The sequence below is a fragment of the Strigops habroptila genome, chromosome 2 (assembly GCF_004027225.2).
Source record: "Strigops habroptila isolate Jane chromosome 2, bStrHab1.2.pri, whole genome shotgun sequence".
In the NCBI taxonomy this organism is placed as follows: Eukaryota; Metazoa; Chordata; class Aves; order Psittaciformes; family Psittacidae; genus Strigops; species Strigops habroptila.
The window spans coordinates 7,510,067-7,581,742 of NC_044278.2; the positions used below are offsets into that span (position 1 = coordinate 7,510,067).

Below are 71,676 nucleotides of genomic sequence, written 5' to 3' on the forward strand. Positions count from 1 at the left end.
ATGTAAAGAGCAAAGGCCTTAATAATAACCTATGACATTTAATTTTGCTCTTTGGAGGGCAGGTTTACATTAAAAATGTATTAGAAGTAACTCCATGGTGTGGCAGAGAAGTCGGTGTAGTGACATTAGTGCTAAAAAAGAGAACAGCATCTGACTGTGCCTCCCAGACACAGTGAATAAAATAAGCTACATTTGAATTCTGGTATATTAAATCCTCAAAATCCAGCAGTCTCTTTATATTTTTAACATGCTCAACATTGTCATACTTTGGTTTAACTCTTGTCTTGGAATATTTCCTCACAGTGACAGAGATAGCTATCTTGCTCATATATATTCTGAGAAATCAGTGTTATAACTTTCAAGCCATGTGCTTGGTTGTGTGCGTGAGCATGAGTGTTCGCTCGGGCCCTTCTCTGCATGGAAACCCACCCAGTCCTGTTACCCCCGCGCATGGGGGGTGGTTGGGAGCATGGACACACACGTCTTCCTCATACTAGGTTACAGCAATTTGCAGGCAGTGATCAATAGATGCAGGAATTACTGAGGCAGTGAAATTAATTGAGATCTATACAGAAGGGAAAGGGATGATTTCTGTAGGTTTTGAAGCTATTGTGAACAAATAAGCTCTGTTGCAGGAGTATCGTGGTTGCTGCCTGTGGAAGGTCTATGCAATAGACTGAGGGAACAAGGGGCAAAGTTATCATGACTTCACCGTACAGGGTTTATGCCTTCATAGAATCATGGAATTGGGTTGGAAGAGACCTTAAAGCTCACCCAGTTCCAACCCTCTGCCACAGACAGGGACACCTTCCACTAGAGCAGGTTGCTCCAAGCCCCTGTGTCCAACCTGGCCTTGAACACTGCCAGGGATGGGGCAGCCACAGCTTCTCTGGGCACCCTGTGCCAGCAGCTCAGCACCCTCACAGGGCAGAACTTCTGCCTAAGAGCTCATCTCAGTCTCCCCTCTACCAGCTTAAACCCACTCCCCCTCCTCCAATCACTACATGCCCGTGTAAAAAGTTCCTCTCCAGCTTTCTTGCAGGTGCCTTTTAGGTAGCGAAGGCTGTTAGAAGGTCTCCCAACCCTTCACGTACGAAGAAGGCAGCACCTACATATATATTTGCGAGCGTGCCGGGGAGGGGGAGGGGGACATTCCACAGCCATTTTAACATATTCCCTGATTCCCACTTAGCCCGCAGCTCCCACCTTCAGCACGCAGTCACCTGTGCAAGCCACATACCCCCCAGTCCCTCTTCTCCCCACATGCCCACCCCATCACCCTTCATACACCCCTCCCTACTCATAGCAGTGGCCATGTGCTCCGGGGGGGGGGCTCAGGGGTGTCAGGAGCCTGCCTGGGTCCCCTCTTCACCCTTCATGTCCCAGTCATCACCCCCCCCCTGCAGCCCGCAGTGTCCCCTCTCCTGTGTACGGTGGGGAAGTCGTTGGGTAATTGGGTCCAGATTGGAGGTTTTAATTATTCATGAGGCTGGCAAAGGGACTTGGGGGGGGGGGGTGGTGATGGGGAAGGGGGGGTGGTGGTGAGGTGGGGGTGGGGTGGGGAGGTGACGAGTCAGGGAGAGCTGGAACAATTCTGGGAAGGGTAGGGAGGGAGGGAAGGAAGGAGGGAGGGAGGGAGGGAGGCAGCGTGTGCATGTGTGATGAGCAATAGCTGTGGACCTTACAGTTGCTGCTAACTGCCCTGGTGTGTGTGTGTATGTGTGTGTGAGCGAGAGAGAGGAGAGACAGAGAGAGGGAGGGAGGGAGGGAGCGGAGAGGGTGGGGGGGAGAGATAAGAGGCAGAAGAGGAAAAGGAGAGAGGAGAAGGAAGGAAGAAGAAGGAAGGAAGGGGACAATACGATCATGCTGTGCTGTATGAGAAGAACAAAACAGGTAGAGACGAAGATTCTTTTTTGTGTGTGTTTCTTTCCCTTAAGACATCGCCGGGTTGCCCGTGGGGCGCGTGTCTGCCTGAGCATGTGAGGGGCTGGGGCAGGGGCTGGGGTAAGGGCTGGGGGGGGGTGGGGGGGGGGGGTGTAAATTTCAGCTGGTTTCAGAAGACAGGCGTCTCTTTTGCGATTCTTCAGCATCTTGCGACTGAAGGCTCTTTTCACACCCTGCAACGTGACTGTTTTGCCTTTTCGGGGCTGGTGATGTGGGGAAGGGGGGTGGCCTATGTCCACATTTGGGGAGCTACCAGGATCTCCCCTCTATTCTTCTTCTTATTTTTTAATAGGGGGCAGTTGTATCGCCTGAGATTTTCGGTCTGTGGGTTCTGAGGGTGTGGATGATGGGGGGGGTGTGTGGTGTGCGGCTGGCAGGAAACATGATGAGATCTGGCTCTACCTTGGAGATAAAGGAAGCAATTCTTCATCTTATGCCAAAAAAAGAAAGGATGCCCAGTGAGCCTTGATCCCTGGTCAGCACGCTCGCTATCGCTCCTGGCTCCGATGAATGGGAGATGCTTTACGTGCATGTGCTCGCAGCACAGGTGCATTCATGTTTTTGTGTTACAACGATCTGAGCAAGAATTAACCTGAAGCTTTCTTTCCCAACCTGTGCTTTAGAGAAAAAAAGCAATTAATTCATAACAAAAGCATTAGCCAGGGGAGGGGGGAGAGTCACCCTCTTTGCCATACCCTTCCATAGTACAACCAGTTAGACAACTGTGCACCAGCTGGTAAAGAGACAGAGGACCACGCCTCTGTTAGCTCCGAACTCGGGTGGGATAAGAGCAGCTCTGGTGTGAACCTGTTGGAAACCAATTCATTCTCTTTAATGGTACCACCTGGCTTTTGCTGTAAGGCAATGGGGGTGCTGAGAAGGTTTGGGTGGTGGCTGCTGTGCAGTGCCGAATTCTTTATGTGCAAAATGATAATGAAATTGATAAAAATAAAAAAGCTACTTGGATCGTTTCCTCCCCCCTCCCCTCACCCTTCCCCCTTTTTATTCTGTGTGAAAACCCAAACCTGCTCCTGATTAAGAGAGCCTATTTTGGCTGAACCTCTTGGACTTCCTTGGGAGGATGCTGGATTTATGCAGTTGGAACTTTGAGGCAGGAATTAGCCCCAGATATCTTTGTAAGGCGTTTTGGCAACTTCCCCAGATTGCAGATCTGTAGATAGCGACAGGGAGCTTTGGTTCTTGTTCTGAGTGCAAAACTTAGGTACAACACCATACTGGTTACTTTATATATGCGTACATGTCTGTGTCTCTTAGAATACAGCAATGCAGTATGCTGGAGCAATAGCCTAACACAGAGATGTGAGTAACTCCGGTAGAAGAGCACAGCGTTGAGAGAAAATCCAGGTTAAAGTGTGTTTCTGAATGGAGATGCGTGTGTTAGCAAACGAAGGAGCGATTCTGTACAATAACGGGGAGGGGCAGGTGAGCAGGATGGAATGAGCCCCTGCGTCATCCTCTGGTTTTTTCCCCCCCCTCATGCAGGTCTTTCAAATGCTTTACAATTAATGGTACTCTCACAAAATCAGGAGGGAGGTGGTGGTGGCTGGAGGATGGGGGGGTGAACACGTTGCAGCCAGCCAGCAAAAGCACGTTCTGCTGGCAGATACGGGATGAAAGAGCAGAGGAGGAGAAGGAAGGCAGACAGGGAGGCAGTGACAGAGCGGTGGGTGGAGGTGCACAGCCCATTTTAAAACCAAGTAGGTAGCTCTGGGATTCTTCAGAGTCAGAAGAGAGCTATTGGGAAAGGGGGATAATTTAGCCCATACGAGCACAGGTTGGGTGTTAAAGCACTTAAATCTGTTCTTTATACCCCTGTGGGGTTTACTCCTGTCGTTTTGTGTTCTGACATACGTAGGACTGCATGGCATGCGGGTCTCTTGGTCGCACTCTCTTCCCACTCTGCACGTTAATCCACCGCATGGTACACACCCCTTTGCGCGTGCATGTGCAGCACACATCCCCGCTCGCTCGCATCCGTACTACACGTATACATGGACGAGCACACAAGCACTGGATCACACATGCTTCCCGATCCTTAATGCAGCCATACAACCTGAGCGTGCCAGCCCGTGCATATTTGGTGGATGCCGCTTGGGCTCAGAGCCCCAACTCCTGCTCCTATACCTGAACACACACCACAATCGCCAAGCTGGCAGTATAGCAGTTCGCTCAGCAAAGCTGGGCATACACCAGAGGAAGATTGAATGTGGAGAGGAAAAAAGGACCTCGGTTTTCAGCTTGTGCTCTTTCTCTGTCCCCACCCAGACCTTTAACAGAGAGAAAAAGACAGAATGGGCTCTTCAGCACAGGCAGGAGTTTCCTTCCCAAAATAAAGACAGCTCTCCCCAAATTATTTTCCAGGGGAAGCCCCTGGTGTCCCGCCTTTCTGGCAGCCAAACAGCAAAATGTGGTAACTGCAGGCTTGGGTGTGGAAGGAACCTCTTCACGTTTGTGTCTAGGTGTGCCTGTGTGTGTCTGTCCTCCCACCCCTCAAAGAGAAATGTGCTCACACACTCAATACCTTGCAGATTATTCTTTCTTGTGGGTGAGATGCCAACGTGAAGAATGAAGTAACTGACTGTGCCCACCCCTGAGAGATGTAGATAGCTTGGTGTTGTCATTTCTGCCTACAGTTGATTGCAGCTCTGAATCTGTACCCACAAAATGCTCAGCTAAAAGGCGGCAGAACCGAAAGGCTGGGTCAGAATTGGGTTTAGGCTGTGCTGGCAGTGAGAGATGCAGTCAGTAATATACGCAGGGCTGGGTCGTTAGATAGGTGGCTAGAGATGCAAGTGTTGCATGCACCGCATACTAGAACAGATGGACGTTATGGGGCTATGTGCTCAGTATTGGATTGCATGAGTGATTAAACAATAACCCGCAAGCAGGTTTCCCACTTGTGGGTGAGATGAGTCTCATTCATCACCAGCCATATCCGACGGCTTCCCTCCTGCTCCGTCCTCTCCTCCTCACCCCAGCGCTGGAGAGCCAGCGGCTGCAAAGGTTTGAACCTGCCACACCCAGCAAATCAAAGCAGGGGAAGAGGCAGTCTGCATTTCTTTCCCCTTCCACACGAGCAGCATGAATAAACAGGGCTGTACCTCTTCAAGATGCGGCTTAATGCAAGCGGAGAAGGGGAAAGCATTAGGGAACTGTTGTAGCAATTACAGCCAGCCGGCGAGGTGTCTTGTCATTCCAGGAACTGCAGAGGTGTGCAGGAAGGAGGAAATGGAGAAAAAGAGAGAGGGGGAAGATGCACACAGAGTTAAAAGGTTTTTCTCGCCTCAGGATATTAAAATGTCTCAGACCTCATTTAGAATAACTTCATTATGCCGCACGATCCAGATGCTTCAAAACTTGCGAGCCACGCTCTTGCCTTTAAACGCGGAGAGAGGAAAAAGGGGTGTTTTAAAGGAAAGGTGTCCATCCACGCCCCTCCTCCCTCCGCTTGCCAGCGTGGTGTAAATCACCACAGACCATTGACTTGAGGGCAGAGGCACTTCATCTGCACCTCGCCACTGCCTCTGCCTTTCCGAAAGGCACCCAGCGCTTTTTGTGCTTCTTCCAGTAAGCAATTGCTGCTGCATGGAAGTTTAATTGCTCCAGGTCCTTGCTAGTTCTCTTCCTGGGGCCATCCCCTTGGGGTTTCTCCTGAGAAGGGTGTCTCCAGAGAAACACCCTTCCCATCACCCCGTCCTGCCTTTGCCGACTATTAGAGACATTGATTTCTCCTAGATCACGTAATGTAACTGTTCTTAATGGCACAGACAAGCCCCCTCCTAGGGAACTAATTGCAGGCAGAGTTTCCAGGGGGAGAAGGACAACGGTAATGCTTAGTGGGAAAGAAACCAGTCTGTTGATCCCGATTGCCTATTGCCACTTGCTCCTGCATGAGAGTCCCAGCACAAAAACCCCAGTCAGGCAGCACTCGCTAGTACGTAGAGACATCCTTGCTGAGAGCGCTGCATTGAATCTCGTATCTGCTGGGTACACGTGTGCAGCCCAGGGAACCAACACGTATTGTGTGAGAGCTTGTCTTGGCCCAATACTGAGAGTGGCCAAATGATCTCAGAGGTGCTTTTGCCTCAGGATAAGAAAATGAGCTCTAGCCCCAGGTTCTGCTCATGCCCATGCATGAGAGGATGGGCATTGCTTGGGGATGAGCAACGGGGCCCTTTGCCCCGTTGAGAGGGGCCCTTTGCCCATTGCAGGGTGAAAGCAGGCTGATGGTCTCGCATGACGTATATGTGGGATGTGTATACCTGCTGGAGGCGTGTGCTCCTCTCAATGGCTCCCATCTTCTCCATGTGCAGAGGACATGGGGCACAAGGGGCCTCTGCCTACTCTGTACCAAGCAAGCAGGTATATACTGAGGGATCAGTGTGTTAATAGGTAAACCAGCAGGCATAGTCTGAAGTTTCCCTCTGCTTTTGGCTGAGATAGTATGAAACAGAAGCACCACACATACATAACCTGAGACGTCTGCATGCTCCCAGTAGGCTGGTGCTGCATTACTGGCTACCACTTGTTCAGTCCATGAGTTGCATGGACTTCCTCCTGTACAACTCTTCTGATGTCCCCTTCTCCTGCACATAAGTGACTAGCATCTCTTCCATTGCTTTGGGCTCCCTCGCTACAAAAGGAGGGCTTTATTTGGATTTGAGAATGAATGATAACTCTGATGACAGTTCCAGGCTAAAGACACATGAGGATGGGAAACCTGAGGATGGGTGGCAGATCTCTGTGTTGATGCCTGTTGGAAGTCACTATGTGACTCCCCCTGTTTGCCACAAGTCTGACAAGGCTTAGGGATGCATTTGGCAGCAGTCCATACCTGGCTGCATCTGGGTTTTGAAGGCCCAGTGTCCAGCCATAAGGCAACAACCATAACCTAGTAACTCTACACAGGGGACATGGGTCATCCAGAAAGGCCCAGTGGAAGCTTGGAAGCTAGTATTTCCACCAGCTGCCTTGTTAGTGGCAAGACCAGAATACCTTGCTGTGGGAATACCAGAGCAGGTATGTGCTTGAAACACCTTTAAACATCTGAAGTCCAAAGCCAAAGTCTGGAATCCATTCACATTCATTTAATCTATGAATCTAAGATCGTCCTGAGCACACCGGGAGGTGACATGTAGCCTCAGAGCTCTGATGGCCTCATGTGGAGAAGGTGTTTATATTTCCTTAGGGCTCTCTCTATCACCTGCTGAGTGTATGTGTAAAACTCCATGGCTTTTCATGGTTGCCAGCACCACAGGCCAGTAGTTAGTAGATAGGAATTGTTTTCAAGAGAGCTGGTTTCTCTTCTTAGCAATGCTATTAACCTGCTTTCTGACTTGATCCAAGCACAGTTTCTCTGCCTGTCATGGCTGCCTCTGCAAGATGCTGCTTCAATTTGGAATCTAAAAGTGTGTGAAAGGAAAAAAAAAGGATTCATATGCCCTCAGGTGAGAGGTGCTTTAGACGGGCAAAGCATTGCTTTATCCATCCTCAGCCACTCCTGCAGTGCTGGGATGTTTATTAGCCGCTTGAGTTCCTTTCACAGAAAACATTGATTTTCTTCCCAGACCCAGGCTTTATTACTACGGGCCCGAGCCTGAGAGTAGGTCTACAACTTAGTTTTCTCTCTGCTATTCACCAGTTTGCTCGCTCCTCCCCTACCATCATAATGATCCAGCCTGTAGCAACCTACAATATGTGTATGGGGTGTAATGAAAATAGTGATTTCTTTTTACTATGACAAAAGGCATTTGGGCTTTTGGAGTTACGCTGATCCTGCTGTCTCTGCGTGTTACTCATTTTGTCGTCTTTGCCCATCTGTTCTGCTGCTTGCCTTCATTCTGCTCCCTTGACCATGCAGTCCTGCTGCTGCTGCTTCTCTCCTCCAGCTGGGTACCAGCCTTCCCTTTGGGCTGTGCTTCCTGGGGACTCCTGCTGGCAGGGTCTTACTCCTTTCACCCTTCCTGGCACTGGTGTCAGAAGGGAAGCTGGGTTCTTCCTTTGTGCTTCCAGTTGCTTTTGTGGCTTCCCCAGTTCTCCTCCACTTGGGCAGATACTGCAGATGTTCACCAATAGATTGAGACAGCAAAGCGGCGCATCTTCACCTATCACCTCTTGCTATTAGCAAAGGTAAAAGGGGAACAGTATGGCTGCTATAGGACCAATGGATGTGGTACAAACTAGTATCATCATTCCTGCTTTCTTGAGGGTTCATTTCTTCTGGGCTTGTCCTTTGGCTACTAATGCCACTGTTGGGTGGCAGACTGTGCTCCAGCCATTTTGTTGGTCCAATAGAAGATGTCCTGAGCCTGCCTTCCTCCCACTGGTGTTGGTTGGCTTTGGTGCCTTGAAAGGGAAGCCAGGATGTACTTATATTCATTTGAATTATAACCAATAAATGTCAGTCCCATTCATTACTCATCTTCTGAAATTTCTTGAATTAATTCCAGCCATAATCTCAGTATATCTCTATTTATAGAGAGCTGGGACATCTCACAATATTTAAACGTTCTCTTGGTAGGAGTACACCTTTCTGTAAGGGATGGGGATTAGTAAAGCTAATAGGCTCTAAAAGAATCCTCCTCACTGGGTTTGAATGCCCTGAAAATTTCGGGGTGCAGGGGAGTGTGTTTGGTTCTGAAGCTAGTTTTCTTCCACTCTTCTCATAATTGTCTAGGAGTGAAACTGTGGTCTCAGGAACTTCAGGGTGTTTTTATGAATGGGGGTGGTTTCTAATAATGGGTGAGGTCTTAATTTATAGTTTCAATTACTCTTGCAATTGTTAAGACTATTATCAATTGGCATCCGGTTCATCAGACTATTGAATGGAGTCTAATCCATTTCTTTTATTAATAGTATCCAATGACCTTATAAATCTGCAATGTTAAGTACTCAAGGGCAGGCAGGTTGGGGCAGCACGGGGCAGCTTTGCTCTTTTGCACAGGATGCCAGCCATTTATACTAGTTCAAATTGAAACCAGCAGGATGTAAACCACAATGGTTTTCAACTGACCATTGTTCTCGTATCATTCTTTCTTCCGTCTTCTTTAGGAGTAAGATACTCAGTGGTGGATTTGTAAATAATGATGGGGAACTGAGGCAAAGGGGCTGTTAGAAGCTGGGCCAAAAGTTTATCCTCAGGAAGGACACTTCACCGTAGGTTGGAGAGCAATGCTGAAATGGTGCTTGTGTTCCTCAGAACTGGGGACACCTTTCTTAGGGTCAAGGCTTTCATTCCTAGCTTGTTATGTTGGAGTAGCCAGGCTGGCAGCTAGCAAAGACCTGGATTGCACAGGCTGAGTTGGAATCTGTCAGAATGGAGACATTGCTTGAGCAAAGAGGAAAGCCAGTGGTTTTAACCCTTCCATTTCCCATGTAAGACCCAGAGAAACTTCAAGCCCTACGGAGAGTTTTGAGGACAGACACCCACAATTGGTGTTTGATGCTGGCCATTAAAATTGCAGTCAAAAGCATGACAAGGATGCAATCAGTCCCACCTAAAGCACAGGATCTTGCAAATGGCCTTTCACTTGTATGCTGAATTCCAGTCAGAATCCTTGTTGAAGGAGATTAATTCCTAAGGAAAGGACAAATGGAACAAGGAAAAAAGATCCTCACCCCCAATAACTGAAGAACTGAAGCTAACTGAGAACTCCATGAAGTAAATGGAAGCTGGATAACTTCCAGAGGATAGTTAGCAAAGTTAATGTGTGAATCAATACCTGAAGCTCCCTCTTACGTGGTAAAACTAGATATGCAGCAAAAAGAACCCTCCATTATGATGCTTTTGTCTTCCGCAAGACTCCGTGGAAGACAAAAGAATGGGCAAATAATTCAAAATGAGCCCTGATGGCTTATAGGAACTTTTAACAAATCTTCCTTTAAAGTTCAGTTAATTCTTCCTTACGGTCTTTGTTTTCTTCATAAGATTCCAGAATTCAGGAAGAGATGCCATGAGACAATGCCTTATCTTGTAGAATTTCATTACTTTTTAATTAGGGTGTGACAGGCAAGAGGAGTCTGAAACGTATCGCAGTATTTTACCATTGTTCTGAACTGAGAAATAAAGGATTGTTGGAAGTTGAGCTACCTTCTTAGAGGTGTCCGTCATAGCCTGTAGAACTTTAGAGCTTCCTTCCTTTCTAACTGTGGAGGTGCCTAAAATCACCTGCAAAGTCCCCTAAACATTTAAAGGCTGCTTACTGGCATGCCTAGATGATGCTTAGATTGCTTTATAAGCAATAACCAGCTCAGTACCTCCTTAACAGCTAAGCTACCATGGGATCCACAAACCAAGTGTTCTTCCAGTTGCTTTCCCTGCACAGCCGAAATGGGTGAATTTGTCACAGCACACAGGTCAAGTGTCTGCACAGGATGCATCCAAGAGGAAGGGAATGTACTAGCTTCCTTTTATCTGGAAACACTCTGATTAAAGTATTTACCCAGATATGTGGTGAATATATATATGGATCTTTACCCCTAAAAAACAGTTAATAGGAGCCACAAAGGAGGAAGGTCAGGATGTGGGAAAAGGGCAGAACAAGTCAGGATGTACTGATGGCCTAACATGGTTGTTTCAAGTCATCCTAGCTTATTTACAAAGCTTATGGAAGCAATCTCTGAACCATGAGCTTTGAATGCTTTGAAGACTCATGAGGGCTGGATGAGGTGTCAGAAGGCTGAAAAAGAACAAGGAGAAGATAAGAAATTGCAGACTACCTCATTTCTGGGGAAAAAAAAATGGTGGAAATAATCAAATAAAGGAGATTATTAAGAGCCAGCACAGATCTGTCAAGAGTAGATCATGTCAAACTAATTTAGCTTTCTTCTATAACGAGCCTTGTGGATTCAGGGGAAGTAGTTGTCATACCTTGTCATTTGTAAGGATTTTGACATTATCTCACAGGCTTTTATCATAACTGAACCAAAGAAACATGGTCCAAAGGAAAACATTACAGCATTGGTGCAGAACTGGTGTAGATAATCCTACTCAATGAGCAGTTCTCACTGATTTCCTGCCGAAACAGAAGATTCTATCGAGCGGATTGCCCCAGGTTTGGTGTTTCATGTTTTCATTAAACACATTGTACTTTACATTTTAGTTTCAACTCGATGACTGTCTAGAGAAAGTGTTTTCTAAAATCTGCAGATGGCACGAACCAGGTGTAGGCTGGTGGAAATTATTGGAATTCAAGACAAACTTGTCAAACCAAGGAGCTGGTTTGAACAGCATCAGAGCGAATGTCAAGTGCTCTCCACGGGAACGATTAATAAGTTGCAGCCAACTGTCCATGGGAGCCAAGAGGTCAGCTAGCTATCCTTTAAGAGGTGAGACAGAGTCTCTAGAGGACTACAAGTTCAGTGTTAATCTAGAACATCTTTCTAATGTCAAAATGGAAAATAACATCTTCCATTTGTTGTGCAAAAGGGAGTATAGGCTGTAACACACATCTGATAAGCCTTCAGCTCTGATGAGCACATGTAAGTCTCAGCTGAAATGTCATGCCTTAGTCTTGTTCTGTGTCTTCTTCCTTGTGTCTAAGGAAATGTGGTCCAGTGAGATAGAGTGGAGACTGGGATAGTGAGAGTTGCTGGAGGTCAAGGGAAATATGATTTGTGAGAAAAGACTAACATAATTAGGGTTGCTTAACCTAAAAGGAATAAGGCTGAGAGGGGTCAGGATGCTAGTTTGGCAAGTGCAAGAAAACGGGAATAATCTGTTCTTCCTGCCCAGGGTGGATAAAACAAGGAATGGTCTTTAATGGGATGTCAGAGTGATTCAGAGTAGAATTTAGGAAGAGTCCAAAAGGATTGTGATGCACTGGAATAGACTGAGGAAACTATAGCAGCTTCAATCACTGCAAGGCTGCAGGATGTACTTATGGAGCAGAGGATGGACTAAATGGTCTCTTGTACTCTCTCAACACTATTTTGTATGATTAATATCAAATACTCGCTAAAGCAGGAACTGGACTCGATCTGTCCTCTTGATGATGAGTACTTAACCAGTAGGCTACAAAGCTATATTTATTTCTGTGGTCTCTTCAATAAGCCTCATGCTTGTTTAATTCTTCCATGAAAAAAGCCTAAGAGCTTAAGCAGGAAAAGCTAGGAGCAGCTTACTCTAAACAGTCTTCTTTGGAGGAAGCTAAGACTTGAAATCTTTTTAGATACAGTAGAGAACATCTCCCATAATTTAGGGAAGCTAGTCTCTCCACTGAGATACTGGTAAGTACCTATCTACTGCATGCTGTCAGAGAGGAGCTACAGTTGTCTCTTTCTGGGCAGGGATTCAGGGCTTGGAATCCAGAACAGAAGATGCCTTCTTGATAACCAGAACAAGATGCCTAAACCCAGGGAGTTTAGATGTCACTCTGTCTTCAGCATTTGGTATAGGCACATTCAAAAGGTATTTATTTGGTGTATTGTGATGCTGAGGTGCTTAGTTCTCCCCATATTTTTTAGTGGACTTAAGACTATGGTTTCTGCAAGGCATCTCACCTTCTTCCTACACTTCTGAACATCCATCCTACACAATATCCATCTTCTGAACACGAACATCTGCTGGAACTCCACCCTGAGGTTCCTTTATCATCATACTCAGAAGAGAATTATTACAAGGGATTTACCAGTTGGTGGTTTCTTCTACCTGCCAGACATGAACTGTCTCAAAGCATTTGTATGGCAGTCACTCAGAAATTCCCAACTGGAGTGCTGTACCCCTACCAGCACACACCTTCAGTGCTTAATCCCCTCTGCTCCCATTATGATGTGTCCCAGCAGTTGCTGGGAATACTTGAATAAAACATGCTGGGATATAATATTCACCTTCACTGGATATATTCTCATGCAGCAGAAGAGCTATTGCTGCATCAGAATGCAGAAGAACTAAAGCTGAGCTGTGGTATCTTCCATTATCACGTGCTGAGTCCATGCAACTCTCAGGAAGATATCCTTTCCTTGGTTATTCCAAAGCCTTTACACAACACAAAAGGGGGAACAAGACACCCTGCCTGAAGTAAGGATTACCCAACTTTTGGGGGATGAGATAAGTTGTAATAGTCAAAGGCAATCTTTTCAACTGACTCGAATTTTGCTGAGCTTTCCCTGTTTGGATAAGAATTTTCTTGGTGGGGGTATTCTTCAAATAGACACTGTGGGTTTTTAATTTGTTATTTGGCTGTATCTGTTGAGATTAGAGGAATAAAGCTTTGGGCGGGAAGAGTTTAACACCATTTAATAAACAACAGTTGTGCCTTTGTAATATAAGGAAAGAGAATGCCATTTTGATTTCAAATGATGAAATTTCCTATTTTCTTCCTTTTTAGTTTATGTTTTTAAAAGAAGAGATTAAGCACTTTTGTTAAGCGTACATTGAGTTTTCAAAGTCAAACACTTATAATATAGAATTCATTAAAAGGGTTGCCTGTCCATTTTTAGTTTATCTTCTTTCATGTATAGGCCTAACGATGTGGTCCTTAATTGTAAGATCAAATGCTGGTATATGGGTTTTTTTCAATAGGATCTCTGTCTCATTCAGTGCACAGAATGGAATATACTTAGGAACTGAATGAGTTTTGCCATAAACGAAGGTGTTTTCTATAGGTCTCCTATTTCATTTACTGCCAGTGATGAAGGTTATGTATTGAATTAGGCAGGGGGCTGTTCAAAACCAGAAGAATGGTCTCATGTTTTGGCAATTGAATACTGCCTTGAAGAATTAGGCTTTTTCCTGCCTTTTGCCATGAGTTCCTATGTGATATGAAAAAGCCACATAAATGAGGTTTTCCATGGGTGGCCACTAATTGGTGTGTTCTCATTTTCTGGGTTCTCAGTCTGAGGCACCTGGGGTCTGACTTGCACAAGTGCAGAGCTGGTATTGTATGGAGTTCTGCTCTCAACACACACAGAGCTGGGAAATGCTAATCTAAGGCATTGCAAATTAGGGACCAAAAATTAGTGGATGCTCTGGCCATTTTGACCTTAGCCTCTTTGTGTCTGATTTCACTGCCTGTAAGATAGAGATAACAACCCCACCTGCCTCCCTGGGAGAACATCCATAAAGGCTCATGAAACACTAAGATATTACGGCCAAATAACACCACCACGAGGAAGGAGCAGTCTGCATTTGGTGATGGGTTTGAATGATGTGTGGCAAATAAGGCACTTTGCCATGCCTGAAATTAGGATAACGGAAAATACCAAATTGCTACCCGCTCCATGAGCTCTTGTCTATCCTTTGCAGTAACTGGAATGCAGGAGACTTGCAATAAAAAAGGAGATATGATAAAGTCTATTATAAGGCATATGCACAAGGAAGTCAAAGCAAGGTTTCAGAGGTAGTAGTCTCCATTTTACGTTTTCTGCTTCGGCCTTTACCATGTGGCCAGAAAGATACTTATAAGTTGGGCTTTTTATGTAACACATGAATCACGCGCCTTTGTAGTAGTGCTTATGAACAATGGGTTGCAAAATAATTGGGCAAAAAGGGGCCAAATGTGTTATCACTGAAACTACAACTACACTTGTCACTGGTGTCGGAAGATGTCGGCTTAGATCCTTAACAAATCAAGCCTAACACTCTTGTTATTACTCCCTTTGTATGTGAGAAAACTGAGGCATAGAAGAAAGTGGAATTATCGGCTGAAGTAATTCTGCCTGTTTTCTCTATCTACAAGCAACAGCTTTTAAACTAGTTTTCACATGATGAGTGAATCTAGAAAGGGCAGAAAAAGTACAGGTTTGTTCCTCTCTTCTTCCCTCCTTGCACCTCACCTGGAAGAAATAGCTTGAGAAATGCAAATGGTTGGTTTCCTTTATTTGTCAGTTGCTTTGTGCTTGTGGGATTGCTTCTGCCTACAGGATTCCATGGCAGTTTCTCCTGAGGAAGGGCTGAGGTGGAGTGTTGAGGGAGCAAGCAGGGCTATGGGTACCACAGGTCCTCTGTCCTGAGCTTGGTGGTGTTCTCATGAAGTTTAGGCTCTTGGTTGCTGCCTTGAAGGATGTCCAGGTGGGGAGGTTGTGTATGGGCGAGGCAGTCTGTCTGGAACATAAACTCCAGACCAGGATGGGCTTAATAAAGACATCAGGGCCTTTAGATTGGGCTTAATAGGGAGCTTGAGAAGAGGCAAGAACTTGGGTGATACACAGTCATACACCAGAGGTTTCTCCCTTGTCTGAATACACTGTTGTTATTGTGAAGACTATGAATGTCTGTATTGCCTTCCTCGAATCTGTTGTGCCTGAGATGGGTCACAGTTTTCTGGCCAGGCATAGGTGGGAGTTTTTCCCACCATTGCTACATATGTTGGCTGCTGATGATCTGGTACGTTGCCTCCTACGCCTCTGTGTCCATGAATTACCTCCAGAAAACAGTTTACTACTCCCAGGGGGGGCACAAAGCAGTCTAATATGCTCAAGGGAGAGTTTTTCTTAGCAGAGATTGAAGTGGAAATACAGAAATCCCAGTACAGAAATTCAGAATTCTTGGGGAGAAAAAAAGCAAGTCATTGGCACTCTGTAAGCCTGGAAGAAGAGTTGTGCCTCTGTCCTTTGTCCTGAGATGTCCCAGCATGGAATGACACTGTAAACCCACCAAATCTAATTGTTAGTTATGACTTGAAGCCTTGTGAGGACCTTCTGCTGAGATTGCCCTCCATGACAGCTTAATAGACCTTCCTCCTGCTCCTTTGGAGTTGAACCTCTGGCTGTTTAATGCAGAGTTGATGGTCAAGGTGGAGTGATCCAGAGAGATAATTCATGGAGGCAGTATAGATAGCCAAAAGAGAAGGTCCTGTTGGCGGGTCTGGAGGAAGGACACTGTCCCTCCGCCAGTTAAGAATGGAAGTGGAGAGGCTATCAGGGTAAGGAAGAAAGAGATCTCATTGCAAAGCGAAGGTGCGATCAAACCTGATGCATGTTTGGTAGTGGAAATGTAGGTCTTGTGTTAGCATTTGTGATGGTGTAGTCTCTACTGCTCCCAAATCAGGTGGGGTTTCAACCTACCCCTAGGCAGCCCCTGCTTCTGGCTTTGTTACGGAATAAGTGTACACTGCCACAGCACAGGGCTAGCTTTCTTGTGTTTATCTTCTGTGGGTCCGACTTTTCCCTGCAGAGAGCAAAATGTGCTCCTTGTTCCTCTGCCTCCTCATTTCCATCTCCTCCCTTCAGTTCCATCTTTCACATATGATTCATTGCATCTCAGTTTCACACAGTATCATCGATGCTGGTATCCCCAACCTGTAATTTTTCAACTTCTCTCTTGGATACTTGCCTCTCAGCTTTTCCTGCCGTCAGGTGCAGCAGACGACAGAGTATGCTGAGTACCTCTGAGGGTACCATACAGAGCGATTCTGCTGCTTGGGAATTTGTGTGTGAGCAGCACAGAGGTGCCTGGAGAAGCTAATCAGAATTGGAGATGGGCACAGTGTTTAAAAAGCACAAGTTTCAAGTACTGTGGTGTAAACAGGAGGTCAGTTTGGTGCCAGTGGCAGTGGAGCAGCACTCAGTTATACGGAGCACAGCAAAGTGCTGAACAGGGTTTCTGTCATTCCTCTGCTCCACTTTTACCAATGCCCTGTGCTTCTGCCCTGCAGCACCCCTGCCATCCCAGCTCTGACGGCGAAGGGTAGCCACTGAGTTGCTTGAAAACTACGCGAGGATATAACTGATCCTTTGAACAAAGTAGTTCTCTGTTCAGTAGCTTTTTGTACATATTAAATGATTAAATCTTTAGGGGGCTTTTCCCTGGTGCAGTAATTGTGCACTCATTAAATTGCCAGATAAGACATACTTTCTATTAATTTATTTTTTCCTAAGAAAAACATTTCGTTTTCCACTGATAATCTTGCCTCGCCTAATTCAAGGATGGCCAACTTGTGGCTTTGAAGCCACAGGCAGGTACTGAGTGATTGAAGCGTGACTCCCACAAGGGAGGAACATCATATTATAGACAGCACGCTGCTGATATTGGGACTACTTTTTCATCAGTATTCCCATGTGGGAGGAAGATTTCAGGGGTAAAAGCTGAATTATCCCACATTACTGGTCTAGAGGAAGGTGTCCTTGCCCATGGCAGGGGGTTGGAACTAGATGAGCTTTAAGGTCCCTTCCAACCCAAACCATTCTATGATACAATGATTTTATAAACTAGATTTAGGCTTCAGCTAAACATGTGGTAGTATATGTGTGAAAAAGACCACAGAGAAATGATGTTAGAAGGAAGTTATTAAGGCTGCTAAGTCAAGTATCAAACAACTAGCCAATGTTGGAAATGCTGTTGCCTGTGCAACCTCAGCATGATCTCCTCTAGTCAATGTGTTTCCATACGCTTCTAATAAAAGGAACACATCCGATTTTTCTTCCCAGGGATTCCTACTTCATTTAGGCCACAGAATGGACAGTGTTCACTTAATGAGCAGTTGTTCAATATTTTGTTCTCTCATAATAAGTCAGCGTGTGACCCCATGGATTCACTCAATAAATACGATTCAAACTCTGCTCTGAAATCAGAAATGCTCATTTTCTCCTGGGCTTTTTGTCATTCTGAGCACATCCCTAACACTACTTAGTAAATCTTTGCAACACCCATGTGGAGATGAGTGTTTTTACTCATCAGAGTATTCTCAGGTATTACTAAGGCAAGTGAAGCACAAAGAGGGGGTTTGGTCAGCAGGACTCCCTAATTTTATGTGCCGAATTTGAGGAAGAGAGGACCTGACTTTTATGAGTAGTTTTTTTATATTCATTTGCACATATCTGAAAACATTTCCCATTACTGTCAGCTGCAGCTCTGAGTGCTCAGCACTGCTCCAAATCAGACTCGAGGTGTCTGAAGCCAGCTACTCAGAGATGTAGAACATACCACTGGAAATCACGCTGTGAAAAGTATGGGCCGGGATAACAAAGGAATTTGGCAGTAAAGGTAGGGCAGTGCTGTAGGGCAGCTGTCTGTCAGCTGAGATCCTCTGTCCTCCTTCACCAAGCCTCTGTCTCCTGCATTTTAACTTTCCAACTGCGAAAAATTGGAGCAAGATTTTAATGTAATCCCTTTATACCCCGGAGTTTCCTAAGCTTCAAATACCCAGGTTTCCTACTAACACTTTAAGTCTTCTTTAAGCTCTTTTGTTTTACTCTTCAGCACATGTTTACAAGCCTAGTTCCAAACAGTGGCAGGGTGGTATCAAAAAATTTACAGAACTGTCCTAACAAATAAGATTTTTAGAGGCAGGAGCCTAGCAGCATTTTCCAAAGAGCTTTCGTGCCTAATTCACACTGGTTTCAATAGGATTAAGGCAAGTAGGCGTTTGTCAAGATCCCACCATTCGTTCCTAAAACCTGGCCCTTTAATTCTTCTTTCAATCAAGTTTTATGTTGAGCCACTAAAGCTGAGGCATAGGAATGTATACTGAAGTGTTAATAATTCAAGAGTGTTTGTAAAGGGCTGTGAGGATACAATCTAGAAAGCAGGCATCTTGGGGGAATGTGTTATATTTTCTTCAGGCTTTAAAATAATTGCTTCTGCAACCAAAGCAAAATACAGGTGGAAACCTTTTTCCTCTGCTTTGCACTGAGATCAAAATGTTAGTTACCTGAAAGCCCCAATAGGTGCTCCAATTCTACACTGAGTATTCTCAGGTATTACTAAGGCTTAGGCAGATCTGAAAACCTTGAGTTAGTGACTGAATTCAAAGAGCACAGAAAGTGTCTGTGGATTCATAACTCATTCTTTCTGGAAGGGATCAAATGAGTCCTGTTGAATTTCATCTGTTTGAAAATATTCTGTGTCTAGGCTTCATTTCTGATTTCATTTCAGCAGGATTTAGTGAATTGGTTATGCAAACTAACTTAAGGCAATGGATTTCTTGCAAATTACTCACTCCACTGTGTTTATATGTGTGTGTGTTTGTGACATGCAGTTTGTGATAGTTACACGAGATGATTTCCTCTCTCTGGGAAGAAGGAAAAAAAAGAGTTACTAAAAAAAGAAAAGAAAAAGAAATCCACACTCCTGGGCTAAAATTTTAGATAGTTCTAGAATCTGTAGTTCTAAAATCATTCACTGTAATGGAATTTGCATGATTTGTGTCTGTTTTGGTGGCTGAGGGACCAGTTCATCTGAAAAGTAGAGTACAATAATGACATAACCTGGCCACATAATATAGGTATTTGCATACCATAATCTTTGCTTCATTTGAGCAGACCTACAATTCACTTAACTCCAACTATGCGTCTTATAAAGGACTCAGTATTGTTATTGTAAATGGGTCAATAAATTGGACTGGCAAGTGCTGTGACTTCCTGAAGAAGCACGAATGATGTCTTTCTGCGAAGAAATAGCTCTGTATTTTAGATGGTGCTAGGAGAAAGCAAGCTGGTTCCTGTGGTATCTGAACTGCTTTTCCTCTGTAAACCAGCGTGCTGCCTGTGCTTTTCCTCGTGTTCGGCACACTCCCATTGTCTCGAGTCCTGTTGCTTGTTTCATTGCTTCCTTTCCCAGCACCACAAGGGAGATATACCCCAAGGATGTAGAAATAATAATGGTTGTCATCATCATAAATCCTCATACATTTGGCTCTTCCTTCATCGGGAAGCTCACCATTAGGAGCCCAGATGGAAACTCTTGGGGGACCTCTGAAAAGGGCTTGAGATCCTTCCACTCCATCTTTCTCATCCCAGCCTGCTCCAGCTACCCAACTTTTTGACAACCCCAGATAACTCTTAAATGTGCTGAATAGCATTTGGGGAATGCTGACAGGAAATGGAGCAGACTCAGGGCTCTGTTCAACAATCCCTGTGGATTGCTGTCAGACACTCGGCCATCCCCAAGTTCCCCTCGTCTTTCTTTTCTTCTTTGTTTCCCCTAAGTGCTTAGCTATTTTCAGCACCATCTATGTTCGTGGCTGCAGCTTTTCCTACTGCCTTTGGGAGTGTGATCCGCACATTGATTTATTTTTAGCTATATTGCTAATTATTATTTTTGTGAGTATAGTGTTTCATTATTCATTAAAGCTGGGGAGACGTTTTAGTCATTTCTCTGTAGAGCAAATGTAAATTCTGTAACCAAAGTAAGATCTCGAAGTAGAGCTTAAGAGAGCTAGGAAGAGTCATCTGGCAAGGAAGGATGGTATGAGAGCTATTGATATATGAAGGAGTGTTACTAAGAAAGCAGAAACAGGCTGTTCTCAAGATATAAGATATAAGGAAGAAGTTCTTTACTGTGAGGGTGGTGAGGTGCTGGCACAGGGTGCCCAGAGAAGTGATAAATGCTCCATCCCTGGCAGTGTTCAAGGCCAGGTTGGACAGAGCCTTGGGTGCCATAGTCTAGTGTGAGGCATCCCTGCCCCTGGCAAGGAGTTGGAACTGGATGAGCTTAAGGTCCTTTCCAACCCAAACCATTCTATGGTTCTATGATTCAACATGGACAAGATGCAGATGGCTGGCTGAAAGTCTGGCAAAAACTCTTCAGTTCACCAAAGGAATCAACTGCCAGAGAAACCCAGAGAATCAGCTTTGGGGGAAATGTCCAAAGACTGGGTAAAAAGCAGTGCTCTTGCAGGGTTCGTTAAAGATGGAGGGAATCAGCGCTCCTGCAGTGCACAGGGAGAGCGTGGAGGACCCTGGAGATTTGCTTTTCAGTAGGTGACAAAGCTGTGCTGTCTGAACTGGCCCTTAGTAACAGGAGAGGAAACACTGCACACTGCCTGGTGTTAGGTCATCTGTGCATACTTCCCAGTGCTTTCTGCCTGGCTTTGCATGGCATCCTGAGGGAAGAAGGTTCCTATTCCAGAGACTCACAAATCCTTCTTAGGATGAAACCCCTCTTTCCATATCACATCTGCAGCAGGGCATAAGGAAGTGGCAGGAGCTTTGTGCGCCCTGCCTGCCCACCCATTCCCTCATCCTCACCAGGGATCCCTTTTCCCTCGACTTCTCTGCCAGGAGGATTGGTGAGTAAAGCCCTCCACAGGGCTGTACTCAAGTACAGTCTGGTTGCGCTGCAGATGCACCACACACAGAGTGATCTAAACTGTGTGCCTGCGGAAAAAGCATTACAATGTGCAGTGCTTTGAGGCTCCTGCCATGCTTCCTGACTGAAGAACGGGAAAAAGACTTTGTGACCAAGATGTTTGAAGCTTATTGAAGCTCCTTTTTAATAACAACTTAAAGATGGGAAGCCCAGGGACTGGAAAAGTGGAAAGAAAGAACAACTTTCCTACAGCAGGAAGCTTAGGAGAAGCTGTGGGTGACTACTTCAATGTGGCTGTGATATACTAGCCCTTATAAATGGCGAATCCAAACACTTGTGGCTTTTTTTCCCTAGCACATCTATTCAACATGTTCTTTTTGGCTGGAGGTCTAACACTAACTTAACAGTGCCCACAAAGGGTCTATCGCAGCATGCACTGAAGGCTTGCCTCCCCCCTCCTGCTTCTTCAATAGGTCTGTATGCAGCAGAGGAGCAAAGTAGGAAACAAAATGGCTCGAAGCCACATGTGCATTTCCCATAGCTCGATGCCAGTCTCTAGAATAAGTGATTAAGCCCTGAGGCTACTGGGTCTCGTGTTCAGCTGCCTGTGGCCCCAGAGGATCTTTCCAATCAAAGCCATGTCTGTGCTTTGGTGACAGCCCCTACCTGAAGGATGGGAGAGGGGTATGGCACAGGAGTGACAGCTGCAATCACAGCCCTGATTCATCAGTTTTATGGTGCTTGAAAAGTACTGAAGTTATACAAACAGGGGATGGTCTCAGGCAGCCAAGCCCAGGTTCTTGGGTGAAAGAAGCTGTGTCATACAGGTCTTCTCTGGAGAGCTTCTCAGGTTCTGATAGACACTTATGCCTCTCCTTATGACACTTATGCTAGCACTGCCAGCCCAGTGCTCATGGAAATGACAGCTAGGGTGGTGCAGCGAGGTGGCATGGGCCAGAGAGGGCACTGCCAGCACCACTTTCAGCTGTGGCACAGTCAGTCATGCAGATCTGCTCCAGCAGACCCTGCTCGGCTGTTTAGCTGCCTGTTTTCTCTTGGTATTTCCCACTGTCACATTCTTCGGATGCGGATCAGTAATTTTCTCTCTCGTTTGCGCTCTCTCTGTATCGCATCTTTGCTTTTGTGCCTTGTATTTATTTGCCTCTCTTCCATTTAATGCCTTGGCTTTGCACGGGTTTTACCTCTCTCCCTGCCTTTGGTTCCTTTCTTCCTCCCTCTTCTCTGCTCTCATTCCTTTCCCTCTCTGCTTTGAGCTCTGTCTTCTCCCTTCCTTAGCCTCACAGCTTACCAGACCTCACAGTGCCTCTTCTTGCCACCCTGGGTTTCAGCCCCACACCTCCCCTCTCCTTTCCACCCCTGCAGTGGCAAAGCCTGGGGCTGTTCTGAGTGGGGAAGGTCACTGCTGCAATAGCAAAGCACACTTTCTAAGCAGGTTCCCAAGACACTGGGAATTAGCGGCTTGTTTTCCCTAATTACTGGGGATGTTTGTTTGACTTCAACGAACTTGCAAATGCTTTCTCAGAAGATAATTGCCCCCATTTCCAGTGACAGAAACTAAAATAATAGTAGTAGTAATAATAATAATAATAGTAATAATAGAACAAATACAGCCCTGAGCTTACCATCAGGCAGTGAGGGAGTTACTTGATGCTTAGCTTTCTCATCACTAGGTTGAGAGATTTCATGGCGTTGGCAGTTGCTACCAGAAGGAGGTACCAGAAGAGATTCAAGGTTAACAGGCAGGTTAAAAAGGAGGTTCAGAGACTGGATGGACTTGGGGCTTGAGCCTGTCATTGTTATCCTGCTGGCTGCAAAAACCTGGGCAAACAAGCAAGGAGCACAAGCAGATACTGAGCTAGTGGCAGGGCCTCAGTCTAATTGCCCATGGACTGATGGTTCCAGCACAAAATTCCTCATAATTCCTAGGTGCAACGGGGAAAGATCAAGGTAACCTCAGAGACCAGCGGTGGAAGGGCTTGTAGAATCCTTGCCTGCAGTTTACTCTGGCTGGGGAGAAGTAGGGATATTTCCCATCAGCAGAGCTGGGTGCAGCCCTGTGTTCCCATGGAGGGAATGGGACAGGAGCTGCAGGACACAAGATGCTGCTTCTTGTGGAAGTGGCTCCAGAAACCTTGCATAAGCCTGGGCTCTGGGGAGGTTCTACTGCACCAGATCTCAGGGAAGCAAGTCTGGCCCTTGGCTGCAGCTAGAGCAGAAACAAATGTGTCCAGCCCTCATGGGGACATGTTATTAACCTCTGGAGCCACCAGAGGTATATAACAATTCCTTGAAAATCTCTGTGGAGTCCAAAACTAAGCAAGCAAGAAACTAAAGAGAGTGAGAAACAAAAGGAGGAGAGGGAGAGAGATTGATAATTCAGGGTTTCATTACCTGCCCATGCTCAGCAGACCATGGCATTCAGACTATGAAGGTGTTTAAGATACTTCACATAGCATCAAACTGCCCAAACTGCCCCAAACAGGACCACACAAACCACACAATTTGAGCCTAGATAAACCTTCTCTTCAGTCCAGTGATATCCAGGCTTGTGTTTCTGTCTCAGCCCATCTGCAGCAGAAACCATGTGTTTTTTGAGTGAGCTTTTCTAATCAAAGCTTAGTTCAGTGGAAATTTTTCACCTGGTCCCTTTGCTGGATTTCTTCAACACGGTCTATTTTTGGGAGTGGATGTACACTGTCAGCTTGGATACCTTCCTGCTTCATTTCCAGGCTTTGGTCCCTTGATGTGAACGCCTGCTGGCTGGCTCCTTCTGGAGTGACACAACTATTTCCCTCCATAACGGAGACTAGGCACAACTGACAGCACCGTATGCGCCACAATCCAACCTGAAGCAAAAGTATGGATGCTGATTGTGCCAAACACCCAAGGCCTTCAACACAGTCCACACAGACCTTGTGCACTCAAGTGCCCTCACACACTTGGGCCATACCCCAAGGGCCACACATGCCCTTGACGTTAACTATAAAAGCATACTGCAACCCAATCCTGTCTCTGAGACTTTGGGTGCTTTGAACTGAGAGATGAGGGGTTGGAACTGGATGATCTTAAGGTCCTTTCTAACCCAAACCATTCTAGGTTTCTATGCAAAGGCAGCACAGGGAGTACTGAGTGGGTTTCTCCATTTAACCACTGGAGCTTCAGGGTGTAGAAGGCACCCTGGTTGATCATCAGCTTAACAGAAACATGGTGACAAATAGAAAGGAGGGTCACAAAGCAGGTGAGGAGAATATAATGGATTTATTGAGAATGCATCCTGAAAATATGTAAATAGGTCTAGATTAGATTATTTTCTACCTCTCTTCTCAGTCATTGTATGCAAGTGAATAAAATCCATCCATCTGCCTGACCATCATTAGCTGATTCCATTCCAGGCACCATAAAATGGAGGGGAAATTTCCTACATGTGAGAGGATCTTCGAGAGGAAAGGGTGGAAACTCCATTATTACAGGATTTGAAACTGGAAAGCTGAAACCCTGCTGGTTATACCCTGGGGAACCATTGTGCACAAGCCTTCAGAGGGTTGAATTAACCTTTTTTCTCTCAAGGGTGTTTTATCCACTATCACCATACTCATCCTGGGAGGAAAAAAGGAACTCTGTTTGTTTCCTCGCCTCGCAGACAGGTTGTGCGGAGAAATGCCATCCTCCAGCCAGGTGTCTTCACACCATTTATCTGGGTTACAAAAAGCTGTTCTCTGTGCTAAATCGCTTCCTCACTTCGCAAGGCGTGAAAGCCTTTTCTCTCTCTCATGTGTCCATGCTTTACTCCTTCTGGGGAGACAGCTGGTCTAGTTTTCTTTGATGCATTCTGCTCCTTAAACGCTGTCTCTGAGACAAATCGGGTCACGTCGAGCCAGGCCCACAAAGGCATCAAGGTGACTCAATCCTGTGAATCCAATGGGAGTCAGGTGCCTACATTTCTTTGTGACCTTGAGTAACATCAGTAGGAACATGCATTTTGCTCTAGTCAAGGTTAGAGTATGGGCTGAGATGCACCTTAACCCCACAAGTACCACAAGTTGATTCAGCAATACTTCACCTAGCTAACTGAAGGAAAGGTTTCCATACCTTAATGCAGGTGTCATGAGAAAGGAATGACTTTAGGTCCCTATATCTTTGCATGGAGAACACAGGTTGGTGCTTTTATCAATAGTTGGATATCATGTTTTCCTTGTGTTATGAAGCGGCTTATTGATAACTGTCACTGGTTCTATGGATGTCAAGGCACTGGCCAATACTAATGCATCCTCTGGTAAAAGCTGTGTAAATCCTAAATCTGGACTTGTGGCACGCAGGTTTCGGAATACCAGGAGACAGCAACGTGAATGGAAGGGCTCTGGGATTTAGTGTCACGTTAAAGAGGAGCTCCTAGATAAGGACAGAAAGGAGATGGGTATCAGTGATGACTGAGTGTATAGCAGCCTGATCCTAGGATGAACGTTAAGGAGGTTGATACATGCTATATGTTAGCAGGCAGAGAAACACCAGGAAAGGGGGAGCTATAGAAAAGGGCAGAGGAGACAGTATGATATTGAAAGACCTTTTAATGGAACAGTCAGTTCTTTATTGATCTCTCCATCCCAGCATCCAACATACAAACCTATGTGACTATTTTTCCAAGGATGGGCAATGAGGTGCACCATGAGAGACAAGTAGGCAAACAACAAGCAAAGACCAAGCAATCAGTCCCCTTCCTTCTTGCTCTTTGCCTGTGTGTGGCTGCAAAGAAATGGAATATCTGGAAAACATCTAGTTTCTTCATTTCCCCTTCCCTAATGTACCAGCATGTGGGATGTTTAGAAAGGCCTGAAGGTTATAGTAACACTTCATTCTTTGCCATATTTTGACCCCTCTGTAAGCTGTGGGTTTGGAGATGGAAGGTGGGAAGGTTGCCAGAGATTAGAAGTCCTCTTGGGGTCATGGCTTCATGCCATTTCCATGTTCCTGGTACCTAAAAACTGACCTCTGCCTATAGATGTTAATGTTATATCTCCTGCTCTCCACCATGTGACAGCAAGGAAAGTCTCACAGGAACTGTCTGCCTGGGAAGGCATGTCCTAGAAACCTGGAGGTGTGGCAGGCAAGCAGATGGAGATGGTGAGAGGATCATCCCTCTAGGACTGGAAAGATGCTGTGGGCTGTGTAGATAGAGACATCAAAACTTAGCAGCGTGTTCATAAAGGCAAAGCTTTGCACACTGGCTTCAATGGGAATGGTCCTGACTATGTATGTCCTTTTATACGTCCACAGAGCTATGTGTCCACCCACCTCAGTAATTTCAACTCTTCTGCCATGGAAGAATCTATGACTTCTTCCACACTAAATGAAACAGAGGACTTTTGCTCTGTGTAAAATGACAGTACATTGCATGCACACTCACGATATCATGAATATGTCAATACTAATGACTAGCATGAGTTTACTTTACAGATAAATGTGTAAATGAAGGGGGTGTGTGATGGAATACTAGTATATAAAACTTAATCTTGCCATATCTGATTCCTGGCTGGGAACCCTAGTTTCTGTACAAACACTAGTAATAATTGTCACTTTATTCCAGCCACAATACTCCAGCCAAGATGTCATACACGCATGGCAGATAGATAAGACAGGCAGATTTCTTGTTTTCCACTGAGATGTTTTTGAATACACCCTGACAGAGCTGGTTCACCCTTTTAGCTTTCCAAGGAAGATAAATTGCTTTCTAGGAGCTTCACTACATAGAGGTTATTTTTGAGCAGCTTCCTTAATTAAGGCTTATCTAATTTGTGCATAATCCACAGATGAAGAGCCTTTGTCTTTTTTTTTTGTGTGAGCAGAAGTTTCCCTCTGAACAATCTGTTTCTCACCCAACCCATTGTTATACAACATGACACACATACTGTATGGATACCGTGTCCTACCCCAGAAGTAGCTGCAGGCCAGTAGCCTGAAATAAGTCATTTCAAATGCTTCAGCGAGGAAGGACTGAATAGAAACGGGATTGCTGAGGGCCACAGTTGGCACAGACAAACTATTAGTACATTTCTTTCATCCATGATCTTAAACTCCACCTCTGCCCCAGCTTCGTATTTCTTGTCTTTTACATCTGAAATTATGCTGAAAGCACCCTGTTGGAAATACATTTTGCAGTTGCAAACCTTGTGATCTGGCAAGGACTCAAACTGATGTCATCCCAACTGGGATAAGAGGACCATGATGTCATCGGAACAGCAAAGGAGCCTTTTAAGCTCTGTAATGCAGTAGGTGTGGGTGAGAGGTTTCAGTCTGGCCTCTCTGGAGAGAAATGCTCTCCCATTCCCTGACAGGTACAGGTCTCTGCAAGTTCAGCTGTCAGAATAGCAGGATGCTTTCTTCTTGCTGTGCTTCTTGCTGTGCCCAGGCCTCCTGCTAGCAGTGGGAAGCAGATAAACCTCAGGGCTTCGTAGCCCAGGTACCAGGTAGCTCCTCTGGAGGCAGAGAGGCATGAATTCAACACTTTATAATAGCTTCCCTGGTTGGCACAGGAGATATGTGGGATTTGAGAGGTGCAAGGCCAGTGGCAAGACAGATCTCCCTTCGAGTCAATGGTTTTCATCTTTACCCAGGAATTACCAGTTTTGTCACATTCACTAATGGTTTTGAAGGAGCTGGCATATGAGACTGGACCTTTAGGGTCTTGCAGTCGTGTCTAAACTGTCTTTCCAGTCTCCCAGTCCTGCTGCTGTTTGAAATTGGCTACAGTCCTTAGGGATAGACAGTCAAAGCTAGGGCATCTAAGTGTCACTCTCAGGAAGTACCTAGTCTATCTCCACATTGCTATGGCTACAGTGCAATGCAGCACACTCAAGCTTTCCTTAAACCAGCTAGTCCAGGTATTAGTAGTTATGTTGCCACAGCAACACAGAACTTACTGCAAGCTGCAAAACTCACTTAAGGAGCAGGATGGATGAGCCTGTGCAGAACTGCACTCCCCTGGCTGGATCACAGCTCTTCTGTGAACATGCTGGTTTAAAGGTACTTCCAGATCCTCTTGTACTGAAATAGGCTGGAAAGCGTGCCCCAGATGCTGAATGATACAGTGCAGAGTTAGCTGTGTAAGCAAAAGATGTACGTGAAGGGTTACAGCATGCTAACATCTGCATTGTCTTTACACATAACCATCACCTGCTCTCTGACAAGCCGAGATGAACATGACAGCCCACTTTGCGTACCACTTCACTTAATACACTTGGGGAAGTGTAGACATACCTGCTCCTCTGTGCCCCTGCGATAGGTACAGCAACCATTTTGTCCCTGGGCATGGCGAGGAGCATGAAAACTCCTTGTGCTGAATTCTGTGTACTAATTTCAGTTGCATATTCGTTCACAGGCTTTTTCACTCACCCTCTACATAAGCATCCCGGTACCCGGTCTCGCTCCCAGACTTACCTCCTGCTCTATCCAGACCCATCCCCACCCCTGCAGCTCTTTACCGTGATGATTTGGGACTGCTTGTTCCTGGCCCTTTCCCCAGATGGCACCTCTCAGTTGCAATGGCCAAAGGAGTGGTTTCCTCTTTCCACCCAGCAGTAAATCCTTGCTATCTTTCTCAGCCACCTCTACTCTTTCTTTTGTGACCTGAGCCAGTGTTGGAAACCAGGTGCAGACAGCAAAGAGGCCAGTGGTTCTGCTTCCGAGTATCTCCTTTGAATGCTTCCCAATGGGAATATTAGTAGAACAGTGTCCTTCTGTCAATATGCAGCTGATCTCTTGCTTGCCCAAGGGCTGCTAAATTATTGGGGTGGAGCATAGTATGTCCTTTAGATTCAGTGGGGGTTTGCAAGCTGAGAATTAAATACCTGCATCAGACCAGCATGAGGAACAGGCTCTGCTTTGGTCCCATTTAAGACTCTAATGCATGGCTTATGTTTAAAAAACATGGAGAATGCCTGTCCTTTGTTGCAAGGCTGAATTCCCCCCAATAGAGAAATAATAATCATCTGCTGAGATTGGGGCCGCTGATATCCATCTGCCTATTACTCCTTCATTGAAACCATGAGTGGGGAGAAAGTGCTTGGAGTGCTTGCAGGCAGGGCGTTTGTGAGGAGTATATGCTGTGAATGTGTGTGTATGTCTGACAGCATCTGCTGTGGTGGGGCGGGCAGCAATACTCGTCTCTGTTGGCAACCCTGAGCCAAAAAGCTATAAAGGACAAAACACTTGGTGTCATTAGAGTCACACACCTGCGAAACAAGGTGTCATTAAAGAGAAACAAAGAATCGAAGGCAAAGGTGGATTTGGAAGGACTGTGGGAATTCCCCTTGGGAGAGTGTTTTGTAAATGAGTAGGGGATAAAAAATCAGCGTATTTCAAAATGGATGGGAAAATAAATCATGGGGATAGAGACAACGCAGCTGGTACAAGCCTTTCCACACAGCCAAGGTGCTCTCAGCATTGCTGGCAGAGATGATGAGGTGCTTTGAATTCCTCTTACAACCCCCCTGTGTCTGTCCATCCCTAGGATGAAATTAGAGCCACTTGGCTTCAAACCCAGACCAAATGGAAAGGCTGCTTTGAAACATGTCACTGGGTAGCAGAAGGGAAGGTGGGACATTCCTGATTGATAAAACCAGAGCCTGGGCTGCGCCTGGAGAAACCTTAACTCATCTCCCTGTTTTCTCCTCTGCTCTCCTCCCTTGTTCTTCTTCAAAGGTTGAAAAAAATGAGGACGGGGACCAAAAGATCGAGCAAGATGGCATCAAACCAGAAGATAAAGCTCATAAGGCAGCCACCAAAATCCAGGCCAGCTTCCGCGGACACATAACAAGGAAAAAGCTCAAGGGGGAGAAGAAGGGAGATGCCCCGGCATCCGAGACTGATGCTGCTGACAAGAAGGAGGAAGGCCCTGCCGGTGGAGCGGCCGAAAACAAAGAGACCGAGGCTCCCACTGCCACAGAAGCTGCCACTGCTGACAGTGCCCAGCTGGAGGAGGGCAGCAAAGACAGCAGCGCGCCAGCGGAGGAGAAAAAAGGGGATGGAGCCGCCGACACGGGCTCAGAGCAGCCAGCCCCGCAGGCTGCCACTCCTGCTGCCTCCTCCGAGGAGAAGCCCGCTGCTGCCGCTGCCGAAACGGAAAGTGCCACTAAAGCTTCCACTGATAACTCGCCGTCCTTGAAGGCTGACGAAGCCCAAGACAAAGAGGAGCCTAAACAAGCCGACGTGCCTGCTGCTGACACCACTGCCACCACCACCACCCCTGCTGCAGAGGATGCTACTGCCAAGGCAACAGCGCAACCCCAAATGGAGACAGTGGAGAGCAGCCAAACCGAAGAGAAGACAGGTGAGTGAATGCCTCGCTAGGGAATGGGGCTCTCCACAAATGGATACCTCCCTTGGTCTCTTGGGGATGCCTCTGAGGTTGGCCAGCAAGAGACCGAGGGTTAAGGGAATCCCTTTGCTGGGCTTTAGAGGTGGAGGGTTGCATGTTCTTCTTAACACCCTCTTCCCTGCTTCCTGGTATCTTTTAGAAACACTGCTTCTCCTCTCAAGGCTGCTATTCCTCTAGATGGAGGATCTATCCAGCTCTTTTTTTCCATGGTGGCCAGAGAGTGTCAGGGAGGCTTGGAGGAGCCTGGGAATGTTCTCCAAGCTCTTCATATGCTAAAGAGGACGATGAACCTTCCCAGTCACACTAGCACAGACAGCTGCAGTGGGGCAACAAAACAAGCCAAGGTGGTACCTGCTCACTGGGGGCTGCCAACTTGAGCTGAGAATCTCACAAGATAGTTCTCATACTGCAAGAGGCCATTTAGTCTTCATGGGATGGTCAAGAAGGGTCTTTTTCCCATCTTCTTGTGAATGGAGGAGATTCCTGGCAAACCACATCTTAGTCAAGAACATGTTGTTATCAGCATTGCTTATAATTCCATCCACACAAATACTTCTAGCCTCTGTACTTGAAGTAGCCCATTACAGCTGTAGTTGCATGAAGCTTTTAGACCTGTCAGCTGGGTCAGACCCTCATGGTAAGAGGATAAGGTAGGAAAAGGGAAGATTAAAAGCTCTGACAGCTCAGTGAGTGAGGACAGAAGAGAACATTGAGTGCAAACAGTCACTCTAGGAGATGTTTTCAATTCTTTGCTCTTGACTGCAACACTGCTTAACTAGTTCCCCTGGGAAGAGGTGAAAAGTTTTGAGAGGCAAAAGTGAACATTTTTGACAGAGGCATAGTGTTTACAGACCAGAAAGAGCTGGTTTGGAATTGTGATACTGAGCTGGGCAGAAAATGCATCACACACTTGAGGATACTTTAGCTCTTGTTCTTTACCTTCCTTACATTATCAAAGAAAGACAATGTAAACAACATAATAACATCAGAGGTTGGCACCACATGCGCAGAGGCAGTGTCAGGCATAACTGGCCTCCACATTCATGAGACATTCAGTTGTACAGGACATTCTTGAATTCATTAGCTTGGGGTAAAAGTGGGACATATCACCTTGATATTCGTAAACAGCCTGATGTAAATGTTACAGAGCCTTAGCATCCAATCTTGCACTTCCTGGTGTTTCTCCCTCATTTCATTTGGTCCACCACTTTTTTTCCACGAATGACAATTCCCACTCTCTAAGCTTCGTAGCTAATTTGGGACTTCAGGCGACTCTGTTCCTGCTCAACAAAATGGACAGATAGGAAAGAACAGGTATCCGAAAAGAGACAAGTACTAGGAAAGCAGCTCATGCAGAACATGTATGATTTAATATATGGACAAAGGGAGCAGCCTTCAAGAGCATGAGCCTGAACTGAAGGTACACACCAACAGTTACTGGTTTTACCTCCCGTCATGTCAACATTTCTAGAGATAAGCTTTGAAGCTGCATTGTCCAAGTTGGCTTTTTGCTGTCCAGGTCTCCAGCCCTTTGTCCCTTCTTTGTACGATGAATTGAGTGGCAAAATAAATGGCATGTGATTTGTGAAATCTAATTTGGCATGTTGCATGCTGTACTTGCATTGTTTCTATACTTGGGCAAAGGTATAAACATTGATGGCAAAAATAGGACAGAGTGAATCAGTGCTTTGGGGTTCTCTGTGAACAGGATAATGAGGGATAATTAACTCTTATTTCAGACTTGGGATGCCTTATTCCTAAACAGGAATAGTGATTCTGCTTTGAATTAACATTCTATTTTTATTCAGGTTAATGTGCTCTAATGGATAGAGGTAGGAAATTCATAGTAGCAGCCTATTTCATTTGCTTAATGTTACCTCGTTTGAGTCACCAGTCATCCAAGAATGGTTTATTTCTATGCAGTACTCTAAATTATTTGCAGGTATTTTCCCCATGCTCTCGTTGGCTTTAACATCATCTGAAGTGGCCGTCCATTCATAGCCACATCATTTGAAGTGGCTCTTTAAACGCATGATTTCATATGCATTTGCACATGATACTGTTACTTATGTCAATATCTGGCCAACAGAGTTAAGTTGCAAAATCTACAATCAAATATGTATTTTAATATTAGTTTTCAGTGATTGTTTGAGGGTTCAAGACCCATATGTGCATCTCTTTACACTTATTCAATATGCATGCAGGAATACTCAAGCTTACCAATGTTTGCAGAAAGCAAACATGGCAAGTGTGTGGCCACAGCCAAACTGATAGTCTCTTTAAAATGTTAATGAATATAGATTTTTTTTTCCTATTCCAGTATGATATCAGCCTTCCAATCGCAAACTCAAACAGCTGGGTAAGTGTCCCCAGAGCCATCCAAGAAAGGAATGCAAAAAAGATTAAACAGGCCTTCTCATCCATCTGAGGATGCTGGGTTGTGTTCTGCAACACACTTTATAGCACAATGTCCATAATAATAAGAAGCTGCTTTCTCTTTAGAGAGTATCTCACAAAAGAGCATCACCACAGTATAGAAGTTCCCAAAGAGAGGAAATATTTCCTGACAGAAAGCCTCTCTTGTCTTTTTCCGATGTTAATCCTGTTGCTCCCTCTCATCTCTTTAAATGTCCCTGTTTCTCTTTTGGTACTTATCTTCCCATAGACTTAAAGACATTTGCCATGTCTTGACCCTTCTCCCAGTCAAAACGCAGCACTGGTGGTTGCTGGCATGACCACAGTGGTCATTCACAGAAGAAGGAAGGCTACCAAACATCTGCCACTCCAGTAGTCCTCCAGCCTGGGGACAGATCCTCTTTCAGCTCCATCAGTCCCCTTGACTTTCAAAGGTCACCTCTTATCGTTCCTGTGATCGAAGACTGGCACAGTAGTATGCGGTGTCAGGCTGCCAAAAATAAATCAAATTGGCTCCCATCCAGTGTCATGGGTTGGCTGATTGCCATGGCATGCTTGGCTGCTACACCCGTGAGGCGTGCTGGCCCTGCTACTTGTGTGCAGTGCTATTCGTCTGCCTTGCATTTACTATAATGGTTCTATCGTATTAGCCATGGGTATCTTTGGTGCAAACACAAGCAAAAGGGCATTTCATTTCTATCCAGAAGAGATTCTTGCCTTCATCTAAGGGTGGGACAAAAAGGACAGGAAGAAGGGAAAGGAATAACTAACCAGATAGAGAAGTGCTTGATTTTTAATGCTCAATACTTAAGGTTTATGGGGTGAGGTTGGTTGATTCTTCATACCAGTTGCTAATTCCCCTGACAGCCCCCAGCTCTCCTGGCTGTTCAGTTCCACATACTCTAGCTGTCTGTCGGGAATGACTTAGGAAATGGCTTCAAACCATTGTCCTGTATCCAGTATTAGTTGATCTGGAACCTCAGGTATTCCCAGTTACACAGTAGGGCAGATTCTAAGCCATCCTCAATGTATAAAGAAGTAGATAGAAAAAGTAGATGGATTCCAACTGTAATTCCAAATGGATAAGGCATGAAATGAGTCAGTGAGCTTTGTTCAGTGGCAATGAGGGATTGATGTAAGAAGGAAAATCTCTTAGTTCTTTTCACATCTTTTGGGTGACTTATGCCAAAAAAGTGTTCTTTTATCTGAGCATCCTCGCCAAGACTTAGGTTTGTAGGCTTTCTTGTTATGATCCAGCTGTTGCCTCTTTGGTCTTGGTATTCTGCTCAGAGAGGCTCCTTTAGATGCCAACCTGCTCAACAGGACAAAATTCAAATGTGGCAGGAGGGAATTTATACGTTACATATGGATGAGGAGGTGAGATTTATTCCAATCTAGACTGCATTGGCTTAAATCCGGAGAGTCTCCATCAAAGTTACTGTAAAGAGTCTACATTAGTGTGGCTTTGAAGTGAGATTGGCGTCGAGCACAGCAGACTATAGAAGAAGATGGGGTACTCTGTGCCTTACGGGCAGGAGAGGAGGTGAATGTCACACCATGTTAGATTCTCTTTGTACTTTCGCAGGTTATCGAGTCTCACCTCCAAATTTGGCTAGCTCTCACATCAAAAGCACTCTCAGATTGTCAGGTAAGAATACAACAAAGCCCAAAAAATGTGAAAGAGTAAATTGTGCCTAAGGAAACAAATGGATCTTCTTTTGTTGGGAAATGAGGAATGCTTTCTCCCACTTGATGAAATAGCTTTACAATGGAGCAGTTTCACAGATGAAATGAAAAATCAGCCAGATGACAATTGCTCTGCATGTAAGCGGGCCAGCAGTTCCCCCAGGGCCCTGTACCTTGCAAGCGAGGAGCACTGGGAGGCACCATCTTCTCTTTGCTTCCTCAGAGGGAGCAAGTCCCTGTGGATCCTTTTTCATGGCTTAGAGTTGAATCAGCTCTTTGTTTTCAGTTCAATCAGCCTATTGATGGAAGGACAATACTTGCTGCACCTAGGGAGCACTGGCTATATAAAGATTTGGAAAGGGAGACTGTCTATTGTCAGGTACCAACCAGACGGTACAGCCTGCACTCTGCGAGAGGACTACAGTTGTGTAAGTGGAATTTTAGCCTTGGCCCATGGGTAGCTGGCATGAGGCAGAACATCCTCACTGCCATCCCTGTTTCATGAGAGCTTATCTCTGCTGCTACACCTGGCAGCTGAGGAAAGCGATGCAAATACAGTACTCTTCCCACGACTGCCCCAGAGGGAACAACTCTAAGCAAGCATGCCAGCATTTTGTTGTCTGTTGTACTACTCCAGCAACAAAGTAAGACTATGAATGCGATTTAGGTTACCTGCAATGTGCTGAAAGGTGTCAAAGTGTGTGCTTAGTCCTCAGTTGCTCTGAAATTTTTAGTCTTTGCATTGTGTCTACATGGGAATAGAAGCCTCGTGTCTGAGTCCAAGTGTTTTATATCCAAAGACCATTGTGACTAGCAACTCACCTAGGTAAGGTAAACTTATCAGTTTACCTTACAAGCATCAGCCAGGTTGTACTGGGCTTTGAGCAACCTGGTCTGGTGGAAGATGTCCCTGCCTATGGCAGGGGGGTTGGAACCATGTCTTTAAGGTCCCTTCCAACCCAAACCACTTTATGATTCTACAGGCATAAGCACTGCATATGTATTTCACAGTCTGCTTTGCAGGTGCAAATACCATGTGAGGGGCAGGGTGAGCAAAGTGGAACGTCACAATGTTCCAGAGAATATTAAACCTACACACTACCTGCTACAGGTGCAGGATCTCTTCCTCTCTTGCAGTGAAATACTGTCTCTGGCCTCATGCGTGCCTCAGGACTGCTGTTTTCTAATGAGATGCAGTTTGCCCCATGTAGTTGGGAACTGCACTAGTGGGCTAGTGGTGGAGCATAACCTGGCCTCTTTTGATGAACTCTTAGGTGGCACTAAGCATATTTACCAGTGATTTTTACTGGCTCTGGAAAAGGCCTTTTGAGGAGAGCAGGTTAACCACTGTTTTGCACCAAGGAGGTGCCAGTTCTTTTGGGGCTTCAGTAAGAAACGCATGGACACTCAAGGCTGGTTAACTGGTTGATTTTGTGAAGGATGGAAATTATAGGAGAGGTGACAGCAATCTTTCATCCCTTCTGATGCTAGGAACCACGGCTGCTGCAGTATTGACCAAGCCCCTCTTCGTTGACCATGGCACCCTGCACAGGGTTCCTGTTGATGGGGAGGTTGGTAGGCCTCGCTCTTCTTCACATTTTCATATTATTCTTCCAGCTGCACAAGGCTTTTGGTCTTGAACCTATACAATAACAGATATACCAGAGCTCACTGAGAGCATTACGCTCTGACACATCTCCATAGCAGGGAGCTCTCACAAGCAGTACATATGGGTGTTGTTTAAGGCCATGCATACTAATGTCATGGTATGTGTTCATGTTGTGCTGTGGTCGCTAATGCAACAGATGGCTCTCTACATCCAAGACTGATGGTTAAACTCCACCTAGATTTTGCTCAAGATCACTGTCTCCTTGTCATAATGTTTTCCATAGTGGCCCACTACAAGTGCGCTTGGATCATCTTCAGAAAATGCTCCCAAATCCACACATGGGAGGAAGGATTTCTGCATTAAATGATAACCAAATCTTCTGCTGAGAAGGGCTCACATAGCAGACCAGGGGACAGAATAGACAGACAATGAAATCTAAGTGGCAGCTGTTTGCTGTAGCTGTGCTCTTCACCACCACCAGTGTCATCTCTTTACACTAGGATCAAGTAGGCTGAACTTTTCAGGTAGATATAAGCTTGCAGAGTATCAGCTGGGATTTACAGCTCCAAAGAGCAGTTCTTTAAAGGTAGCAGTGCTGACTCTCTGGTACAGATGACTGCCATGTGCAGAGGGAAGGGATTGAGAAAGTTCACCAGGTCAGCACAATCAGATTAGTTAGACATTCCTCAAGAGCTGTATAATAGGTGCATTAATACTGGATTATCAGCGGCAGTGCAGTGATCACTTCCAATCTCTGCGGCAACTCCATGGACTCTGGCAAGGTGAAGTTGTACTCCCAAGGGTCCATGCAAATAACTGGTAGAGGAACATGGAAATTGCCAATCCAGGTCAGGCCTAACATCCATTTATTGTACTTCTCGCAGTGGCTAGCACCAAATACTGCTATGGGCAGATTTGAGGTAAACTGCTTCTCTACTAGGATTCATCCCTGTCCTAGGATTTAGTTTAACAGTTAAAAGCATGGTGTATTATCTCTTCTGATACCAATTATAACTGTGGCTTTATATGGCATATATATAAATGCACAATATCTGATTGACTGTCAACAGCTTCCCCAGCTCCAACCAACTGTACAGTGGCCAGGAAGTTCAGCAATGAATTGGCCACCATTGCCTTAAATATCTTTCTGTATTTGTGTTATGTCACAGAAAGAGCAAAAGCTTCTGATAGCCCTACTTTATGTCACTGAATATCGTATATAGCCTCCTATACTATAAACATATGCACAGAGGGCATAGTACCATAGCCCTTGGTGACCATCTTTTTCCTGAAGAAAACACAAGCAATGCTTTCAATTGCTTTTTAAGGTCATTTATGTGAAATGATTCCCATGCTTTTTAGCATCTTTGTTACTTTTGCCTGCATGCCTTTTAAATCTGCAAATGTCCTTTGCGAGATGAGGTGACAAACACTGTACACATTAGTCCAGAAAAGGCTGTACATGCATTTCCAGAAAGGCAATATTTCTTCCTGTTTTGCTCCTCATCCCAGTCCTTGTGCACACCAACATATTTGCTTTCTGAAAACAGCTACCCGATGAGCACTGATGACTGCAGTGACATCCGGGTCCATTGTGGAGTTGGGAGTTCTCCTCTTTGTAAAGGCACTGCACAAATGTTGTATTCAGCTATATGATGGTTTATGAGACTGGCAATGGCCAAGAGAATCAAGGAAAACATAGGAAGTAACAGGAGGCTTACAGGTCAAGCATCAGCTCTGTGGGGTAGGTTCCAACTCCAGTTCTGGACCTCCAATAGACCTGTGAAAGACCAACTTATGCAAGCTCATTTGAACAGTGTCAATATATTTCTCAAGATTACATTCATGCTGCAAGCTTGACTTAAACGAAGGTTCCCTCATTCGCTGGCTTCCCTCTCTGCTGATGTTGACTGTCTTTCAGGCGGAAAATATAGAATACACTTGATGATAATATATGGGGGGAAACTGAACAATGGAGAGTGCTGCTGTTGTGTGCTTAGTTGTTCTCTGAAGGGGAGTCTGGTCTGGTTTTGCAGTTTACTAGAACTGTGACTTTCTTCCTAGTTCTGTATTCCCTGCTAAGGGCTCGGTTTGCATATCCATTAGGTCTGTAGCATGTAAAGACCCTTGCCTTTATCATCATCAAATATATATATATGAAAAATGAAGAAGTTCTTTACTGTGAGGGTGGTGAGGCACTGGAACAGATTGCCCAAAGAAGTGGTGAATGCTCCATCCCTGGCAGTGTTCAGGGCCAGGCTGGACAGAGCCTTGGGTGACATGGTCTAGTCTGAGGCATCCCTGCCCATGGCAGGGGGTTGGAACTGGGTGAGCTTAAGGTCCTTTCCAACCCAAACCATTCTATGGTTCTACGATTCTAAATGTGAATGTGATCTGTGGAAGTGTCTCTTCTTTCTTTCTGTGTCCTTAGCTATGTTACGGTCAGTATGGGACACTGGAACAGAGCTGAAATCTCAGCTGAGGTCCTGGCAGCCAGGAGCCCATGCTGGACACCTGCCCTTTGCAGGGTTGCAGGGTAGTCAGGAGAAGAACTATGGAAACCTGGACAGGGTCCAGAGATGTAAAGGAAAATGCTCTTCTCCTAATGACAGGAAAAGTGAGACTCAAGGCTTCATGTAAATAAGTCTTAGATAAAGGTCATAAGGTCCCAATTACCCAGTGTTCAAAGGACCACACACTTTCCAGCTGTATCTTGAGGCAATAGCAAATGAGTCCTCTTTTCATTATGAAAGAAAGCAGAAGGTGGAAGACACTATTCAACCTCTCCATCTTCCTTCAGCAAAACACAGTAATTGGGAATGCTAGTAATGATAACCGGACATTACCTGTAACCTACAGGACTTTATGAAGAAGAAAATCTCTCTGACATTTTGAAGAGCATCCAAGTCCCAAGGCTAAAGTGCAGTGCTGCAGAACCATAGCTGACAATGCATTGCATGTACAGGGAAAGGGATGGGAGGGCAGGAACGAGAGCTGTGACCAGCCTGCAGGAGCATTCCCCAGTGCTGCTGGCTTTGGCAGAACCATCTTAGCAGCTGTGAAAGATGATTCAAAGACCTCACTTGATAACCATTTGGAGAGATGGAGCATGGAACAAAGTAAAAGTATTTTAAAGTTGGGGGAAGTACTTTAAAAAAACCCTTTGCTTTGTTCTTAAAAGCTTTGGGGACCCATTGGTTTGGAAATGACACAGGCCTCTAAGAGGGAGGTGTGAATGCAAGTTCATGTGGACTAACCCCATAACTGCCAAGATTTTAGGTAAGATTACATCCTCTAACTGAGTGTGGGCTTAGATATGAAAGGGTATGTATTCCACCTTAGACATCCTGTGTTACCTATTCCAGAATTTCTCTTCCAAGCTCCCCTTCCTCCTCCCCTCTTTTACAGCCTGCTTGGAGGCAATGCTTGCCCTCTAGTTGAAATTTAAGCCTCAGCAATTTAGGTAAGGCTAGGATTTCACCTGTGATTTCAGCATCAGTGTCATAAGCAATTCAGTCATCAGTGCTGAAACAAGGGCTATGCCACCGGAGACCAAGCCCCGGGCTGGAGCCTGCCCTGCTGCACTTCAGAAAGATGTGTGAATCGAAGAGGTCTGTGGTCCTCATCTTTGACCTGCTCACGAATGGTCTGTATGTTTCCCTGGGAAGGACTCAGTGCAATATTGTAATATTGGTCTTTTGCTTTCCCTTGTGGTCAGAAGGGATGGAAATCTTCTGCATTCACAAGGGTCTGCTCTAAGGTTATCTTCAGTAGAGCTGCTACAATTGATACCTGCAACACTTCTGTCTGGCCCTTTGTCTACATTCAGCTGGTACACCAGGGATCCAGATGATGAAAACAGAGTGAAAGGAAGTAAATTCTTTATTGCCAGTCAGTGAGCAGGCACGACCATCACCTACATCTCCTGACCCGGTATCACACCTCAGTCCTACATCCGTCCCGGGGTACAGCTATAGATCAGACATTAGGCAGAAGTTCTTCCCTGTGAGGGTGCTGAGGCACTGGCACAGGGTGCCCAGAGAAGCTGTGGCTGCCCCATTCCTGGCAGTGTTCAAGGCCAGGTTGGACACAGGGGCTTGGAGCAACCTGGTCCATTGGAAGGTGTGCTTGCCCATGGCAGAGGGTTGGAACTGGATGAGCTTTAAGGTCCCTTCCAACCCAAAGCATTCCATGATTCCATGATTCTATGACATGCAGTGTGCTGCAGGTTTACAAGTCAGTGGCACTGGTGGGTTTTTGAGAGATCCTTCAGTAGTGTAAACAGTTTTGGCACATGCCTTTAAGCTTATCTTTGGGGATGAAGATACTCGTTGCACAAACTCATCCCAGCACTAGTGCCAGGCCTTTGCTGGAAGACTTACCAGTGTGGCCAAACATGGTACCAGGCACTGGGACTGAACTTGACCTGTTGTCCATGACACAACCTCTCCCAAGCACACCCGAAGCCCAGCAGGAAGGCAGGGGGAAGAAATGCACAGCACTGCTGCTGAGCAGCACCACTTCTCTGAATGAACAGCAGAGCTTGGTCTCAAGAGATCCTAAGCCAGCACTGTTCGCTGCACTCAATAGACACAAAATGAGACAGAAAACGTTTCTTTGTGCCTCAAGCTAGAAACCTTCTTCATGGCTGAAGCCAAATGACTGAGAAAGATGGATAGAGTCACTGATTTTCACATCAGTGAGAAAATTCCAGCTCTTCCTAACTGATGTAGCATGCAACTACTTCTTGTCCTCATTTCTAGCAAAACATGTACACGTGTTCCTACCAGAGGAGTCCAGCCTAGTTGCAGTTCAGACCACCTCCATACAGGGCTTCTGAGTCCTGCTCAGCTAGAATATTTCTGTGAAACTCTCTCTTTCATTAAAGAGCCTTTGAATTTGTCAAACCCAAACATCATGTACCTGTACGAGGAATGATGGGGTTTGTAGATTAAAGTAGTAAGAGAAACCTTTGCCAGCTTTTAGAGTACTTAGCACATGAGGGTCAGGTACTCCTGAGTGAGCCAGAAGACAAAATGGACCCATGCCTTACCTTAGGAAGCTGAAGTACAATGAGCTTTGCAAGCAAACCATTGAGCTGCTGGACAAAGTCTCCCCTGATCCCTCCTGCTGAAGCTGTTCCACTTTGTATGAATTATTTATTACTTGCTGGAGCTGGAATGTGGAGTTTGGTCTCCCCCATTCCAGATGACTGCCCTCACCACTGGTCTACAGAGTCAATGTTTTTCCTCTGGCCCAATGCATATTTAATGATTTATGAAAGTGGAACAGCTCCAGCAGGAGAGGAAGAGACATGTTCGTTCATGTGGATATCTCGTGACATTGCTCTGCGACCAGCAGGCAAGACCCAAGCCAAGGACCTTAATAGCAAACAAAATCAGATGGAGGACGACATGACGACAAAATCAGGGGAGACAACATGAATACGGAATGGTGTGGTGCCACTTCCTGTGCCTCAGTGCAATTGCAGAGCAGATAGAGCCTGGTGGGTTCATGCCTTAGATAAGGCCCTCTTCTGTGACAGCCACTATCAAATAATCATAGAATCATAGAATAGTTTGAGTTGGAAGGGACCTTCAGAGGACATCTAGTTCAACCCCTGCAATGAGCAGGGACATCTTCAATTAGACCAGGTTGCCCAGAACCACATCCAGCCTGGCCTTGAATGTCTCCAGGGATGGAGCATCCATCACCTCTCTGGGCAACCTGTAGGCTAGCTCAGCAAAAGGCTCTCTCAGCACCCCATAAAGGTATTTTTTTCCACCCTAATGGGCAGTATTGAGGAGTTTTGACTCTGCCATTGACAACCTGGCCATACCTGCTGCTCGAGGGTGTTAGGCGATGCAACGTGGCTTCATGCCCCCATGACATGGCCAGCTCTGCACGGGGCATGGGACTGCCTTGCTGCACCCCTATGAGGTGTCCCCAGCATTTGCAGCTAACCTGCCTGGTGCCCTCATGTCAAGGTCAAATTCATTACCGGCCTGATTGAATTGTCATTGTGAAAAGCCAATGAAACCGAGATGGCTGCTGTGGGACAGCCACACCAGCTTGCTTGGCACAGCACTGGGCAAGTTCAGGGGCTGGAAACGGCCTCTAAAACTGGGAGAAGTTTGGGATTTAATAAATAAATACATAACTAAATCCCAGATTTGAATCAAAATCAGAATTACTTTCACAAGGAAGACCGTGCCATTGGCAACGAGAGCACTAATGGAGGGTTTTCCAGGCAACTCCCTCCTTCCTTCCCACTGTGCAGCTCAGCTCTCTGAAGCAGAGCTGTCTTATGCCCTCCTTTTCCCAAAGGCTGAGCACTTCCTGGACAAGCATCACCACACCTCTGGTCACAGAGGTTCCTTGCGGTGGAAGGGGTAACTGTGCAGTCTCACCTCCCACCTTAAGTCAAGCTGTGGCTTTTCATCTCCAACTCTGAGGCTTTCTCATGGGCATCCAAGGGATGAGGCGACAGACCAAGGAAGATCTGGCCTTTGCAGTATGAACTGGGGAAAGTGTCCAGCTGCCCAAAAAGTTTTGCAGGATGGGTGCTGTAACTCCTCATCTTGCCATCCCTGGAGGGCTGTGATGAAGCAGTCCCAGAGAGGAGAATTTGGGCAGGGTTGCTCCATGGAGCAATTGGTCCATGGGAGGCAATGCCACTCCCTGTTGTGGGCATTTCCCCACAAGCATTCATAGTTCAGAATGCCTCTTCCTTATGTCTGATCTGTCATAAGATGTATGATGACCTCCTCCTGTCAAAACGAAAAGCAAAGGCTCCCAGGAGCTTCAGTGGGTACAGCATTAAGCCTGAACTGCCTCCTATGGAGCAGCAGCTGTGTTTCAGCGCTCACTTTGCACAAAACACATTGGGATCTATGTGTGTGCACTCCAGCTGTGTGTATGGGAAATAGTAGTAGTATCTTTGGTGCAAAGAGCTGGTGGTGTTGATGTTTCAACTGCTGGAGACAGTTATCAACAAGATGGCTGCAGAAGGCCTGACAACAGGCACTCGATTTACTTTACCATCCAATTCACAGAGCCTCGGTGCGTGATGATGGACAGAAACAAATGTTCTCTAAATGAAATTTCTCCTCCATTTAAACACAGAACGGGAGGATGGAAAAGGGAAAGGAGAAGAGACATTTTATATCTCCTCTTTGATTGTAATTCCCTGCCTTCAGCTAGATCAATATCATTTCTGCTGGAGATGGAGGCTGCCTCTGGTTTCCATGGCAATCTGGTTGTTGGAGGCTTGCAGGCTCCATGAATCCCCAATTTATCAGCCTTCTAGGCTTTAATAATGGAGACCAGCAGTCAGGCAGCTTATGAATGGCACATGTCTTTTGGGCTGGGGGAAGGGAGGTATGTAGTAAGGGCTGCAGCAATTTGTTTTCCTGCCACCGCCATCTGAAGGGGGAGGAGTACAAAAGGAGGAGCAGTGCATCAATCCTGGATGCACTGACGGAATTCCTACACCTTTTTGCTGCAATTAGGGAAGATTTCCTCCCCTGGCCTCTTCTCCCTGGCCAACTTTGCCAGTGCAAGGGAGGGGAGCAGCCTCAGAGCTGGTCCTGTGTGATGAAGTGGGAGCTGTAGATGGAGAACCCAAAGGCTCTAGCACTCTGCATGTTTCCTTCCTCTCCGTAACCCTCTTTATTTCAGGATCAGCAGTGTGTGAATGCCAGCAGTCTGCCATGGCTTTGGGTTCATTTTTATCTCCCTACTGATCCTACCACAATTGCCAGGCTGGAAGATGGGCAGACCTCTGAGGATCCGATCTGTCTATCAGACTTCTGTCACTTGCTGTGCTATTCTCTGTGCATCTGCCAGGCCTCTCCAAATCCAAACCCTCATCCCCAAAGTGCTGTAATCTTCACTCCCTGAGCTAATTACTTTGCTAGAAATGTCCTGGCTGTACAGGAATCACTATCAGTCACTTCAATAAGGCTGCATTTTTCTCTCCTCGTCATGATCTACTCGAGGTATTTCCATCTCTTCTTATCTTTCCTCTGATTTCTCCCGTGATCTCACAGGGCAGCCACCCTTAAAAGGCTAAAGAATAAATGGATGTGTCTTATAAAGACCTTGTTCTTCTGTCCCCTCAAATGCTCTCTGTTTCTAAACCATCCTCCAGAACTCAACCCAGCAAAAATGGGAAAAGATGGGTGACACGAAAGAATGTTGTCGCATGAGATGGAGACATCCTGTTTTCTAATGCATATGCCAAGAGCAGCTGCCAACTGTTACATTCCACAGCTGGAAGCAAGTAAAAACCTCTATATTCAAGCTGTTCTAACCACAAGGTATTTAAGGAATTCGAAGAGTACCCTTTCTGGTCTGCAGGTCCTGTGTGAAATCAACAGGGGCAGGGGAGAAGAGTGAAGAACAACTTGTGGGTTATTTCTTCTTAGGTTTTCCTTGGTGACGAAATGAATGGTTTTCTTCTACCTGTCATCCTGTGATGGTTGGGGAGGAGGAGGGGGTATTGCTGAGGTTGCTGGACTTCATGGAATTTCTGTGTGCAGAGTGGCTGGTTTGAGATGCTGGAATGAAAAGTCAAGGCGACTCAGCCTCCTGGGTACACCACAGGCTTTTGTGTGACCACAGCCCAGGTCTTCCTACTTTGCTCAGTATGACATCTAAAATGCAGATAAAAAGCCTTTGCTTTCTTCACTGGGATGCCACAAGGATAAAATCCCTCCATGATTGTGAGGTAGGCCGTTGTTGTGGAGACAAAGACCAGATAAATACTCACATTGCTGGCCACCTGTAACAGTTCGGGAAGGTCACAATGGAGACAGCTTTTGATGTTCACAAAGGTCTGGGTTCATCATAAAGGTATGATCTGGATATTCTATCCTGTTTTATCTTATATATCCAGCACAATCTGGATATTGTATCCAAAAAGACCAGTACACTACCCTGCTGGAAAGTCAAGCAGTGGACAATGAAGAACTGTGCTCTGAGTGTCTGCAGAGGCATCTTTGGCTCTGGTTCACCCGTACTGGGGAGGTGAAGAGGCTGGTAGCTTGGAACCTCTCCCAAAGGGAGCCTTTCTGCTCCAGCAGGGCAGTGAGCAACTGATTGTGAATCAGAGCAGCTCTGACCCCAGCTCATGGCTGGGGAGACCCTGCACAAGTCACTTCCCATTTTTCCACTTCAAGCTTCCTGGCTATAAAGACTGTAGAGCCTTGGTAGGAGTCTGTCGAGGTCAGCACCTTTGACATGGTTAGCAGGAGGCCACTCAATACCAGTGAGAAACATCTGCCGCCAAAGCATCCTCATCCCAGAGGGGGCTCTTTTACCTCGCCTTTGGCCACCGTACTACACAGCCTGCCCCTTGCCTACCACTTTCTGGTGCAACAAAGCATCCCCATGGAAATACCATGACAGATGACACTGCTGCCAGTTGGGAGCACCCTGTCCTCCCTGAGCTGCATTTCTTGTATGCAGCTTGTAGTGATGGTGCATTTCTTGTAGCGATGGTGGCCAAGAGAGAGGCATTGTTAGAGGAGATCTCACTGTCTGAAAACCTAACCACTCTGGTAGGCTTCTTCCAGCCCTAAATGGATTGCAATTTCCCAGTTATAGGTACTGTACGCAGGAATTTTGGGCCAACAGCAGTGGTAATAGGCAGGAATAAATGACCAGCCAGTGGCTGGCATGCCATTTATCTCAGCCTTCAGGTCTGGCTGCATCCATAGGTGTGGGAAGGAAACAGCAGTGGAAGAAAGATGGAGAGCCGTTTGTTTCCCATTCTGCAGGAAGCAAAACTCTTTGCAGATGCAGCTGTAACAGGGTTAACACCTCACCTTCACAAGAAACATCCTCATTCTTCTCTCTCCACACTCTTCCTCCACCATTCCCATTTCTCTGGAGACCTCCCTGCTCCCTCCCATCAGCCAAAGTTGGGGAGTTTCCCTGGCAACCCGGCAGCTGGTGTCTAGACACCGTGAAAGATGCTTTGCAATGGAGCTACGAGCCTGTCTCCCCCCGGCACCCCCTCCCCGGCGCCACGCACCCTGAGCATCTCTCCCACCACTCCCTCCCTTTCCATCCACTGCACACACGGATGCCGATGCAGGATGCAGGGAGTTCTGTGGTGATGCTGGGGGAAGAAAGGCATGGGGCAGGAGGAGAGGGAGAGGAAATCCCTAAGCCACTGGCTCTTCAGCTTGACAAAGCGCAAAGGTAGCTGGGGCGACAGAACTGGGGCTGGCTGTCCTCTGAGGGGTTAGCAGGATCAGTAAGAGAGGCAGCAGTCCAAGCTTGGACCAGAGTCACCAGCCATGGGACTGGCAGAAGTTGCTTTTTTTCCTCTCTGCTACAGCAACTGAGGTTGGCACTGAAACAAAGATGAGGCAATCCAGGAACAGGAGGCCCAAACTACCATATATTGTGGCTGTATCCACCTCTTTATTGTAACCTCAACAGGCTTCTTTGCCTGCTTCTTTCCAGTAGTTGTTGGGCATCTTCCCTGGACCTCCTGCCTGCTGCTTGCAGTGGGGACATCTCTCCCCACCACCTTGTTGCAGGGTTTGCCAAGGGTATGCAGCAAGTGAGGGGGGATGCAAGGCAGTCCCCTGGACCAGACACAGCCCCTCACCTGAAATACACAAATCCTTCGTTTCTCAGTGTTTTGCTGGGCCAGCATAAAGCTGCCAGTTTTGAGAAGCAACGAGTGGGGAGGGCGTAGGATTTTAGCACTGCATATGATGCGTCATAGGGCAGACTGCAATGGGCTAACTTGGATCAGGAAGAGGACTGTGTAAGCAACAGCTCTGAACCTGAAGTGCATCTCATTTCAGCAGTCTCAGACCTACCATCGTCTGCCTGGAACTGGCTTCTGGCTGGCTAGAAGGACAGATGGATTGAGACAGATGAATCAAGCTGTGAAGCTTGGATCCAAATCTGGATCCAAATGTCATTATAACTAGGAGAGTCTCGGGTCAGGGATTTTAAATGGGACCCTCCAGTGCTCCTTACCCTCCAAAAAATGTCTCTGAATGAAGTCATCTCTGGGGCAGACGAGCTCTGCTTATAGCAGGGCGGGAAAACCCAGATTAATATTTGGGAGCAAAGAGGAGACCAGACGAGGCACAGGTTTGCAGTTCCTTCTCTGACCGAGCTGTAGTTGGCAAAGGACAGAGGGAGAAAGGAGTGAGCATGACAAATGCTAAAGAAAGATCAGCAGCTGAATATATGTGGGCAATACTTTAGCATGAAGGCATGGGAGAGTTGTGGCTGCACAATCAATATTAGCAATAATTATGCAAACAGTGGGAAAGCAGCAAAAGCAAAATCCCTGCATCTGTAGCAGAATCCCAGTGTTGTGCAATTTCTCTTCTCTTGGCATCAGCCATGGTAATTTAAAGATCTGCAGCGGAACGGAGACAAAAAGGAAAACAAAACCCAAGCCACCAGCCACAAAAGAAATGATCAGCAGAGACGTTGTTGCTACTATGGTCATAAGCTGATGTCTGCTCTGATTTAATTAATCTTGGCAAGTCAGACGGGAGCTGGGCAGGTCCCAAGAGACAGTGTTTTACCCGGAAATCCACTCAACCTAATTTCACTAATGTAGGGCAGTGGAGAGCCTTGGAGACGAGCCTGCACGCTCAGCCATTAGAGCACAGCATAGGCAAAGGCAGCTGGAAGTACCACCATCCAGCAAAGCTGCTGCTTGCGTGCCTGCTTCAGCTTCACAGCAACCAGAGCTGCATATGTTCAAGGCGTTTGCTCCCCAGCAGGGTTCACAGACATGAGTCTCACCCTTTCCAGGAAATAAATGGAGTGCTGAGGGGCAGGAGCTCTCTTAAGACCCTGTTTCAGCAGGGATCTATAGTTCACTTCCATATTGTTTTTCATGCGCAAGGCAGTTCTCTTGCAAGTACCAGTTAAAGCTGCAGGTACAAAACGTGTCTCTGACCCTTCAGCTGGGAAGCAAACATCCTTCAACCTCTCCCACCACGCAGCTGTATTGCTTTGGCAATTCTGCAGCCACAGCTTAAGGTCTGTCTGAGGCTGCCCGAAAGGTTTCTCAACTTGGCTGCCTCATCCAGGGTGCTGGATTGAAGTGAGATGGTGGCAGTTTGGCTCACAGATGCCTGTCTCTTAGGCAGAATTATCCCATGCTATAGGATAATTTGGACTGCAGCAGGGACTTCAAAAGACCGGAACAAAAGGCAAAGCTGCCAAATGAATTAAAACCTCAAAGCTGTGTCTGGGGGGGACACAATGGGTCTAGAATAACCAGTAACAGTGCAAGTGATGACTGATGTGCATTAAAACAACTGTGAGGATGATGACTGCAAGCACAAACTAGGTGGGTTTTCTTGTTGGTCTTGTTTTGGGTGAGTTTGGGGTTTTTTAGTTATTTGACCTAGCTGTTCCTGCCTTATCTTTCAAGACAGATTTCATTTTGGCCCCTCAAACTTCTTTTGCCTCATATTACAGCTCAGCCTCCCCTCCTGTTCTGTTTCCTCCGTGCATGCACAGGTTGTGTTCTCATTTTGGGAGTTTGGGCCCTTCTTTTTGCTCTGTGGCTGGAATGCTCCAGAACAAACGTGGATGGCTCCACCTTGGCTTGTTAAAGATGTAGGGGTTTCCAGGCTCTGCAACTCTTCTTGTCCTAAAGCAGGCATATGAATAGGTCAGGTTAATAGAGTCCTAGAAATACCATGTTTATTTCCCCTACTTAGGAAGGGAGCAGAGGGTGAGAAGATCAACTGGACATATCTCTGCTTAGGTGAGACGTCCATCCACTCCAACTTTCCCATTTCATCGTCTCTCCATGTGCATCTCAGAGCTGCCCCAGTTTGGGTCCATCTTAAGCAATAATTCACTCCCTCCTGCTTGTTCTCTCCATTGCAAGCGCACACAGGGGACTCTGATCTTGCAGGGGGAGATTTCACTGTGCTGCCATGTTCACAAGGGAGGCAGCTTTAGAGAGGTGGCAATTTGGCCACCCAGGGTGAAATGCTTTTGTTCCTCAACCTTTTCACACCTATTCCAACAAAGTGCAAAGTGGATGTAAAATGCCAAAGCCTGTGCAGTCCTGTCTATGTAACTGTATCTGTCCACTACAAACCAACGGATGCAAGAGCCCAGAGTTCAGGAAGGGGAAAATCAAGACCAGTGTTGGGTAAAAAGCAATGTCAGAAATATCCTCTCTGATGTATGGAATCCCCAGGATAGCAATCTACTCATCTCCCTAGGGATACCTTGCCCTCCTTTGCTGAGACACTGAAAACTAGGTTGGAGAAAACCCCAGAGAACATGATGCAGAAATAGCCTGTATCAAACAAACTGGTGAAGAGTGAGCATCACATAAACTGTCTCTCCTCTCCTCCTGAATCAGAACCTGGTCCTGATGTCAGTAGGGTTCTGCTACATCGCTTCCATCACACAGAGAAAAATCCTCTTTTCACTGCTGTGGTTTAGCGGTGCCACAGCTTGAACTTTATTTATTGTGCTGAATTTTTTATACTTTGTGATATTACTTCTTGGTGAAGTTCATTACTGCACAATAACACTGGGTTGCTTTCTTTTCCCTCATCTCAAAGATCAATGAAATGTTGTTAAAGCTGCTAGGAAATATGACATAGCTTAGCAGGGTGTAGCATAGGGTATTTCCCCTTATTGCTTCCCCTTATTTCCCCTTATTGCTTCCACAGCATGCAAGGAAAAAAGAGAGGGAGAGTGGCTGGCTGAATTTTCTGTGATAATTCCTATTCAAAAAGGTTTGTATGTATCTTGTTTATATCCAGGACATTTACAGCTGTGAAAATGTGCTCTAGGTTGCCATGTGTCCAGCATCTGGTTTGTATGATTCCTCTCTGTTGACTTGAATATGTGATGAAGTGACTTTAAATCCTTTCTGCTGCTCCATGACCTCGGAGTCAGCCCAGGCTATTTCAGCCATGCCATGGCAGAAATCAGTGCAGTCTCTGGGCTGCTTCAAGCAGAGTTATCTGCCTCCCACTAACTGCTCCCCAGAGAGGAGCAATGCAGGCAGCGAGGGACCCTCTGCCAGCCAGGGATGTCTAGGCGCCACGGGCACTGCCTGGAATTAGATTTGCCCCTGTGGTGAGCCGCCAGGGAACAAACCATGGCAGAAAATTGTGTTCCAGCCTGCCTGATTATCCTAAGAGCAGGAACAACACGGGAAACATCATGAGCTACCCCATGTCAGTGAGGTTGCCAGACCCCCATGTTGAATGCAACCAGATTTCCTGCCCATCTCGCTAGGACAGTTGTCAAAAGCCTACCACTGTAGGAGCGGGACCTTGCTTTCAGGTAGTGATGTGATGGGGGCATCTGTGTGGCTTAGAGGTTTGAATGTATTGGATAAAGTACTCAGTATCACAGCAGGTACGCAGGACCTCCCTGTGCCCATCCCTGCATTACAGGCCCTTCTGTTGTGCTGTCCTGAGGAGGTTGTGGGACTGTCAGCTAAAATCTGTGCGTATTTTCAGTAGGAAGACACCAAATTTTAAACATACTTAAATATAAAATAAGGGCTTGTGTCCCTGAAGTTCCTTTGTTGCTCTCTCATTCATCTCGCATTTGCTCTGCGTTTATGTGCAGAAAAAGGCAGAAATTCTGCCCTGCTAGCAATATCAGAGCATTACAGCAAAGCCTGCTTTGCTGCTGCCTAACAATAGTGTTTTGGCTTAAATGTAGGGGTAGATGGTCATGCATTGGGATTCTACTCTCAGCTTCATAATTCAATGTGTCCCCTGCTATAAATGCCTTGGAGAAGAGCAGGATTAAAAGGATTCTGCTCCCTCCCCAGTGGACTGTGATCAAGTCATTCAGGAAAATAACAAAACTAGGCAAGTTGGCCTGCTTTTGCCTTGCAAGGATACTTGTACCCTATTTTAATCAGTAGCCTGTTTTGTCCGATTCATGGTTGTAGCTGTACAGAAGGAGTCCATTCATACATCCATACAGCCACAGGAGGAGTAGCATTCTGTTTAGGTATTCAGTGTCAAGGGAAAGAAAGTCCACAGATGTTTTTGTTGACAGGGGGCTGCAGCTGCAGGAGCTCAGGCAATGGGAATGTTCCCACAGACTTTTTCCTTTAGGAAAAATCAACCATCAGAGTTTACTAGGACAAGAAGTATTTGAAGGTCCAGAGGCAGAACCTTTAATGAAGATGATTCAGAATAGGAAGTTAGACACATCTTAAAGGTGATCCATATGGAAGTGGTGCCTGGGAGCATATTTAAAAGATAGGCTAAAGAGCTGAGGGGGAGAAGGAAGCAGGAATGCAGCATCTACTGCCAATGTTGGAAGGAAATACAAGTCTGCCATCTGATGGCATCGAATGGACCAGGCCAAAACGCGTAAATGGTGTCAGTAAGGAAAGTTTCACATCCCAGTTCGCATCCTCACTAATGCTAAACGTGGATGTGAGGATGCTAATCCTCACAAACTAAACATTGGCTTGTGAACATCCGTATTGTTAAGCTGACAGCGTGGGCCATGGTGTGATTTTGAATACACCAACTAGCTTTGCCCCAGACACTGCCACCCTGCTCTGGAGAGTAAGAGGGTTTAGCCATATGGACATGAGCTGTGTGGTGCCAGCTGGCCGCAGGGCCAGAAAGCAGTCCCTGGCCCATTTCATTTGCTGGTATAACATGATCTGATAGCCCATCAGAGATGCCAGGGACCCACAGTCCTCTCTGAATGACCACTGGAGATACAGCGATGCTGTGGAGGTATGGTGAATGGCAGCATTGAGGTATGTGGCGTAGCAATCTTGTGGTCTGTCCCACACCCCCCAGCCCTTCAGCACTTGTTTCTTTTCCCTCTTTTTTAGCCCAAGTCTGGAGTGATGCTGCTTGCTCGGCCTCTCCATGGTCAGTCCCACTCCTACGGTGTGTGCAGGAGGGGATGTCAGTGAGAAATGGGGAGAGATGGTGATGGAGCAGACCAGCCACTGCAGTGCACTAAGACCCTTGTGCATTATTCCACCTTAAAGCCCTGCAGCCCTGGGTGAACTATCACCTTCTGTAAAAAGCAATCCACAGGGTGCATAGACCTTAGCAGGGTTTCTGAAAGAGACCCAGCAACACGTTCGTGTACCCTGATCTAAAGATGATGATTGCTGGTCAGCAGGATCTCAAAGACAAATCCATCCTGCTGCAGTTCAGTGTCTCAGGCTGGATGAACCCAGCAGTAAGATCACTCCAGCTTGAGGGCTGCTCCTTTCGTTTGCCTTCTTCCAAACTGCCTTCGCTCTGGTTCTGATCCTCTGTCTAGTTCATTGTTGTGGGATTGTTCCTAGCCTTCATTTTAAATCCTCATGTGAACAGTGTGCCAGGACAAGGTGTCTGATTGACAGACAGACTCAGCCTCCAGCTGCACTCATTACTTCCCCTGGGGGCAGCTCTGCCTTCAGAAGGAGAGCCCAGAAAACTGGAGAGATGTGACAACCTCTCATATGAAGTCTCCCATGCTTGAAGGCTAGAGACATTTGTCTAGATGTCTGTTCAGTGTCAGAGAAGTCCAAGTTACAGGTTATATATTGTTTCCCTTTGGGTCTTGAAAGCTTCAAGTGTGTGTAGAGTTTTCACTTTAAGTCTTGGCTGGGAATATCTGTAGTGGTAATTCAGGGCAACGATTCAACAGAGGCTGGCTCAGTCAGTGGGTGCAGTAAAAAGGTGTATGATCTAGCTGGTTAGCCAAGAGCCTCATCAGTGCACCAGATGAAATGAATGGTGGTTGCTTGCCACATCAGCAGCGAGCTAGGCAGTTACACATGCTTTCTGATGGGGCTGGAGGGGTTTTGTGGGAGCTACGCACTCGCCTGCTGGCCTGAACCCTGGCACGTTCTTTCCATGCAGCAGGAATGCCAGGGACTTTGAGACATGGGTCACTGGGGAGAGACAAGCCTGAAGCCATGCAGTCCATCATGCAATGGCTGTGTGCACATGCAGGATGCTCTAGATCACGGCTGACTAACCCTGGACCATCTCTTTCCCCACTAGATGCTGTAGAAGAAACCAAACCTACTGAAAGTGCCCAGCAGGAAGAGGTGAAAGAAGAAGAGAGCAAGGCGGACCAAGAAAATGCCTGAACATTAAGAAATGACTCCCCATTGCCCCTCCCTCCCTCCCCCTATCCTCTATCCTTCCTTCCCACCCCAATCTCGATCTTCCCCCCTTCCCGCTCACATCCGTGAGCCTGTCCATCCCTTTCCCATTCCCACTGGAAACCCTTTTTCTCTCTGTGTGGCAAACATTTAAAGAAAAAAGAGAAAAAAGAAAAAAAGAACAAAAAAAAAAAAACAAAAATGAAAAAAAAAAAAAAGGCAGGAAAAATCCCAGTCAAACAGTGTGGCTTAAACATTTCTTTGTTCCTTGGTGTTGTTATGGCGAGTTTTTTGGTAATGATGATCCAATCATTTTGGGAAAATTCTTGCACTGTATCAGAGTTCCTTGACCTGGCGCGTGCGTGTGTCTGTCTGCCCACCGCGAGCGCTCCCTCTCTTTCTCTCTTTCCTCTCCTCTCCCTCTCTTCTCCAAGTGTGTGTGTGTGTGTGTGCAATGTTCCGTTCATCCGAGGAGTCCAGACTTTACCGAGTGAGTTAAAACAAAAGAGGGGGGAAAAAGAAAAAAGAAAAAAAAAAAGAAAGAATAAAAATCCTTTTCTTCCTTTTTCAAGGCGATGGAATGAACGAAAAAAAGACCAAATCCAACCAAACAAATAATACTAAAACCCCAGTTTGTTTTCAGAACTAGAACAACAACAACAAAATAAGCAATGATGTGCCAACTAGCGTAATGCTTGGCTCCAGGCTCCTTTTTCAAACTGAACAATAATGATAATAAATGAGAATAATGATAATTAACACCACCGTGTCGCATTTCTATGCTGCCGTACGCCCTGCTGGCCTGCAGGCTTTGGTGGGCCACTTCTGCCTGGCCCCACTGTGCTCCTTGGCCACTGGTCAGTGACCAACCGCTCTCCCTTGGCACTACTGAAGGGAATTTTAAGGGAAGCGGGCTTGGATTTGGAGTGAGGCCTTAGCATCAACTGACATGAATAACGAAAGTAGCAAAGTCAGTTTTAGGAAGGAACTGAATAAGCAGCCTTCTAGGAGACCTCTAAGCCCTGATTTGGAGAACCATGGTGACCTTGGAGGGATGAGCCAGCAGAGGGACCAGCTTTGGTCCATGCTGAAGGTCCAACCCCTGCCAAAGGATGCACTAAGGGCCATGAGGGGATAGGGACCTGAGGCCTGAGCTTCCCCTGGCAGATAGGTTGATGCTCGCCCCATTGGGCTGGAGTTGAATAGCATAGCGTAGCCCTCCAAAAGTGTTCTGTTTGGCATAATAAATTGGGCCAATGCATTGAATAAATAGCCAATAGTGGGCAGGACAAGGTCTGGTGGTGTAAGAGCCAGCCAATGGCACTTTGAGAAATACCTCATTCCTGCTCCCTGGAGAAAGGTGGGATGGTTCACCCAGAGGCCATGGCTCTTAGCTGTCGTTCATGGCCTTCCTCTGCAGCCAGCTAAAAGCATGGTGCAGGCAGAGCACCACTACTGCTTTCCATGGGGTGCGGGATGTTCCCTGCTGCACACCAAGTGGACACCCATTAGACCCAGCCTGTCCTGATGGAGGACTGACAGCCATTGGGGTCTGCTGCTCTGTTTATGAGCTGCCAGGGTGAGCAGTTAAAATATATTCAATAATAACTGGGCTTTTATGAAAGCTTTTTGCTCTTTCACTGCCCGGATTATTATCGTGTGCTTTCCCACATTGGTTTCCTGGCCACACTGGCAAGGATTGCCATACGATGCTGCAGGGCCACCACTAAATTGGCCTCACAGCAGTAACACCAAAAAGATGGGTCTGCTGACAGCCCCAACATCCCTTTGGTGGTTGATGCTTGGAGTGGCAGCCCTGTGGCCTTCAGAGGACTGGTTGCCTTTTGCTGCCCTACTTGTTTGTTCTTCTCCATCTCTTTGTTGGAAATAGGGAGAAAAGATGAACGGTGTCTCCTCAGAGATGATCAGTTTGAACATAGACCGCTCACTGGAAGTGCCATCAAAAAGCATCAGGATTCATTTCCGTGTGCTTCCTGGTGCTGTGTAGAAATAAGAGAGAGGGAGAGAGGGAGGACTTTTAAAAAGAGAGGGAAAGAGAGAGTGGGAGAGAGATTGGACAGAGATTTTTAAAAACAGGGATTACAGAGAGGAGGGGGGGAAGATTTTCGAGTGGATAGATGGATGATAGGGAGAGAGAGGGGAGTATAGCTAGAGTAAGAAAGATTAGAGTGAAAAAGATGAGAGAGAGACAGGAAGAAATTAGCTAATATGGAGCAATAGATGATTGATAGAGATAGTGAAACGTAGCTAGCTAAAGTAGATTAGACAGACTAAATAGGTAGAAAGATGGGCTGACTGACAGATAGGTATTGTGTCATACTTCATAAACGATATATATGCTAATATTCCCATGTCATGATGGGTGGTAAACCCTGAGACACCTTCCAGCCTGACCTCAATTCAGCAAATGTAGCGCGGACATCAGGCACTGCTTGGACCGTATGTCAGGTCTCACCCCCCTGCCCGTTTCTGCTGCAGAGGTGGCAGGGGGGTGGATGGTGTTTGGGGAGGGAGAGCGCTCTGATGGACACGGGGATGAGGTGTAGGGAGGAGAGGTGTAAAGTATGTTTGCTGTTCATAGCACACGAGGTGCCCAAGCCCAGCTCGGTCGCTGCAGACACCTCGTGTCTCTAGCATCGAGTCGAGAGAACTGAAGTCCAGCTCTCAGCATCCGTGGGAGAGGTGTTTGGGAGGAGGCAGGAAGGAGGGAGCACGGTTTTTGTTTAGCCTCATATCCTGTCATGACTATTCACAAGAGTTTTCTTATAAGGGCAGTCTTGCCTGTTTCTGCAAAGGCCGCGTGGTCTCCCTGCTCTTCTCACTTCAGACCCAGAACTTCTCATCTTGCCTCCACTTTACTATTTTTAGCTTTATAAGGAAAACTGCCTCTCATAGTCTTCCTGGACATAGGCCTTCCTCCCTCCTCAAAAACCAGAAACACTTGTCTCTCCCCGGGGATATTTTATCTGTGTATGTCGCATGTTGCCTCCCCCTTGGCTGACGGTTAGGGCATCGCGCATGTTTTGTCACCGTTCGTAACAACATACTTTGCCGTGTTGCTTAGAGAACAAAGGGTTGGGGTTTGTGTTTTGGTCTTTTTCCCCCACAATGAGAACGGGGTATGTGGTTACCAACTGCAAACCTAAATAATCTCAATAGTAATTCCTCTCCCTTGGTTCCAGTTTAAAATTACTAGCTGTAACCAAGCACCTCCCTATCTTTCTTATTGTGCCGTGTCCTGATCCTGCCAGAGAGTCAGGGCAAAGAGAGCGTGAGAGAGAGCACACAGACAAACCCTGCCTTGAGCAGGCACTGGTTTAATGTGTAATAAACGAGATTTGTATAGGAAGCTGGGCTGTCTTCAGGGTACAGGAAGGGAGCAGAGAAAAGCATTTGGATTTCCTTGAGTTGCCTCTTCAGCCAGGTTTTAAAAGGCTAAAAGGAAACAGTATAAAGAATGTAGCATGGGATGGAAACTGGAAGGAGAACAGGGGTATTTGAGGAACGATTTTTCTAGCAGGATATCAAGTGAGCTGAGAGCAGCACGAGAGGCAGGAGGTCCCAGAAGTAAAGAGAGGAGCAGAGAGTATCCAGCAGGGTAGCTGGAGCTTTCCTACAGCTCCTGATGCAACAACCAACACGAATTCCCCAGGGAGTGTATATCTAATCCTCTCTCCCTGAAGAGGATAGCTTTGCTCCGTAGTTGTTATTTTATACCTGGAGAGGGAAGGGCATGTCAGAATGACTCACGCTGGGAATATGGTGCCTGACCTCATGTACAGTGCTGTGGAAATTCAGAGTCCAAGGGAGGCTTTTTCCATGCCCCTGTACTAAGATATGCTTGTGATCCACATCTATCCTGAATGCTCATACCAGCTGTAGGCCAGCTCTTGACATTTCACCTCATCTAGACTAAGCCTTGGAGAAGTGTAAAAAACCCCAACCTAACACCCCCCATCAATGCAGTAGATCATTTGCATGAATTCAGTCTGCTTTGCAACGCTTGTGGCATCCCCAGACTGTCTGCATTGGTAGCGTGCACAAACCCACAACCCTTGCAATAGTTGCATCAGCCAGGATGCTCCACCGTGAGCCACATTCCAAAGGGAGGGGAAGGGCATCCTGCTGAGATCCCTTCAGACCCAGTGTTTTCCAACCCCAACCCTTAATGCAGCCCCGTGAGAAGCCTTAGCAAGAAGGAGCTCACCGATAGTGACAACGTAAACGCTGTCACTTGGGGAACGTGTTACTCGAAATGAAAGAAATGGCCATGACTGGAGGAGAAGGGTTTAGGAAGACAGGAAAGAAGATAAAATGAAAGAGGGAGTTCATCCCAAGCTCCCCACGGGAGTGATTTCTGAGTTTTCTGAGGTCTCTGAATGGCAAAGTAGCACGTGAGGCTTTTTGTACTGAAGGTCTGGTTTTTGTCATAGGTGTCTTAGGAAGCAAACAGCACGGCTGTGGTTTGCAGAGGTAGAGGGAAGGGTCTGAATGAATGTTTTTGTGGCCCCTCTTGGCTAAAAGATGTCCTCTTGGTGGTCACCTGCAGCTCAGCGACGAGGGGGTTGTTGTTGGTGGGTCCTCTTCCAGGCCTGTGCTCAGATTCCCTGCTTTTCTGCATTGCCACATTAGCACTTTCACTGGATATTTAGAGCACCTCAGGACTGGTTCTCCTCTCGCTCACACCGGGGTAACTCAGGAGTCGCTCCACTGGAATCAGTGGCGTTAATCTGGTGTGAAAAGAAGGCGAGAGGAGGATTCAACTCCTCGGGGGGGGGGGGGGGGATTTTCCAGGTCCCCGAGGGGGAAAACAAAATCAATGGGAGTTACATGTCTAACTGCCACTTGTGCCTGTGAAAGTCTGCCCCTTATCTACCTATATGTATATAGGGTACAGTTTTCAGAATAACCTAAGTGACATGGGCAATTGAGAGCACGTGTTTCACTTTCGAAGAGACATAAGCTCCTAAGGCCCAGATGCTGAAGGATGTCCAGACTCCTCTCTGCAGCCAATCTGGGTTCTCAGGCCAAAATGGAACTGAAGACCATGTGTCATTTAGGTGGTCCTGAAAGCGCTACCCTCTATCCATTCTTCAGGGTGTTGATCTCAGGTCATGTGCGAGCCTGCATTCTTACCTACAATGCTTTATTACTACATTCCTCTGTTGAGCAATACTTGGAAGAAGAGGTGAAGGTCGAGATTTGCAGAACAGGCTATAGTGACCCCAGTGGCTCACATCTGGAGTGCCCAACTTGAGAGACACCTCGCTGGGGCCCAATCTATAGGTCCCCTCTATACTCTGAACATCCAGATTCATGTATTACACACCCAGAACCACTGGTCACTTCCAAACTAAGATCCCAGCCTGAGACCTAGACTACTCTCACAAAATAAAATCCTAGGTGAACCGTTCATCCAATAGCTTGTTTTTTCTGCTCATGCCTGTTCCCAATGAATGAAACACATCCCTGTGCATCACCTAAGCCCTATTTTGAGGAGTTACACTGGCATACAGCTGAAGTAACACAGTAGTAAATCGGGGCCTGAAGAAGGTGGCTACAGCCTAGAGAGTATCAAGAACTGTGACGTGTCCGGAAGCTAATATAAGAGCAGAACTTGACGATTAGAGCGGCCCATTTCCGATGCTCTTGTGTGAGGATCTGGAAAGAGTCTCTCACTCATTGTACTTGTGCATTATGAGTGTGTCCATCTGCAGAGATCTAATGTACACATATGTCCTGAATATTGTCCTAAGGTTGCAAGCTTCAAAAATGAGCAGAAAACATTCCCGAGAAGTGAGAATAATACAGATGTCTGTATCTGAAAAATTGGTTCAAATAAAGTCTCTCACTTATAGATACGTGTAGTTGTGTGCAGTTATTTGCTCTTGGAATAGAAGTTTCTCCCTTGTATTGTATTTCAGTGCTTTTACAAAATAGCCTCATTCCCTTCTCCCTTGACCTTCTCATTCAAGTCCTATTACTGTGGGAAGAAATAGTTTCCACTTAGAAGTCCCATTACTGTAGAAAGAAATACTTTTTACTTATTCTGTCTGGGCGAAAAGCTATGTTAGAATGAAAGGGTGAAGTAAAACGCCTGGTGTGTTTTTACTGTTGTTAAATATCCACTGAGGTAGAAGACACAGGCCTGACGTGGTCTCTCCATGCAAAAGTACTAGGTATTTGTGTCATAAGTAACATACATCACCACAGATGCTCTTGACCCAGGAAAGACCGAACCAGGGAAAGCTGTGCTTCGGCACCATGTATCTGCCAAATGTCCACAGCAAGATGCTGGGATGTTCCAAGGAAGGGAATCTGCTTGGATGTAGCAATGGTGAGTGGGTCCCCATTCAGTAAAGCACTCAACTTGTTTAAGGAAAAACACCTTGTGCAAGTGTATCTAAAGCTATCCAACTCCTCATTGGGTTGAAAGCTTCAGTAGTTCACTGGGGAACTCCAGAAATATTTGAGATAGGAAACATATATTTCAGTACCTAAGAAATCCCACCATTTACCCTCAGTATCAACTTGGTGCCGACTGCAATGGAATACAAACAGCGCAGCAATTGCTGCCCAAGCTGTGCTCGGCTGCTGACTTGACGCTGCGCTGTATCTATCAGCAGCTCAAGAGCTGAGCTGAAATCAAGCCATTTTATCACATCTATTCATCCCAGGAAGCTTTGCAACCACTATTTAGCAATCACTTGCCACTCATTTCTGAAATACAGCAGCTGGCTTAGCAAGGGCCCAGGAAAATTCCTGATGAGGCTCCAAGGAGCTGCTTGGGAAACAGAGCAGACCCCGGCACCTCACATGGGCTGTGGACAAAGTGCCAATTTACAAATGAAAATGACACAATTAGATGGCTGTATTCTTGCGGGTAATCATCAGTTGCCCCGTGGCTCCTCCAGAAGAGGCGTGGACTCCAGCTTGTGTGCAAACAAGTAGTTAGCATTCAAAAATCAAGTGGTTTCAATTAGCCGCGTTGCTGGATTGAAGGGCTGGAACCCTGGCAGGCTGGCTGTGCTTCAGTGAGGCAAAGCACCTGTAAAGGGACCAGCCAGGGGCCTCCGTCCTACTAAATGGCTGTGTTGGGGTAGCCAGGCTGCCTTGCACTCTTATTCCTATGCAGCAGAGGGGGGCCAGGAGGCTGAACAGTTGTCCCGTGGCATGCTGAAACACCCAGCCCAATGTAAATCTCTGCCAAGGCTTTCTAAGCAGCCACAAAACCAAGCTCCTGGTGTGTGATTTCCAGTGTCACGCTCCTGCCACTGTGAGCTGGGAATACACTGAGTTGTACAAAATGACCCGTGGCTCACCCTGGGTGTCTGACCCCCCATTGCCTCTCTGCTCACGTGAACTCCCTTCACACTGCTGCTCGCACCCATGGGCTGCACTGATGATTGATCACTCTGTCAGATGTGAGTGATGGGCTTCTGATTCCCATGGTGGTCCCTTGGCTTAGCCCACACTGGGCTGGGGGAGGCCCCCTCTCCTTGGGGAAAACACAACGGGAACTTCAGGTTTTCCTGGTTTTTGACAGCAGACTTGCCAGCTTCACTGCTCTGCTGGGGTCAGTGTTTCTCACACTCTAACTTCTAAGCCTGCTATCCATTACCCAGCATGAAACACCCTGTAATAGGCATTGATGGTCTCCTAATCTCCTACACTTTGCCCTGTTTTACCATTGTATGCAGAGCTGGCATCCAGTCTGACAGGGGCTGCTGCCCTCTGAAGATGAGCAGAAAAAGCCAGACAAAGGAAATGACACACTTCTGTACCTAAGATCCCTTTTGTTTATTAAAAATGATATTATTTTTTCTCCATGTAGGGCCTCTTGTTTATTAAAGAGGAAATAAATTTCATTTAGCTCAGCGTGGAATGGTGAACATGAGTAATAAGGGAGGCAAAGAAGTAAAAGCTTATTTCTCTCAGAGGAGCACTGCTCACTGTAGCTAAGAGGTAGTGGTTTGTACAAGAGAGTGCCATAGCTGCAGAAACAGGCTTGGGGTACTTCAGCCTCTGTAAATGCACCAGCCTACAACCCAAACAACAAGCTGGGTACAGGTAGAAAGGTGCTGCTTCGTGCTTAATTTAATTATGGTAGCTGATTAAGCAAGTTATCAGCAAAATGTAATTAGCACTTTGGGAGCAATGGGAGGATGCTAAGCCAAGATGATCTGTGGTGGGAGAGAGGAGGGGTGGTACAGGTCATCACTGGCTAGATAACAAGGATGGGCTAATTGGGGTGAACTGAAAACTGCTGGTGACGTCTCTCTCTACTGAGCCCATGATTATGGGGTTTTTGTCTTGAAACAGTCGTCTTCGGAAGGGTTTTGTGGCCATCCTCAGGACCCTGACCCGGGGGGGAAAACCAGTTCCTCTCATTAGAGAAAAGGTCTAATGGAGAAGATTCAATTTACCCCCTCTATCTGTGTGCCCATCCTTGGCCATTTATCTACCCACGGTCAGTCTGTGGTTTAAGTTTCAATGAGCCTCATTCAAGTCCTGGCTGTGCAGCAGCTCATGTTTAAGTGCAGGGATGAATTCAGTGCTGGTGCTGTGGGGCGGAATCTTCTTCCTTGTGTTTGCCCAGGGTCTGAGGCTTTCCTTCTGGGGTCTCTTTCATTTTGAGACAGACCTGAACGACTTTTAGAAACAAAACAGCCAAAGCTAAGAAACTGCCAGATTTAATGGTGGCCTAAGCGGGTGTTGGTGTCTGACAGGGGAGACGCTGATGGCTTTGGATGTGGAAGCCATAGAGAAGAAATCCGTGAGGAGCAGCCTTGTGAGAGATGATACAGAAGCCACTTATAGACCAAAAGACAGTTACTGATTGAACACCAGCACCCAGCAAATGGTTGAGCAGTTTCTGAGCACTGGCACGTTGGCTTCCTGACCAAAAGGAGAGCAAAGAAAGAGGAGATTTAAGCCATGGGTTGCCACCCGCAGCCACCTCTCCATGCATGACAGCCAAACCTAGTGCCAGACACCCCACAGGGCACGTCTGGGAGTCGGGGCTGGGAGAGCAGAGTGTGATGAAGAGCTCATAGAGACCTCGCACCCTGACTGGTCCCCAGGAAAAAGCAGTAGACGCAGGGGCATCACCACCCTGTCTCATGTCCAAGGGGAGGGCGAGGAAGATGCACAGGCTGTGGTGGGAGGCTGGCTGGGACAAGGGTGCCGCGGGCTGTTGCCACTCTGCCTCCCAGCCCCTCACCGGCAGAGAGCCCATTAATAAGGCTTTCCAGCCTGTCACTTCCACGCCGAATCCTTTGAAAGCCACGCTCCTCTGGGCCCATTAGAGGGAGGAACTGTCTCTGCTGAAACATATGGGGCTGTCAGGCTCTGTCTGGCTGTTGCTCTGAAAGCTGCCGCTGATGTAGCTGTTTGCTGACAGCAGGGTAAGAGCCGCCTTGAGGATGGGGGCTTGGTAAGGGGCTGGGAGGACATGTCGGGTGAGCTGGGAGGGATGCTGGTAAACAGAGTGCTGGTAGATGATGGGCTGCTATAGGAGGCCAGTGGGTTAAAAGCCAGCCAAAGGGCTGCTGAGCTTAGAGATACCTCTTCCCAGTGTGTGACAGTGGGAAGAGGTACCTTTGACTACAACTGGAATAAGCTGAGTGGTGAATATTCTGCAGCAGCAGAAGCCACGGCTGACAGTGGAGTTGTTTGGGCTTCTCTGGGGAAGGTGAGGACGTCAGCAGTGCTGGGTAGCTCTATGGGGACGGTGCAAGAGGGAAAGCATCATGCGGTCGCACGGCACTGGAGTTTCTCATTAGCCAGCACACCCGCCCCCCCAGCTCCATTTGCAGAGACTGAAGAGGATTTAATGGAGTCCCTTGACTTTTTCCTCTGAAATATTCATAGGTTTTAGCAGTCCATTTCATGCTCACCTCCTCCTCCATTAGAGAGCATCGAAGAGGGACTGGTGAGAAGAGCCCTGGTGGAGCCGGGGAGGCAGATAAAGGGACCTGTGGCTCTGGGAAGTGACCCAGTCCTGTGCTGCTCCCTGTCCTCCTCACCCGCAAAGCTACTCGAAATGAGCCCTGGGCAGCATGCACAGGGGGGTGATGAATACAGTGGGAATGGGGGGAAGCCAATTAAGCAGAGAGCACTGTGTGGAGCTGCTGCTCCCCACCCCTGTCACACACATTCACCCCACGTCTGCTCCCCTGCCTGTCTGCATCATCTGCAAGGGCAGGAGCTCTGTATGAATCGAGCAGGCTGATGAAAAATGCCTGGAGGCAATTGGTTTCCTCCTTGCCTTAGCACTAATTCCCTGTGCAAGGACACAGGGGCAGCCCAGAGCTTGAAGAGGCAGTGCGGAAGCGTGCCGGGGTTTGGATGCCCTGTCTGCAGGACCTGACACAGCAAGGGGCCTGCTGAATAGCGTGGGGAAAAGGTGTAATAAGTAATGCCGTTGCATTCTGCTGTATGTAATGGCCCTAAAGATCAGGGCCAGGTGGGATATCAGGGCATCAACTGCATCAGCCCCACAGAGCAAGAGCAACTGGACTTGCGGTGCATCAGGGCAAGCCTTCCATGTTTGTGGCGCATCCTACCACCATATGAAATAGATCCTTCTCAGGTATACTTATTTCCATTTTCTTGTTTTCTGTCTCTCCTGTTTGACATTTTCCAAACCTGTCAGGTACTAAACCAGGGCTCTGATAGTCTAAATAACTGTTACGTCCCCACCAAAGTCCCAGAACCAAATAGCTCTGAGATTTTGGGGGTGGGAAGAGGTGCAACTCTCTGCTTCAGGTTCAAACCTCTTTTCCAGCAGCCACACTGCTAAAGCTTGCAGCTTAAAGTCCTAAGCTTTTACCAAGGACTCCACAGACTACAGTAGGACCTGGATAGCACCCTAAGAAAAACTGCTCCTGTGGCAGTGCTATCACGGTAAAAAGGGTAACAGATGCTCAGCAAGGGGGTCCCAAGTCCACTTGGCTCCTATCTGCATTGATAGAATCTTTTGGGTGAACCAAAAGAGCAATATCTTCATGCTAACAAGTCATTCACTGTGGCTGACAGAGACAGAAAGGGGGATTATAAATGTACAAACTCCTGTGGTTTGCCCTGCTGGGTTAAAAACCAGATCCAAGTCACAGATGCAACAGCACCTACTTATTCTTACTCTCAAAGCACTTGTCAGGCTGCTTCCCCTTCCTTCCCATACACACACACACACACATGCCCAAGGAATCAGATGTTCATGTAAGCATTTGCAGGATGTTCCATGTCTCTCTGAAATGATAATCAACGTGCCCAGAATCAGCTTAATTATTGAGCATTCATCACACACCCACAGGCTGTACCCCGGCAGCTCCACACAGCATCTCTGTGAATGAGTCTGCTTGGTTTGCCTCTGCTGCCAAACCCTGCTCATGATCAAGAACTTGGGTCCTTACATCTGAGCTGTTGGGTTGTCTGCTTAGTTATTTCCAGGCGGGGAGATAGAAGTTCATAAAGCAGCTTCAGTACATAAGTAGACATACGTGCATAAGAGAAGGTCTTAGGGTGAGACTTGGCCACTTCTGCCTTTTTGCAGCACTCTCTCCATGCAGGATAGAGACACGAATGATCCTGGTTTTAAACAATCCAGATCAGAGGTTTGAACGTATCAGGTCCATAGTCTGGCAATTAACTTGATCAAGAATCTAAGTACCAAGAAGGGCAAAACTATGGAGTTTTGCTTTCCATGGGTTGCACACTGACACATAGAGGTGCTCAGCAGATAGTCACTTGCAAAAGAACTGAAGAACTGCTTGGTTTAGCTGAGGCAGTGAGAAAACACACTGCTGAGGGAAGAAAAGACAGCACTTTCTGAGGCAGCAAAGTGCATCTCCTGCGAGAAAAAGCACCATCCATGGCTCATCAGAACTTCTCTGAAGGACCTTCTGGACTGAGGATGTGGGTATCTGCAAAGATCATGGTCATGCCTTCGCTTTCTATCAGTGCACTTTCTATCAGCCCCACAGCAAATGTCCCTCCTATAACTTCGCAGCTGATTACACAGAGATACCTAGCACAGGTGGAAGAAAGATGCAAGCTCCCCCTCATCTCTCTGTATTTACCATCTGCCTTGTTAGCCTTGTGAGGAGCCAAGGTTTGGGCTCTTCATACGTCTGTAGCTGTCTTCATTTCCTTCCCTGCATCACAGCACTAGCAAAACCCAAATGATGATTCTATCCCAATATTACACAGACTGGAAGCATTTAAGGCCATAAAAGCCACGTTACTCTCAGTCTAAACCCAAAACACATCACTATATGAGCTACTAGGAAGAAAATTAACTCCATCCCAGCTGAAACCAGGACACTTCTCTAGTTTATTGCTTTCTTGTGCGTTTTGGGGACCACAAAACCCAGAATCCAGAAACCCCCTTTCTGTCTCTACTGTGCAAAGTCTCCCTTCGTTTAAAACACAAATCCTGGTGTCAGATGTGCACTGAAACAGAGAAATAATCAAACCAGCATTTAGATCTGAAGCAAGGGGAAAGCTTGCAAACACAGGTTCACTTCTCCACTCAGGCACGTTTACACACAGGAGGTGTGACTTTTCCTCTCTGTTCATACAGGAAAATTCTAAAATGGCCAGAAACCGTTTTGCCAAATCTTCCCCATCCCAATGTATTAGCTATTCAAGACCCTTTGTATGAACAGGCCATTGCTCACAAGTAAATAAGATGCTCCAGCAGCATCAGGGTGCCCAAAAGGCTGGCCAGCTCTAGCCATTCAAATGTGGTTTTACCCATACCAGGACTAAAGGACTGTCTCACATTGCTGGGGATGCCTCCAGACCTCGGAAGTCTGATAGCCTTAATATCATCACAGTATTTCTATCACTGACAATGTCAGCCTTGCAACCCCTGGAGTGCCATGCAAAGGATGAGCATTACAATCAAGGGTTGTGAAGGCTTAGACCCTCCAGACAATTCGTGATACCTACCTCCTGGTTGTGTAGCAGGGCTCTGCTGCTTGCCCAGGGGTGCAGAGAAGAGGCAGAGCACACAACTGAGCTCATCTCTCAGCACTTCATGCAGATCAGATCAATAACTATTCTGCTCCCAAGTATTTATTCTGCAGGGAAGAGGATGGGAATACGACATACCTTTAAGCCTTGTTAAAAATACATGCCATGAAGACAGCTGTCTTCTAAGGGTAAAAGCGTCTCCAGGGATGATCTCTGGGGAATGCCTCTGTAAGCAAAACACCCAGCAGGGAAAAGGCTTCCGGGACTGCCTCTGTAGGTGAACGCTCTGCTAAGTGGAACGCCTCGGGAGAGCACGCAGTCTCCTACTCCTGTCTTTCCCCAAATAGCACTTCCCATCCTTACGGCTCTGAATCAACCTGCTGCAGTCACACAAAATCTGCACGTGTACACTAAGGGTTTCTTTCAGCTCATCGTTACCAAGCTCGTAAGATCACATTTGAAACTAGAAACACCTTTTCAGCTCACTCAGCTCCTCGTCAGAACCCTGAGCTGTGCGCAGCGCCTTGGCACTGCACGTGGGCATGGGCCTCCGCTTGCAAACCAGCACAGTCAGCCACCCCTTCTGCTTTGGTTAATAGCCACGTTTAAATGCCACTGTCATTCATCTGTACAGTGACAACCACCTTGTCTGGGCGGCCTTTGACATGTGGTGACATGGTAGCTGGTGTGATAGGGAAAGAGAATGAGGATTTTAGGAGGCCTTGGCATAGAATCATAGAATAGGATCATAGACTCATAGAAGGCATAAGGAAGGCAAAGCACTACTGAATCAGTGACCACGGGTGCACCCCTTGCCTTGTGCTGGGGAAAAGGGGACTCAGGGGTCGCAGCACCCCAATAGTGCCGCGGGGTTTGGAGAACCACGCAGCCTGCATGGCAGCCACAGCAAAGCATCCCTGTGCTGCTCAGAACAGATCAGCCCTGCTCTCTGCTGCTGTGGAGGCTGCTGGAGGGGAAAATTAGATTTGCCTTTTGTTCAGCAAGCCTCATGGAAAGGCTCAGCTCAGCGGCTGGTTGAAAAGCAGAACCTGCTCATGGTGCATGCACCTGGATATTGGGCTGAGAGGGACCCTGTGAGCTGTACCTTCTCCCCATCAGCTGGCACCGATAGCTCACACTGGAGTAGAAGCATTGTGTCCCCACCACAGAGACATCAGCCTCCCTCAGCAGCTGCCCTGCTTGTATTGGAAAAGATATACTTTTAAATGATGGAAGAGATCCTTGTGGTCCATCCTTTGCTAAACCAGGCTCAAGACCCCTGGTGCATGCATGAACTGCCTTGGCTGACTGCAGATGCCCCTCTCCCGTTCTCATCCCACCAGAGAATGTCATGGCACATCCTGACAACACACAGCTAATGAAGGGGCAGGCTGCCCTCCTCTTTCCCTCACACTGTGTTCTGGCTGATCACCTCAAAGGTGATCAGCTCCTGCAGCGTTTTCTGTCTGAAGGTACTGATGCTGGAGCAGCATTGAAATTTGTGTTCCCAAAAGATATTTTTTCCATAAAACATTGTTTTTCCTAAGCTGTGGGACAGATTGGAATCTGACAGGTTCAGCTGTCGCTGGATGAAGGGAAAAGCAGAAGCAACAAGAAATTTTTAGGAGAGCTATCTTAAACTCTGTGTAAGATTCAGATTTAGCAGCAAAAGCGAAGTGCTATTTGAGCTGATATTCCATTATCTTGTTTGCAGTGTGCTCTAATAGCATCTCCATTCACAAAACAGTCCAGCTCCTGTCCTTCAATGTTGATCTATTTGTTTTGCTCTAGAGCAGTTTTCAACATGCAATGGCTTTGCCTTCCTGCATACCTGTGTGTACAGGACAGGGACACCACCTTTCCAGGCTGCCAGCCTTGTATTTGTGTGTTGGCTTCTGAGAATGTACCCTCCCAATAGTGCATTATTTCATAGGGGTGTCCCTTTGTGCACACTTGTTTCTTTTCCCATCTTCTGGACTAGCAGAGGGCAATGTGAGCAGATAGGCAACGAAAAGAGAGAAAACACAGAAGGCAGGGCTAGGAAAGGGTGGGAGCTAGGAGGGAAGCCTCTGTTTCCACCTGACCAGGTCCCAGTGACCCATTACAAGTACGTGACTTGCCTGGCTTTGCAGAAACCACTGCATGCAGTGTCACCAGAGGGCTGCAATGCCTTTCCCACTCAGCCTGGCTTCTACTAGAAAACCCTTTGTTCTCTTCAGCTCTGGCCTCACTTGCAGAGCCAGGCTGTCCAGATGTGGAGCATCTGCCTGAGCACAGTGAGGGGTGAGCTTCCAGCCCATCACAAGCAGAGATGCAATTGTCCCATTGCATTCATTCCTGGAAATTGCATCCCTTCTTGTTGGAAATTATAATAAAAGGCCTCACTCTCTGCTGGTATTTTCTTAGCACCTCTGCAAGGTGAATGCAAAGTGCTATCAAATCCCAAGGGTATCATTCCACCCCTCGTCTCTGATGGCATAATAGATGAATCATCCTAGGCAGTGAGTTCAGCCTGACTTGTCTCCCTTCTCTACTCCCTTCCTATCAGATACTGCAGCATCTCAACCTTCTTCCCTGCCTCCCAGCTCCTGCAAGATGTGCAGCTACCTCTAGACAGCCTCTTTCTACACCACTGTTAAGTTACTAAGCAGCTGAGATAAAAGGTTATAAACCTTCATAAATAATCAATGTGGGCCAAATGGCTCGTGCTTGCTCAACAAAATCATGTGCTACAAACAGAAATGGAAGAGACAAACACTAATGCTGCAAGGAGATTAACTACCTAACAGAGGTGGAAAGGACATTTGAATAACAGAGTAACAAGTGAATACGAGTAGAAAACAAGGGAGCTGAACACCCATCAAACTCTTCATATGAAGCCACAGTTTGTATATTTACATCAGGGAATCTCTCCTGTTTGATAGGTTCTACATATAATAACTTGGATGTAGGAGGGGGCTCGTTGGTGTCACTAAATCAATGCTGATTTTCACCATGTGGGTATCTGCCCCTTAAGGAGGTGTCTGTGCCCAGAACCAAAATTGCACAGTAATTACAGTAATCTTTTCAGGTGACAGAGATGCTGGGTGAGCACAAATATTGTTATTGTGTTGTTTCTATTGGGGATATCCACAGGCATTGGTAATGAGCATACCTGGAAAAAAACCCCAAAACCCTCGTGCTTGATACACTACTAAATAACCTCTCACACCAAGCTGGTACCATCCTTCTGAAGTGAGGCTAAAATGCTGCATATCTGGCACAGTTAGCTCAGGAGGTATCCCCAAGGAGTAGTCTGTTTGTGGTATGAATCCCTACTGTTTGTAAGCACTGGACAGAAACTGCTACCACAGCAAGAGTCCACAGAAGAGGCTTCCCCTACATTACTGCAGTGCTTTGACCAGCTGAACACACAGACCCAGGGCTGGCTGTCGAGCCTTGTACTGCGATCACGGGTGACCCTGCAGTGGGTACCGGCTGCAGAAGGATGCACAGGGCAGTGCACAGGCTCCCTCCCCATGACACATGCCTGCTCCCACCCTTCATAAGCTTATATGTCTCAGGGCAAAAGGTGCAAGGCTAAAAACCAACCACGTGTCACAGAGTCAGAGCAGGAGAATGCAATGGCATTGCTTGTGTTTCGGAGATGGACAGGGACAGAGCTGAGCAATTCATTAAGGAAATTGCCCAACCAGCTGAAGAACAGGACTGTTCCCTCTGGTACACAAGCAAAAACTATCTTACACAGCTGCTGTCCTTGTGCCCCGAGCCAAAACCTCCCTGACCCTAACCGTGACGGGGCCATCCCAGTTTCTCTGACTGTCACATGAAGCTGAGCACATCGGCTTTTGGCCACATGAGTAGTGATGATTCCCCACTCCTGTTCACCTTCGCTGCTGTTTGTTGCAGATACGAATTCAAAAAGGTGAAGGGGAGCATAGCACCAAAGCAAAGGCACTCTCCTGCTCTGAATACATGTTTTCTCAGCTCTAGTATTTATTTAAGGGCAAGGGGGAACACTGAAGCGCAGGAGGGAGAGCTCTGAGGGTACAGACAAGGGAGCGTGTGACAGTGTGTGGATTCCTTGGGAGATAAAGTTTCATTGCTACCAAGTTAATCTGAGCTTCTTGTTGCAATTCCGTCTCATTCAGTGACTCTTGAAATGAGTTTCCATTTGTCTGTCTGGTGCTAATTTTCCCTCATTTGCCGCATGGCAACCATCATTAGGGGGACAGAGTGCTTCCGTTGTCTTTTTTCCCTTTCTTCACTCGCTGTCCTTCGTGCCTCATGGTTTGTTAACTCTGCTATCACTCAGTTGCAATCGGCTCCTGTTGGTCTGATGTGGCTGCCTCAGGATGTCCCATCCCTCCACTGCCCGAGGACACATCACTGCCTGGGCCAGGGGGCCAGGGAGGTGCTTTAGAGCAGTTGCAAGCCTTTATTTGAGAGTGTTACAGCCCCTTCCCAAAGGTGTTTGGTGTCTTTCTTTATTCCATTTCAATTAGCTGATGGGGTTAACAAGGGCAGCATAGGAAGGCTTTGGACAGCATTGCAAATGCCCTCCGAGTGTGTGCTCCTTGCTTTCATGGTGATTCAGGGTTCGCTTAGAGCCGGGACCTGGCTATCAGCTGCTGGCTCCTTACAAAGAGGGGATCAGTTGTGCCCCCTCAGGAAGTGAACCCTCCTCTGCAGCCAGCAGCACACCCAAAGCACACCAAGAGGTGCAGCTCCCTAGGGAGATGCCCTGCTCCATCCTCCTCAAGGAGACGGCAGCCCAAAGCCATGCTTGTGCACCCATCGCTCCCGCAGCCTCTTGGTGCCATATCACTTGGCAGTAAAAGGCCTGACTGGGCTCAGGCATATGATGACATTTCTGTCCCGCTAGCAGAGCACACAGCACAGCTTATGGTGACGGGTAGCAGGGCTGTGTCAGCTGGAACCCCATCCTGCAGCGTGGGAGGCTTGCCCTGATGCCTGTCAGCAGCTCTGCTGTGCCAACCGCCGCCCTGCAAAAGCCTGGCAAAAGAGCAATGTACCACTATGAGCAGGAGCAACTCGCTCCAAGAGCATGGCACTGTGCTCATCCGCACCCTGTGCCGGGGATGGGAGCAGCAGCACTGCTCCCTGCTCTGCCTCAGATGCACTGAGAGAGGCTGCATGCTGTGCTGGGTACCAGAGGTAGAGCTGGGGTACCACTAGCAGCTGCCTTCAGCAATGAACCTCTGGACATCTTAGTTTCTGTGCCATGGAGAAGAGCTTTGAGCAGACAGAGGCTGTGCTGAAGGCATGCAAAGCTCTGTGTGTCTGTCTTGACAAAAGACCAGTAACAAGGTGTTAGGTACGGGTATCTCTTTGGAAGCAGCTCATTGCAATTTCCAGCTCTCCTATGCATCCCATGTCACAGCCACTCAAAGATGCCCCATGCCTCTGGGATGCTTGGGTCTGGATATTGTGGTAAGTTGTGACATTTGCATTTATAACCTAGCTTAAAGCGCCACATTTTGAGAAATCTTATTGAA

General features: G+C 46.8%; 1 protein-coding gene across 1 annotated transcript; it reads left to right on the forward strand.

Moving 5' to 3' along the window:
- The first annotated feature begins 1,548 nt into the window (after nucleotides 1–1,548).
- On the forward strand, nucleotides 1,549–59,035 carry GAP43 (growth associated protein 43). The gene is made up of 3 exons (XM_030471453.1): nucleotides 1,549–1,893; nucleotides 29,648–30,275; nucleotides 53,052–59,035. Exons 1-3 carry the CDS (start codon nucleotides 1,864–1,866, stop codon nucleotides 53,138–53,140), a joined length of 747 nt encoding a protein of 248 aa, XP_030327313.1. The 5' UTR covers nucleotides 1,549–1,863; the 3' UTR covers nucleotides 53,141–59,035.
- Nucleotides 59,036–71,676: the final 12,641 nt, after the last annotated feature.

Bases quoted from the DNA above. Each gene is read 5' to 3' on its own strand.
- GAP43 (XM_030471453.1), top strand. From the start codon at position 1,864: ATGCTGTGCTGTATGAGAAGAACAAAACAG. The intron at 1,894-29,647 runs GTAGAGACGAAG...TCTTCTTCAAAG, and splicing joins GTATGAGAAGAACAAAACAG to GTTGAAAAAAATGAGGACGG. The intron at 30,276-53,051 runs GTGAGTGAATGC...TTTCCCCACTAG, and splicing joins CCAAACCGAAGAGAAGACAG to ATGCTGTAGAAGAAACCAAA.